Source organism: Hippichthys cyanospilos, chromosome 13, assembly GCF_059441005.1.
Source record: "Hippichthys cyanospilos isolate Australia breed blue-spotted pipefish chromosome 13, RoL_Hcya_1.0, whole genome shotgun sequence".
NCBI lineage: Eukaryota > Metazoa > Chordata > Actinopteri > Syngnathiformes > Syngnathidae > Hippichthys > Hippichthys cyanospilos.
Window position 1 is genome coordinate 306,524 of NC_142381.1, and position 66,533 is coordinate 373,056.

A 66,533-nucleotide genomic window follows, 5' to 3' on the forward strand; every position below is an offset into this window, starting at 1 on the left:
TATTCCAAGAGGAAAAAGAAAAGCTTTCCGCCATCTCAAATAATAAACCCAAAGCATCGGAAGACGCCTTCCCGAGTTCCCTGATTCCCCAGACGTAAGACGCGCCCTAGCTTTGTTCGGCGATACCGCTGCGAAAGATATCGCCGTCGGACTAGGAGTCCTGCTTCGCGCGTGACATGTTCCCAGGCTCGGAATCGCGTTTTTAAAAAGCTGGTGATATTCAGCGGATGGATCAACGTTAACGTTTATTTATTGGCGACGTCTAAAATACGTCGGCCATAACGCGCGTCACGGAGCACAATGAAAATGAAGGATAGCTCGGGTCTTCCGTTCGACCGGGACTTCAATCGACTTTAGGAGCGCTAAATCGAAAGTGTAGCGTGCGCGCTACATGAATTGTATTCACACGGCGCTCCGGAGACTCGTCAGCCTTTGATAAAAGTCAATAGACGTTTTCTCTATTTTAATCTTTCTTCAAATTGTTCATTATACCCAAGCGTGCGCGCTTCTGAATGAGGGAGCCAAATGGGATCTTCCCATGTGCCTCCAGGCAACCATTGAGTGTGCTGGAAAATATTGGACTTGTAAATAGCTGACGTTTCAGCGTGTCTGCATCTCTGGCGCACGCGCGGACACGCGCGGACACGCGCGGACACGCGCAGACACACGCATCCACGCGCATCCACGCGCGTGCGTTTCTGCATCAACACGCCGGCAGGAGGAGGAGGACTTGGCAAGTTTCCCTCGTCAGCCCAACACCAATGCACGCGCTCGCATTTAGTAGGAGCCGCGCGGCGTGCAGGCGCGGAGCGTGCGATCGACGGGCGCCCCTCATGAGCGGGAAGTGCTGATTAGGCAGCAGAAATGCGGCGGCGCAAAACTCCGTCGGGCGCCCGCCTTATTTTCCGAGCGCCGCGGCGCTCGCGGTTCGGAAACCGCCGCCCCAAAGCCAAAGCGCCATCTCCGGCGGTAGGATCCTTGTCTGCGGGCTAAGCCGAATTTGTTTGTCGCGACGTCTATATGGGTAGACGCGGACGTTTTCCTTCCGCGGGCCGACCCGGCTCGGTCTTGACCCGTACCTACATCCCCCGCGGTCGCGAGCCTTTGGTAGGTACCATGCGGGTACTGCAGGGCCGTCAACTCCAGAAAGAAAATAAAAACGCTTTTTGGTTTCTTTGCTTTGTTAGTCTGGCAATAACAAATTCTGCCCGACCCCGCGTGCGAACTCGGGATGAGTTTTTCCCTCTCGGGGCAAGGCTCGGCGCCTAGCGCGCACGTTCGTTAGCGCCCCGGTGTTAAAGAGCCATCGGGCCTTATTTTACGACATTAAAAGGTTTGAATTATTCAAAGGACTTTTTGCATAACTGCAGGAGAACGTTTTGGTTTTTCTCCCGGCGGACGATTTTCTTTCTCGCTAATGTGCACTCTGCTGGATAAACCATCTTATCCGGTCGCTAAAGTTGTTGCGGCGCGGCGGCCATCGGCAAACAAGACGCAACTTGCCGAGCCGTCGTCGATAAAAAGGGACGGCGCCGGAGTCCGAGCCAACCGACGGCCTTTGTCGCCGTCCTCGGCGGCTGTCCCGCTCCTCTTGATTTCAGCCCCGCTCTGAATCCCGGGCCGAGTCCGGACCTCGGTCCCGGGCCCGTTTCTGCCTTCGCCTTAGCGCCGCGGTCCCGGTTTTACATCCGACGCTCAATTTCGTCTTCGTCCCGGCTCACCGTTGGCCTCCGGGTTTTGGCTTCCATCCCCGACCTCGGCCGCCATTCGGGAAGGGTCCCTGAGCGCCGGCTCCCAGAACTGGCAGCGGCCTCCGTCGCTGGACGAATGGGTGAAGGTGAGCTTTTTGGAAAGCGCTTTCAGCACCACATAAAGGTGGAGAAAGCATGACGGAAGCCCGCTCCGTCTACCGCGCGGTCCCGGCCCTAGGCCCGGGTCGGCGCTTCCACTTAGGTCCTCGCCTGCGACTTCGGAAGACAGGCTTGGAAAACAGGCGGGACGCCGGCCCCCCCCCCCCGGGACCGGAGTTCCGCGCCCGCGCTTCGGGGTCATCGGTTCAATCGAGGCCGACGTCCGTCGGTGCTCGTGGCGGCCGGAAGCGTCGAGCTCCGTTCAGATTACCGGCCATGTGGCCGGGACGCCGAGCGGAGTCGAGTCGGAGGACGGCAGCTGCGAAGGCGAGGACGAAAGGTGCGAAGAGGCGAACGTGACGCCGGTGAACGACACGATGGCCAATTAGCTCGACGGCGTCCTCGTTTGTCCCGTTTTTGGTGCCCCCCGCCCCGCCCCGCCCCGCCGCTGGCTTTCAAACGCAAAGGAGGCCAGGACAAAGCCCACGCCTGCGGCCGATCTAAATGTGTGTCACGTTGGCGACGGGCGGGGCCGACACGCTGTTCGCCGGCGACGCGTTTGGCTGCGCGGGGAACAGATGGCGAACCCTCAACGGGTCGGCGGTATCTTGGCCAGGAGGCGGCGAAAGAGGAGGAGGAGGAGACATCTGCATTTAGGGATTCCAAAAGGTAAACAGAGCCCGCATTGAGCCGGATGTCAAAGTGTCCGCCATATCGGAGGCGAGTCCGCGGTCCGCGAAGCGAGGGTCGCGGAGCGGGCCCCGCCCGCGCACTTACTGGAGTCCACGCGCGAAGGAGCCGAGCCACCCGCTCGGCTGCGCCCCTTTAGGCTCGGTTTGCCCGCTCGCGCCCACCGGCGGCAAACCGTTTTCGAGTTTTCAACGCAAGCGAGAAAGACGGCGGCTATGTCCACCCTTCGCAGGCTTCCGCTTTGCCGCTGTACCACGGCGCCATCGGGCTCACGTCCCTCTGCGTCACTCTCGACAACGCGGTCCATGCGTGGCGCAGAGGCCGCAAGATAAGGTGGGATCCGTCTGCGAAAAGGTGCGACAGTCAAGAGTTTTATTGTCACGTGCGAGCAGGTTCTTATTCTGTTCGCTTCCCCGATCGGACTTGCGCTCCACCCGAGACATAATCATAAAGCGGGCGCTAAAATGACAGCGGGGGGGCTCCTACGTAGCGTGGGCTCCTTCCCGGCGAGGGGAAACGACATCCTGGACCAAGTCTACAGCACGGCGAAAGCTCGCGACTTCTCGCGCTGGCCGAAACGGTAACGTGCGTGATAAAGATCTCGCCGGGCGGCGCCGAAGGTGTTCCCAAACCATCCAAAGTAATCCACTTTGATCTACTGTGATTCCGGAGTCTTTGCCACACGGGCAAAACAATGCCACGTCATCCCACATGATCCCCGGTAATCCACTATGATCCTCCGCATGGTGGAACGACTGATGCCCCCCCCCCCCTCCCCCTCACGTGACGCGTCAGCCCGCACGATAAAAATGCAAAGGCTTTGCTTTCAAAGTCAGTGTTTTGCAAGCAAAGACGGTAAATGCTGGTGGCGCTCTCATTGCCTTCTTGCTGGAGTGAAACATCAGGGGAACACCGGCGGTGCGCTGATAGCGGAAAGGGGGGGCGCGGGGGGGTTGCACCTGAGCGGCTCAATGATTTATTGCGAGGCGAAGCCGAAGCCGAGGCGCCGGCTCTAATTAGAAAATCCTGCACAGGCAGCAGCCGCTTTTAAATCTCAACGGCGTTACACTGCGGCAGCGTCCAGACGGACGCCATTTTGACCGTGGCGACACCTAAGGTGTCTACAGCGGAGCCTTTCCGGTTAGCGGCGGACCTACAAAACGCACGCGATTTTTCTCCTTCCTTCGACTAATCTCATGTCAGGTCATTTTTTTCTAAACCGAATGCTCCGTGACGTCAAAGTTGGATGCCGAGCCTTCTGGAGCAGGGCTCCCCGCGCCTTTTATCACCACGGAGCGGTCCACGCTCCAGATTTTTACCGTCGACCTGGGGGCGGGGGCGCGCGTCATCTGATGTGAGCCCTTGGCTCGCCTGAGACACCAAAATACTTTTTTTGAGGCCGGCGCATCATAACGTACACAAACTAAATCAATCATGCGAAACCCTAATTAGATGCGCACGCATACGACATTCCCTTGGGTAGACGTTAGCATAAGCAAAGGTAAAAGCAGGCAAAAACAAAAATGCTAAAGCGCGAAACACATACGGGGCGGCGCGATCGTCGACGATATTCTTACAAAGGAAGCGCGACTTACAGACGTACTGTAAGTGAGCCGGATATAATATATAACAATGGAGGCGGTGCAACGGTTTGCGGCCGCCGACCGGAAGCCGCGGAGAAGCGGTGCGGCTGTGTGGCGAGTGTGTGGCCCCCTTTTTTAGGAGGTTCGGGCGAAGCGTCCGGGCGCACCAGGTCGCACCGCCCGCAACGCGCAACCAAAGCGCCGAGTCACGCTCGCTCGTCGATAAAGCCGTCAGCGACGTGGCCTGTCGATAACGCGCGTCACGTCCCAAAACCCTGACTCGCCAACGCAATTATTCCCATTAGCGCCCCGGCACAATTCCCAGAAAAGTGCGAGCTAGCCAAATTGTTTGCGTCCGTCCGCAGTCTCATCAGTACGCCGCCGCTCGTTCTGTTGCCTCCGTCTCCTGGTTGGTGGGGGGGGGGGGTGGCTGATAGATTGCCCCCCTCCCACGCCCCACTCCCTGGCGGCAAATTGCTTTGTTTTGTTAGCGGCCGGCGCGGAGCGATAGAGCGCCATCTTTCTTTCTCTCTCTTATCTGGCAAATACGGAGAAGGGGAGGCGAGCGCGACGGGCTCGGACGTGCGCCGCATGCTCAGCGCCGGCCGCCGCATGACCATAAATCAGGCGGCGTACGCACGGGGAGACGGGCGCCGGCGGGGAGGGCTTTTTGGCTCGGGCGAGGCCAAACGCTTTGGGGATCGACGAAAGGAAAAGGGGCACGACGACAGATTTCCGCAAGCGGCAAACGCGGCCCCGGGACGGTGGGTAAAGGCCGATCACGGGCCGCGCTCCTCCGGGACTCGGGGGCCGAGCGAGGACGAGGAGAAGGTCCGGGAAGGCTTGGGAAGGGAAGGAAAAAGCGTCGGACCTCATTCCGTCGCCCGCGTACTCCTTCCGCTCAAAATGAGGGCTCGCTAGCGGGGTGGAATCTGGAGGGGTTTTGGCGGGATCGGTGAAAAACAAATCCTCCTTTTGTCTGAAGCTTCAAATGAACGAGTTGACGGAGGAGCAGAGAGGTCCGCGAAGGAGCGAGCGAGGTTGGCGTCCTTTATTCGCTCGCGCGGGAGTCAGCAGGATAAAAAGCGGGCCCGGATAGGAGGAGGGAGGCAACACCCGGGAAGGGCTGGACAATACGTCGCCGTTGGCCTCGTGCGTGACAAGGCGGTCGCGCGTGACAAGGTGGTCATTCTGGCCGCGCGCGGACGTTAAGTCAACAAAGACCCTTCCTTTGGACCCGCACTAAAATGCGCGACCAAAACCTAGTTTCCGCCACGGTGGAACACGGCAAAACCTCAGACGCCTTTTTGTCACTTTGCCGACATTCCGAGCGCCGTACCAAGTAGCGCCGTTCCCCAAATACAAGACGCACCTGCGTACGAGACGCGTTCTCCGTTTGGGGGGCGGATTCGGCGTTTTCAGTTCGCCGACGGTCAAAAGCAGAGCAGAACAAAAGAAATCTCATCTTTCGCAAACTGCTCACGTCACGCGCTCATATCCCTGAGTTCCGTATTCGTGACGCGACTGGATTTTCACGCGTCTATCCCCGACGGCCGAGAAAGGCGTCCGTTCCGGCGGCGTCCGTACTGAGAGCGGGAACGCGAGCGGGATGGCGCGACTTTGCGCGCTACCCCGGGGGAGCGCTGACTTTGGCGACCTTCCGCGCCTTCTCTCGGGGCCGACGCCTTCCCGGCCGAAGAGAAGTGACAACGGAGGCGGCGAGGGAGGAGCGACTCGCCGCCTCTCGCCGCCTCTCGCCGCCTCCCGCCGCCTCTCGCCGCCTCGGCCCCGGCTTACGTGACACTCAACATGCTGCCGGGCCGCCCTGTCACTGCGCATTACAGGTACGCTCGCGAGCAAGAGCGTGCGCAAATCCTCCCACTAAGTACTTAGCGCCCAAATAAAAGTGGAGTGACACAAGGAAACACATCAGCAGAGTTTCAGGGGCTGCGTGCAAGCGTGTGTGCGAGCGCGCGCGCGCAAGCGTGTGCGTACCTGCACGCGCTAGCTACGGGCCTCTTTCAAGTTGGGCTCCAAACTTTGGCTGGGCAACGCGGCCTTCAAAAAAAATGTTGTCTTTCTCTTCAAATATCATATTTGCTACAGTTAGTCATGCACTTTTATCATTTCTGAATATGCCGCTAGTTTGGGGATTCCGGTCTTGCACCTTTCATCTTTACTCATCTCATCCACATCAATTTTCACCGGAGAACAAAGATCGAATCGACGTAAGCTATGGCCAACACTGTACATATTCACATCAAAACACATACGCGACATACCACCTTGGGCGTCGTTAGCTCATCTTGAGCACTTAAACAATGTCGTCACAATTCGCATGGCCCCAAACTAAATGTAAGTGTGTACGTATGTATGCATTTGCTACCGTTTTGATGCATTTTATAACTGAGTATTCATTTAAGGGGTAAATGAAATGACTCTGAAAGTCAAAAACTTAATAAGCTTAAGAGTATGTTGGAAATTTAACCGTGGTTATCATGAAATGACATTACATGGGGGGTTGGCTGACATTTCCGTTCCAGCGACGGACACTGGCAAACGCGGCACCACCTGCTGTCCGTCACGAAAAACGGTCGAAAACGTACACGTTGTCCCTTCAAAGGGTTTATTTTGGGGGGCTTGGAACGGATTCGGCTATTTACATGTAAAAAGCGTCTCACTCCCGGAATGACTGCATTTGGTAAGTAGCGGCACCGCTGCATATATATTTGATGTAGAGCATCTGTCATTTTTGGCGCACACTTGACGGCGAGCCGTTGCTTTTCCTGGAGGATGCTCGACGGCGAGCGTGTTTGTATCCAACAGCCTTTGACAGCTTGGCCCCCGGCGCTAGCAGGCGCTAGCCCGAGCGCGTGAATCCGCGTGCGTGCCGAAACGTTGTTTGTTTATTCATGAGCGTCAAGGACGGGCGCCCCGCCCGATAAAACCTCAACGCGCTCCGGAACGGCGCTCCGGAACAGCGCTCCGGAAGCGCGCTCCGGAACGGCGCTCCGGAAGCGCGCTCCGGAAGCGCGCACGGCCCTTTGGCGCCAACGGCAACGCGAGGCGGCCGGCGAGGCTTCCGCCTTCAGGACGCGCCAACCCCGGTCGGCGTCCGTCCAGACTCGGGGCGACCGGACGGCAAGCCGGCTTTGTCTTCCGGAAGGCGAGAATGCCGCCGAAGCGCTTCCTGTTTGCCGCGCCTCCGCTTCCTGCGCGGCGGCGTCGACGCGAGGACGTTGCAGATGTTGCGGGAGCAAGCGCGGCGGCGACGCGTTCGGAATACGGAACGGCCCCCTCCCCTCGGCGCCCGGCAAGCTTTTACTGCCGACCGCCCCCCCCTCGCCCCCCGCCTTTACGAGCGCCTCCTCCTACCCTCCCGTCGTCGTCCATCACCTTTGTCTCGAAAGGCGACGGGACGCGTTCCGGATGGGATGTCGTCAAGGTGAAGCCCCCCCCCCCCCCGCGCCTCGCCTCCCGGCTGACGTATCGGCGGCGCGTGGCCGTCCACAAATCAATGTGAGAGTCTCCGCAATGCGACGCGCGCACAAACCGCAGCGCCGCCTTTGCCTTCCTCGTCTCCTGCTTCCGCGCGTCGACAACTAGAAGCCTTTGGACGCCGGCGGCCATCTTGAACAGGAGCGCCTCTATGCCGCCGCGTCCCATTTTGACGCCATTTTAGCGAAGCCGGACGAGCCCGATCTTTCTTGGGGATGGGGATGACGCCCGAGCTCGATCGCGGCGGCCTTCCCGCGCGATCGGCCGATACGGCCTATAGGTGTCGACGTTAGCCCGCGTCCGTCTCGTTTGCCGCCGTTCAAAATTGAAAGTATTTTCAACGTATTGAAGAGCCCGCGTTTTATTCCCCCCGATTTTTGCATTCGTCCTTTCAACGGCAACTCGTGAAGGGGGCGCAATAGATTTTTTTTGTCTTGACGCCTGAAAACCACCGGGGGGGCGCTAGCGGCCAACCTATGACATTTGAAAGCCCGTCGATGACTTTGATGATTGGCTTGGCCTGGACTCCCGTCGCGCAAAAGTCTTCAAATGCAGACATATACAATTTCGTGACTCTATAAGCGTAGTTGCTTTTGTATGGATATATGTACGGATAGGGTTGAGGCCACCGAAGGTAATCTATTTGAGTTTGAGGAAGTCACCAGCCTTTCAAAGTCAGCCCGATTGGGGCGATAAGAAGGCCGGGCCGGTGAAAAATCCCCGGACGGGCCGGGGACGGACAGGCTCGGCCTTGAAAAGGCAAAATATCCCGGCGCTCTCGAGGTCGCCTTTTCCCACGACGCAAGACGATCCTTTTCAAATAAGAAGGTCGTAATCGTCTTGGCCCGCGGAGTAAAGGCAAGCGGAGCGGCGGCCGCATCAAGCGGAGCGGCGGCCGCATCAAGCGGAGCGGCGGCCGCATCAAGCGGAGCGGCGGCCGCATCAAGCGGGCGGGCTTTTCCGTCAAAACGCCGGCGAAAACGTTCCGGCGCGAAAGGGGAGCGCGCTCGGACACGGGCGCGCGGCGGCAGCGAGCCTCCGATGTTTGAGGAGGACGCGGCGGAGGCCTTTCCCGCCGGAGACAAACGGACGGCCGACGCGGGCCGAGCCGAGCCGGCGGCGAGCGCTCGGGTGCGTGGGCTCTCTAAAGCGACCCGATGATGCTTTGGGGGCGCATCCGTTTCAGGCCCCGGCTCCCTGGTGTCCTCGCTCGTCCCTCGCTAACCTGGCTCTCCCTTCGGCGGGCCGGCCCAACATTTGTTTTGTTTTTTAATGGAAAATCTGATTTCGCTTTGAAACTTTTTTCTGCATACAGTTTTGTACCTACAGCATGGTCGCCACTTGCATCTACTTCGCCACTTCTCTCTCCAACCTTCACTGCGTTTTTTCTTTTTTTCCCCCTCATCACACTAACGCGCTACATGCGTCAGCCATGTTGTCACGCGCTCCTGAGTGGGGAGCGTACCCCGGGCCGTGGCCTTTTCAAGCCGTCAATCAACATGACAGAGGGCATGCTGTCAAGCCGGCGAGCTTTTGATTGACGGCTTTCCGCCGGTCGCCCCGTCCGTCCGTCCGTCCGTCCGTCCTTCGGTTTCCGCGGCAACGGAGAAGTTCGACCGCGGCGGTCGGGCTACTTCCGAGCCGCGGGCGTAAGAAGGAGAGGAAAGCGGGAGGAGGAAGAAGAAAGCGTGAAGCAGAAGAGGAAATGCGGTCGGGCCGAGTGATGATGGAGCCGCGGAGCAGATGAACATCTCTGAGGGGACGGCCGCCCCATCAATCATCCGCCGTAAATCTTCAACATCCATCAGCATCTTCGGCATCCGTCTCGCCGATGGCCCGCGTCCAGACGGGCCGGGGGGGGGGGGCAGAAAGACGCAGAAGATACGGGACGGCGCGGGGGAGGATAGAGAAGCGGAGGTTGAGAAAAAGACCGGGGAAAGGGGATGAGGAGGAGGGATGCGGAGAGGCTGGGAGGAGGCAGAGGAAGGAGGGAAGAAAAGAGGGCTGACGGGGGGATGGAGGTGGAGCCAGAAAAAGGTCAAATGGAGAGAAGGGGGGATGCTGGCCGGCCGGCGAGGAGAAAAAGACACAGAGGTTAGAGTGTAAAAGAATGGGGGGGGGGGGGTGGAAAGACGGATCACGAAAACCAGGGGAAGAAAAGTGTGCGTGGGCGGGGGGGGGGGGGGGGGGGGGCAGAGAAACAGAGCCGAGCGACGGAAAGACGAATAAGAAAATTAGGGGAGAGAAAGAGTAAAGGAAAAGGGGAGAGACTCAAGTAGAGAGCAGAGAAAGAATCAAGACAGATATTGGTGGGGTGAGTTGGGGAGAGTGCCATGGGGGGGGGGGCAAGCAAAGACAAGATGTGAGCAGGAGGGAGGGAGGGAGCCCCCGCCCCCCCCCTCCCTCGCCAAGGCCATTGAGCACTTTTATCGATAGAACTGCAGCAGTGGTTGCCAGCAATTAGGCGAGCGGAGGCAGCCCGGCCTGAGGCAGCCGGCGCTGGCGGGAGGAAAGCCACGGGGACTTTCTTTCGGTGGCGGCGGGGGAGGGGGTCACTCCTTGACTTGTGAGGACCACAGCTCCACACTTTGTACGCTCGGCGGCCGGCTAGCTACCGTATAGCGCTTCCTTTGGGGAACCGTCGAACGAAGCGCGGGCGAGACGACGCCCTCGCGAGCGGAGGCCTGGCAACATCTGCTGAGTGGTGGTGACCTCCGCGGCATGTGACCCGACAACATGAATTCATGCTCCAGCGCGGGTCGCGATGCTCACATTTATATTCACGCACACGCACACGCACAGAAATGGTGTCATGCTCTGGTACACAGATTCAAGCGCAGTGCACTCACACACACATTATAAATATTGGATGCGCATATCAATGTACGCAAAGCGCAACTTGAAGTCGATACGGCCACGGAACATGCGGCGTGCGAAGGTATGGGGGCCGGCCGAGAAAAAAAAACGAAAACATCGGCTGGATCGCCACTTTGACTGCACAATTGGTGCAAACGCGCAGCACGTACAGCAGTGCGCGTTTCGTGTCGGCCGGGCCACGCCACGGGCGTTTTCCTAGCAATTTGGTATCTTTTTCACTTTTGAGCGGGCCAAAAAAACAGAGGTCCCAACTCGCGTGTCAAAAGCACTTCCTCGCTTACTTCAGGTCATCCGAGGCGACGAGTTGTCAAGAAGAGGCCGGCGCGCGTCGGGCGGATGCTCGGGGAGCGCCCGCGTCTCCCGCCGTGCCTCGCGGTTCGCCGGCGTGCCCGCCAGGACTGAAAATTCTCACGCAGGTGCGCGTGTCCAACTGTCACTGCGCCCAGCGCGCAAATGCCCACGAACAACAAACAGCCAAAAACACAAAGCGACAACAGAGAGAGAAAAAAAAGCCGGTAGGAAACCTCGAAATAAACACAGCCGCCGCTCCCGGCCTAAGCCGCGCCGTCCTTCCTCGCCACAAAATGTAATATGAAGAGCGGCCGGAGGCGGCGGCAAAAAAACGAAGATCGGGCCGAACAAAGCGCAAACGGGTGAACTCTTATATTTCGGGTGCGGTCGGGGACCTCGGTCACGCGGAGCCCCTGAGACCGGCTCGCTCAAAGCCCAAGGTTAAGAAGTCAAGAGAAAATTTGCAAAATACCATCTGACGCGCAAAAACAAGAGAAATACACAAAACGATACTAAAGACCATCAGTGGAGTAGCCTTAACACAGGCACGCATGAAAAATATTCTTCTCCTCTAAATCACGTGAATGGAGAACGCCAGCGTCGATGTGGATGGCGTAAACAAAACGGAGGACGAGCGCGACGGCGATGTCCCCGCCGGCCGACTTGATGTGTCACCGCGGTGAAGGTCGGCGCATTTCAAGCGTGGCGCCAAGACGACCTCGAGCGCAAAGGCCCCCCCCCCCAAAAAAAAAAAAAAAAAAAAGCGGCAAATGAAAAAAAGTCTTGGCGCTTGCATAAATGTCAGGCCCGGCGTGCGGCCAGGACCGACAAATCAATGGGCTCCGGTGACAACGGGTCACGACATTAGCTAATAAATATTAGCTCTTTCAAATATGCCCCATATGAGCATCTTGTGTTTTTGTTTTTCCACACTAGCAGCTTGCAACAGAAGACGAAAATCAAAAAGGGCCATTTTGCCTCTCAATCTTTAACTGCCAGTCATCTAATAAGCTATAAATGCTCTTAGCAATAACAAAGCAAGCGCAAGAAGACTCCCGTCACAATATTCCATTTTATTCATCAATCATATCATTAATACGCAGCGATTGCAGCAGCGCGTGCTATTCCAGCTATAGGATGACAATAATGCGATTGCATTCCATTGCGCAAGCTCGTCCGTCTCGAAAATTCTTAGTCATTCAATAAAACGGAAAGAAAAGCGGCGGACGACGCAAGAAAAAGGTCGGCCCGTGGCCGCGTGGCCAGAAGCCACATTTTGGCTTTCCTTTGAGACGCGAGCTAGCGGCGTCGTGCTATTTGGCAGCCGGCTGAGGCGCGCGGGAGCGCACGCGCCTCGGCCGGCGCCGCGGGACAGGCGGCCTATCGGCTTTAGCGACTGTCGCTCCGCATTAGGCGCGCTCACCGGGAAGGAGGCCTCAAGCCGGGCCGCCTTTACGTAAGAGCGCAAACAAACACAAAGTTGAGCTTGCGGCCCAACGTGGCGACCGGCAGAGGCGCCGTTGAGTCGCGGGCAACCGTCGCCGACCGGGGGCGGACGGACGCCTTTTGCCATTTGTGTTGATGGGCCTGTCTGTCTTGTGTACGTGTGGATTTGGGGTGCTTTTGCAACTGTTGTGTTGATGTGCCTGGCTTGTGTACGTGTGGATTTGGGGTGCTTTTGTTCTTTGCGTTTGTGTCCGAGTACGAGTTGCGAATTAGCGTGTATCATCGTGCCGCGCGTGCGCTTGTGGATGCGTCTTATGTGTGCGAGTTAGGAGTCCCTTGTTGGTTTTCTCAGTATGCCTAACGCGGTTGCTTAGGTTGCCTATTTGTGTACTTGTGACTTGTGTCACTTTTGTGTGCGCTTGCATCATTTGTGTATTTATTTGTGTTAGCGTGTTGCACACATGAGCAATCCCTTTGTCCGCTGCACATTAATCATACAGGGCACTCGCGCAGCCGTGTGTGTTGTACCTTTTCCGTCGTCTATCTGAGAATTCCTCGTCTTGTTGTTGTTGTTCAGGAATTCCGTGTAGTTTGCAGGCTCCGTGGCACGCGCGCAGCCAGGTGCTTCTTCCTAATGCCAAAGGTGACATTGACAAGTGAGGACAAGACAGAGGAAAAAGGTTGGGCCAAAAAAACAAAAAAACGCACTCACGCACGCACGCACGCAAACAAGCCACGAAGCAATGAAGTCTAAGGTGAAGTCACGCTGCCCCCTGGTGGCTGCCTCCAAAGATTTTGTACATTTTTGGATCGGGTTCAATTCTCGTCTGGAGGAGAAGCCGCGGCGCTTTGGGCTTGTTTGACCCGGACAAGACGCGTGCGGGCGAGGGCTCCCCGCTCTCCTCGCAAACGGTCGGCTAGCTAACCCTTATTGCAACTGTTGAACGTCCCACTCAATGGCCGGGCGGGCAGGCAGGCGGGCACCTGGAGCGCACAAGTCTTTTTTTTTTTATGTCGGATGCACAAATGAGCCCAAATGAAGATCCTCGCCGTCGGCCAATTGCCAAAAGGAATTTCCGGCGTCGCCATGTTGGCCGCCTCCGAGTTGCTCCAAACGGCAGCAGCGCCATCTGAAGGACGGGCCCAACAACGCTCATTCCAGAGTGAAAGGACATTTGGATCGCCTGGACGACGACCTCAACAAAGTTCTCTGCGTAGCAACATTACACCAGCGCCATCTCAAGGCGACCTAATGAACTGCATCACGTCATCAATTTTTTGAGGCCTATGTATTGTGACGCATTGTAAAGTGCGTTACTGTCATTTGTGCCCAGTAAAATAAGACTAGTCTTTTGGTGTGTGCGATGCCTTACGCTATGGCGTTATAGCAAAAAGTCGTGTGCATTGAAGGTTCGGGAAAGAAAGATCAGCTGGCATTTGCCGTCCCCGGTGATAAAAAAGGGCGGGGGGCGCTGCGTTAGAAGATGGCAATCGGGTCACTTCAGACTTCAGCGCCATGACAGAAATCCACCGGAGAACAAATCTGGAGTCTGCTCTTTAATGCGACGAGACCCAGCGCATTCGCGAAAAAAGAAAAGAAAAGAAAAGTTGCGGATGCATTTGAAGACGGCCTTTTTGGCAGATGGTCGCCAGGAATGAGCGCGCCCGGTTTGTTTGGATCTGTTCTGGCTTTTCGCAAAGCTGCAGATTTTTCGCCGAAACCCATCTGGTTCGGGTTACGCGGCGCAGATGTCTGGGCTGCCTTGACACGCACGCGTTCGCAAAGCCCCCCCCCCCACAAACAAACACAAAGTCCACGGCCGATCCGGAGAAAAAGATATTGAGGTCGCGCGGCTATCGGCCCCGGGTCACGCGCGCTCTTACGGCCGCACGTGTTCTCTCCGAGTCCAAAGTCGCATCTCGAGCGCGCTTTTTGGGTGAGGTCGCCGCGGCGACGCCCGCCCGCCCGCCCGCCCGCCCGCCCGCCCTCCCGGCTCCGTTGTCAGCGGCACCTGTGCCGCGGCTTGGAAAAGGCCACGGGGGGGGGGGGCAGATCACGTCAAAAGCCGCCCGTTTTTCAGACGCCGCGTTGGGCGCGCCCTCCCTCCGATTCACAATGGATTTGCATGGATACGTACGCTACGCGGATGGAAATGGATAATCACGTAGGAAAAACAAGGCCCGACCAGCAAACCCACCCATCCTTTTCAGCCTGTTATTCATTTCCAAAGCTCAATCAAAATGCGGATAAACAAAAGTCCAATGCAAGAAATGTTCGGAAGAACAACTGCGAGCAATTAGGCCTGATATTGGCCAAGCAGAATTGGGATTTTTTTCGCCTGACCTACTTTCACGTCTTCGCAAACAAACGTGTTGGGACGGCTTGGGAAAGCGGGGGAGAATCCCGATACGTAGGGTTAGGGAAGAAAATATTCCCAAGCCTGCGAGGCCTACAAACGCCTGCAAGAAGCGAAAGGTGAGGATGAGGGCACGCACGAGAAAGGGAAACAAAACCTGTGGCCTGTGGAGGAAAAGCACGAGTGGTGGGACGGCGGTTTTTGCTCTTCCGTAACGCGGCCTTGCTTTTCACTCTCATCGCGGTAGCGACCCCTTCATAGAGCGCGGCCGCAACCAACATTTTGAAATCCGGTCAACTGGAATTGCGCCATCAAAGTTATCCGGCTCCGTATATCGGCGCGCGTCTCCGCAAATAGCGCGCAGCCCGCTCGGCCGCCTCGTGATCGATGTTAATAAGTCAACGGGAGCGCGCGGGCGGGTCAGGGCGCCGCAGGAAACGAGAGCCCGCCCCGTGTTTACTGCTTGAAACCGGACGCCAACGCGCGGCTCATGTTTTGTGTATTTTTACCAGCGGAAAGCCACCCGGGGACCGCCGGCTTCCACGTACAGTGGCTACTGCCATACCGCGGACAAAATGTTTACGCCGTTTCACACTGGATGGCTTACAAGCGTTAAAAAAGAAAAAGAAAAAAAAAGGCTTAGCCGTTTAGCGTCCTCAACCAGTGCGGGGCGGTGATGTCTCTCCCTCGCGTTTCTTCTCTCCGCAGGCCACATAAGGGCAAATAAAAGCAGGGACGGCTTAGAAACGCGGGAGGGATTTGGACCCGACTTTCCGTGTTTTGGATGCGCCGTATCAAAGGAAAAGCGTGGCAAAAACAATGGGAGGCTAAAATAATGCCAAAAGGTGATGACTTTCCGTCTGCTGTCCCCTCCAAACGCTCGCAAAAGGGAGGCGTCAAATTGAGCCCGCGTCGGCCTCGTTTACTGCCGTTCAAGATCGGATCAACGGTCCGTTTTGGACATGTCGAAAAGGCCACGTTCAATATGGGATCAACGGTCCGTTTTGGACATGTCGAAAAGGCCACGTTCAATATGGGATCAACGGTCCGTTTTGGACATGTCGAAAAGGCCACGTTCAATATGGGATCAACGGTCCGTTTTGGACATGTGGATTTGTCTGATTTGTCTGGTCTCGGTATGACGGACACGTCCATCAAAATCCTTGTTGTCGAACTTTGTTGGGCTTCACTGCGCCAGCGAGTACTTTGTCAAGCTACCCATTGACTTTTGGCTAATGAGTGATTGAGCCGTTTTGTTTTTCTGGAACTTTCCGTCCAAGCGTGACGTCGGCTTGCTATCGAGGTCTTATCTGGAGGGGCGGGGCCAGAGCGCTTCGCCCCGAGCGGGCCCAAACATTCGCTTCCTCAATAGTCCGGGTATCCTCAAGTCCAAGTACTGATACTTTCAGACGTAAATCAAAGTCCAAAAGAGATTCCCGTCCGCTAAATAAGAATAAAAAGAGCCTCGCGTAATGCGAAAGAAAGTCTGCCTTTCAAATCCGGTTCAGGTTTTTCTTTCCTTTATTTTACCAGAATTACTCAGCGAGGAGAAGGAAGCCCCGCGTACGACTGCAATTCTTGCCTTTGTGTCGTAAGGTTTTCTTTTTGTGCCGTTTGCCGCCACTTTTGCTGTGGAACGCGGCCTCGCCGCCGAGCTCCCGTAGGCTGCTATTTCATGTGGTCTTTTTGAAGCGCTTAGTTGGGATGACACTATGACGCACTGCGACAAAAACGGCCGGAAGGAGGCCGCCGGGGATTTTTCAGCCGCCCGGCCGTATTCGCGGCCAACTCGGGCCGACTTGGGAAGGCTCGCGGCGCGGTCAAACGCAAATCCCCCAATGGCGTCAGTGGATATTTCCATATAGATATCCCCGGGCGGTTTCGTTTGAAAGAAATGCCACTTTGTGGGACAAAAACAAACAAGCGAAAAGATTACGAGCCATTCCACGCTGCGGATTTTGCAGACGGGAACACGCAGGTATAACGTTACGCACGGCGGGAAATAAAACTCTTGCGGGCGGGCGGCCGAAGAAAGGCTTTGCCGCAAAATGCGGTTCTTGGACCGAAGCCTCAAGTCGGCTCCGAGTCCCTTGCTCGGCCGGCGCATCGCGGGTGGATTGGCCGGCTTCGCATTGGCTAGGCGGAGCCTGCGCCGCGCGCGCTCTCATTGGCCGCCGGCCGCCGAGGGGGCAATCAAAGCGTCCTGTCGCGTCTCGGCCGACTCAGAACACAAACACGGCAAAAGCCCACGAACGCCCGAGTGCGAGTGCGGATTTCAAAGGGGGGGGAAAAAAAACTCAACGAAACTAAAGTCTTCCGAGAGCTTCCCGATGGACGATTTCCTCGCCGGGTGGGTCGGAGGTCAGTGCGCGACACTTCCATCTCTAAGCGTGTGTGCGTGTTTGGGTCCAAATATTAGGGACGCGTCGCAGCTCACTCTTGAGCGTTTGCGTTCGCGCGCCCGCGCGCGCGACACTGAGAGCTCTCCATGCGGCCAGATGAAGTCAAAATAGGAACGGCTCGGGAGTCGATGTGTGTGTCTTCTTCTGACCTGTAGCCTACGCGATTTAGCCACGCGAGAGTGCCAAAACATTAGGAACGCCCGTTAAGGACGCCAAATTGGATTCGTGTGCGTGTGCGTGTGACACGACACCCGAGTGACTGACTGTCATGGTTTCATGTGATCAAATAATTTTATGATATCTGTTCAACCCCTGCTTGTCGTGTCGGAGATTTTCACTAACCGGGGCCTCATATCTCCCAACTTGGGCTGACTTCGCATCAGGCTCAAATAGAAATCTAGTTTTACATTCAAGCCCTCAAAATATTCAGTGGCTTCGGTCCTATCCATACTATGTATAGTCACGTGTGAATAAAAAAAAAACCTTAGCAGCCATTCGATGCGGCAGCTGGGAATACGCAGCCGTAATGTTACGCCTCGCATGAAGTCAAACTCTTCCCTGCGGCCGAATCAAAATCCAAAAAGCTTTCCTGCAACACGTAGTTCTGGGATCCGAGCCTCGAGTCAACTGCAAGTCCCACGGCGCGTAGCGAGAACTTGCGCTTCTCGCGGTAGTCAGGCTAAGGCTGGCGTTATGCTCCACGCGTCAAAATGTCTGGAAGGGACGGCGTGTTGTGAGTCGTCACCTTTTGACAATCTGTGCAATATTTTAGCCTCCTGCACGGTGTTTTTTCTAATATCACACATCAAAACATCCAAAAGCTGGGCCAGCATTTGCCCCAGGGGTTCAATATGCAGTTGCCGTCAATCGGCGTGCGCACAGGGGTGCGGTCGTACCGCCCGCATGTCAAAATGGCAGAAAAAGCCTAGAAATCAGCTTATTTTCAACGCGCTGTGCTCACGTGTGCGCAGGGGCATCAAGTGTGGTGGTGGGACATCCGCTGGACACGGTCAAGGTAAAAAAAGGAAAAGAAAAGGTTTGCGAACGAACAAAAGCAAAGGCGGCACCTTTGGGATTTGGCAGACGCGGCTGCAGGCGGGGAAAGGCTACAGGAACATGACGGACTGCATCGCGGCCATCTACAGGAAGGAGACGGTACGTGGAGGGAAACCTCGGGCCCGGCGACGCGCGCGGCTTTGCCGAGAGCGCCGCTGACGCGGCGCGGCGGTGGGCGCAGGCGCGGGGCTTCTTCAAGGGCATGTCCTTCCCCCTGGCCACCGTCGCGGCGTACAACTCGCTGGTGTTCGGCTTCTTCAGCAACGCGCAGCGCCTCATCGCCAAGCGGCGCTACGGCGACGAGCGCCGCCCGCCCGTCCTGAGCGACGTGGCGGCCGCCAGCATGCTGACGGGCCTGGTGTCGGTGGGCCTGGGCGCCCCCGTCGACCTGGTCAAGATCCGGCTGCAGATGCAGACGCCGACGCGCGCCGCCCCGCCGGCCGGTGAGTCGCCCCGGCCGGCCGGCGTTTCGCTCGTTCCGTTCCTCGTGATGTAGCGGTTTTGGGGGCGATTGCGAAGCCGCGCCCCCTTCATGACGTCGTTCCAAAGCGACAGCCGTCGCGCTAGCGTCCGCTCTCTTCGCGGGTCGCGGGCGCGCCCAAGCCCCCCCAAATAGCGGGACCGTTTCGTCCGAGGGAACGGACCGCGCTCCGTCAAATCTCTGCAAAAACGATCCAAGGGCCCTGAGAAAAAACCTGAAGGTGCACAGGTCCACAAAAACAAATCTCGATGGGGGCGGGCCATTCCGGCGTCCCGCGTTTTCCAGTTAGCTCGTCAACAAACTCCGCTGGAGCTTGAAAATACTCCCGATCGACGAGATCGGGAAAAACCGCGAAACGCGCAGGATACCGGCTCTCCGGGACTGGAGTTGGAACGGCGTTTTGGGGCGGCCGCGCGACTAATAGGATGTCGCGGGAAGCCGGGGCCGTTTTGGATGCAAAGCGGCGGGAAGGCCCCGCCGTAATCCGAGTCGCCTTCTCGGCCGGAGTCGGGGTTGCGGCGGCTCCCAAATGCCACGTTTTCCTCCAGTCAAATGTTTTGGACATGTGGAAGCCATCAGGGCCAACCAAATTGGCGCCGGCCCGGTGAGCCCATGCGGCGCCGCTTTTGTTTCGCTCGTTTGTTTTGCCCGTTTGTTTTGCTCGTTTGTTTTGCTCGTTTGTTTGGGATATTTTCAAAGGGGCGCGTTGTGTGGACGGGAGCCACGGCGCGTCAGCCGGCGGGATTTAGTTTTGCCGACGCGGCCCGTCGACGCGCACCAGCTTATCGGCCGAGTTTTGACTTGAAATGAAGCGTACGTTTCAAGACACTTGAAGTCATGTCGTTTCTGGAATCGTTGTCGCTCCGGCAGGAGAAAGGGAGAGCGTGCGTTTTTGGCGCTCGGCAACAAGTCCTAAGTGTCGTTTTTGTCTTTTTGTGCTTAGACGGTTTCCAACTGGCGGGGGGCGTTTCTCACAACAGGACGGCGGCGGCACCCACGGGCATGCGCTCCCTGCACGTGTGCAACGCCGGCGCGGGCAACGCGTACCGCGGGCCGCTCCACTGCATCGGCAGCGTGGTTCGGCGCGAGGGCCTCCAGGGCCTGTACCGCGGGGGCGGGGCCATGATCCTCAGGGACGTCCCCGGCTACGCCCTCTACTTTGTGCCCTACGCCATCTTCTGCGACCTCCTCAAATCCGACGGCGCCGCCGCGCCGCACCCCTGCGCCATCTGGCTGGCCGGCGGACTGGCAGGTCACAAACGCAAACATACGCCGAGACCCTTCCGAACGCTCGCCGTCATCCGAAAACCAAATGTCGAGGGGCCGTCCGATGCTCCTCGGTCTTTGTCCCCCCCCAACGCCCCGAAAACCCTAACCCTTTTTCACTAACCTTGCCTCATTATCAGCCGGCCGACTCGGCCTGACTTTCAAAGGCTCATAACGTGGACAGATACAAACATACCGGATTTGGGCTTTCAACCCCCTCAAAACGTTCAGTGGCGTCAGCCCTATCCGTACCTATCTATATTAACATACGATGTATATATTCCGAGGCCGTTAGAAAGGAAAAACAAACGTTAACAGCTACTTATGCCGCAGATTTCGCAGACGGGAATATGCAGGTTATCGTATGAGGCTTCCCGCAAACAACGCGTAGCGAGAACTTAGCCGCTCCGCCAAGTCATCGAAAGGCTTGCAAATTGCCAGAAGTTCTCCGCTCATTTGGGTCTCGCCACCAACATTTCCATTGAAAGGGTTCGTGCAAAAATTGGGGCAAACGCGTGACAAAACATCAGGCTTTCCGCTTCTCCAAAATCACGCGCGGGGTCTGGACAAGGGCAAGTCATCATGTTTGAACAATAGTCTTTTCTTTCTGGTATCTTTTTCCTTTGATTGCCACGCGTCGAAAACGTGTCAAAACCCAAGTAGGGTGAAAATTGCCCCCGGGCCGGGGGTTAAAGGCAATGAATACACCAAAAATGGAGAAACGCGGGCGAATCGCTTTAAAGACACGTAACAAACGACAGACTCCGAAAATTCTTGAGCGCAAAACAGACTCGTGAAAGACGCCGATGACGCGAGAGAGAGAGACACGGTGGACAGCCGGACGCGCGTCGCTTCAAAGCCACCAAACAAACGATCGAAACTTCATAGACTTCATAGACACGGCGAATGCACGTCGCGGGCGGATCTTGGGAATCGGAGCCGCGCCCCTCCCCTCCGGTCAAAGCGTGCGGTTCCCGGCTTCGTTTACCCGAAAGAAAGAAAAAAAAAAAGCCTGGCCTACTTTGACCCCTCGGCGCGCGCCTGCTCCGCCGGGCTCGCGTGCCGGGCTCGCGTGACGCATCCGCGTGACGCACTCGCGACTTTCTCCTTCCTCGCGCCCTCACTCGCAGGTTCCATTTCCTGGGTGACGGCCACGCCCGCCGACGTGGTGAAGAGTCGGCTGCAGGCGGACGCGCACCTGCACAGGAAGTACAAGGGCGTCCTTCACTGCGTCCTGCACAGCTACCGGACGGAAGGAGCGCAGGTGAGCCCCGGGCGCCCCCTGCCGGCCGGCCGGCCGGATCGGATCAGATCGGACTTTTGCCAAGGCCTGCCCGCGCGTGTTTGGGCGCAGGTGTTCTTCCGCGGCGCGTCGGTCAACGCCATCCGGGGCTTCCCCATGAGCGCCACCATGTTCCTGGGCTACGAGCTCTCGCTGCGCTTTTTCCGCAGCTTCTAGCGGACCTTCTTCAACACCCGAAAGCTCAACGGGAGCTTGGCGTCAAAGCTCGAGGGCTAGGCCGGGCTGGCGTAGCGCAAATATCGCGTCGCTTTCGAGTCCTTCGCATCGGGAGTCGGGTGGCAGCAAATTCTCCAAGGATCCCCGTTGCAAATATTTGCAGAAACCAAACAAAGAACCCTCAAATCTATTAGCGTTCGAACATTTTAAAGCTAAAAACTTTAAACCGGTCCACATTTTTGGTCAGCGAAAGATTCAATTTGGCAAGTTTTTCAGCTGCACCTAAGTTGAGAAAAGAGAAATGGCACGTTTCCAGGTCCGTTTCCACCGCTCTAGTCAAAGTCAAAAGAAAATACCGCTTTCGCTTTGCCGGCTTCGTCGTTAACAAGCGATTGTAGGCACGAAACGCCTTTTGACCGCTTTCAAAACCATGACATTTCTCAAAACATGTCAACTCGTTCCATGCCGGGGACGACGGATACTTGAGCGCATTGGTTTTCCGGATGCTGAAAAACTAAATGGGTACTTGGGTATCTGGACTCTTTCAAAAAACAAACGAACGTGAAAATACGTCCCCGGCAGTTAAACTGGTTGTCGCTGGTTGTCGTCGCTCTTGGATAGATAGAAAATAACATGACCCATATGATTTGGCGGACCCCCGCAGTCGGGCCACGGACCACCGGGGTCCGCCGACCCCACTTTGAGGGCTTTCTCTCGCGGTCGCTAACTTTTGTCGGGTTACGTGCGCAAAAACGACGCTTTCTCTGAGGATGCGATTAGCTTGCAAAATGGCTTGGGAAGGGTGCAAGACAATGTAAATAGTTTGTGTTTCTTATATTAAGAAAAATGCGTATGATATTCGCACGTGATATGCCTTACTAGTACTAGTGCATTGGCTCGATTTATCCCCAATATACCGTGTATATGAAATAAAGCAGTTGCATTGAATAAGGTGCATTCCAATGTCAATCAGCAGCATTCGTATGTGTTTTGTATTGTCAAACGTCACGCCTTGCAAACTGCCATCCCGCTGTGTCTTTCTACTCAAATGAAATAAAAGGCGTCTTTGACCACAATGCTCCTTTTTTTCACCCCCGGATGAGGAGGCTCGGTGGCGAGAGCAATGCGACGAGATGTCCGCTAGATGGGAGTGTCGCGCAATTTTGAAAACGTCGAGAGGCTTCGCTCGCTGCGCCGGCCGGCGAGCGCCTTTGCCCTGGAACAAAGACCAAGGCCGTGCCGGCGCGTCACCGAAGCCGCATATCCTCTCCCTTCGTCGCCGAAAGGATTCGTGCAAAAACCGGGGGTGAAACATCGGGTCTCCGGCGTGTCCAAAAGGGAGAACGTTTCCAATTTTGAATGGCAGTAAATGAGCCCGACATGGGCTAATTCGGACACCCGTGGGATGAAGCTCTCCACTTCCCGCTTGCGAGCGTTTCGAAGGGATGGCAAGATGACAGGTTTTGCCCCCGGATCATATATCAAATATGGGAAGACGTCAAAGCGTCAACAGTGTTCTGAAACAAAGCAAATTGGAGACATTCTTTTTATCTAATAAACAATTTGAATGTTTTTCCTTTTTTTTTCACGTGACATCCTAAAAGGACAAAGTTTCCAAAAAAGACACGCACAGACAACATGACATGCAAAGCAAGCGTTTCGCCCCATATTTTTTTTCAAGCTTGACCGATGACCTTCTGCGGCACCCGAAACGGAAGAAAGAAAAGCTGACCGTCCGCGGACAAACATCCGGACGCTCGGGCCTGAGCCGGCCGGCCGGCCGGCGAGGGGGCCCGAGTAGGCGGCGTAGGCCATGGCTTCCCCGCGGGTGGCAAATCGCTCTTCGTCGCGCCGGACACTTCCTAGGTCTTATTTCTCGCGCCGGCCTCGGAGTGGGCTCCTCCCGCCCGCGCTCCCGTCCGAATGTTTCTTAGTTTCAGGGTGTTCAGTGTGTTCAGGGGATGCCGGCGCGTATTTCCAACAAGCGCGAGGACGGACCGAAGACGAGCGAAGCATGCAAAAGGCGGAATAGCCCTTGGAAAGGCGCGCGGTTTAGCCGACGGGACCGCGGATGGCCCAGTTCAAATTTTGGGGATCATGGAACTCGGCGGCATTCGCTTGGGAGGGCCCGGGCCTTGGGTTTGACACCTGCGCTCTAGGAGAACACTTTGGAGTTAAAAAAGCAAAAGATGTGAAAATTGGAAAGCCCGCTTTTTCGTTTCTATTTCCAATCCGACTTTGAGGAATTCACCACGTTAGCGGAAGCTGGCCGATGGAGCCGAACCTGCTAAAAGGCGTCCTCCGGCGTTTTGATGTTTTCAAAGGGGCGTGGCGGCGCGGCGGCGCGCGACGCCGTCCAAACCGCTTCGGCTAAAGCGCGACACCGGCCTAGGCCAAGTCCAAGGAAAGCGCGCGGACCGGACGAGCCGAGCCGCCCCTTTGCCCTTTGCGTCGCACGCGTGGACGATTTCGTTACCGAGACTCGCATCCGCCGCAGCGCCGGGCTTGCGGTGGAAACGTACAAACCGGGCGAAACAAAACGCCTCGGAGAAATTATTGCAAAAAGTCTCGAGCGTATGGCTTTGCGGTCCGGTCTTCTTAAAAGTAGGATATGGGCTTCTCGGTCGATGCCGTCAGCTCCTTCAAAGCACATTCGAAGCGCACCGCCAATAAAACGACGGCCGGCGCTGTACTGACGCACCACCGACGCAGGTGGCCAATTCGGGTCCAGAAAATTCGGACCTCACTCGTCGATTCTTTTGGCTTGTACGTTTGCCGTGTAGCCATTGGCCACTGGAAAGAGTGACCTCCTCGCAGTGGAAAGGCATCCCAGAATCCTGAAGGAGTTGCTTTCTGGAGCCGCGTTAGCCACCTCGGGTCCCGATGCGCCGCATCGCTGAGGTGTCGCCGACGCGCGTCTGATGCGGCGCGCCTTAGGTTGAATGGGTGGGGTTTTTTTGTTTTTCCTTAGGTGGGTGAGGTGAAAAAAAAAACCCCAAATCTTTGGTTTCCACGGTGATGAATTTTGACCTCAAACACACGGCCGAACGCCACACCCCACCCACATTTCACGTCGCCCTAAGTTTGGAATGATTGTCTAAGTCCCCAACGGCCGGTACGGGCCCGGCACCGCTCCGCCGATCGACTGGTACCGCGCGGGTCGCACCCCAAAATTCGTTCAGAATCCTTCTACGTACCCTTTCACGCGAGAAAGAAAATCCCGCTTTCAAATAATTTAGGGGGCGCAGGAAACGTCTGGCCGGCGTGGACCTTTGTCGTCGGTGGCTTCCGCGTAAGGAGGTTGGAGCAGCCCTAACCGCCGCTTTCCATCCTTCCCTTTCACGCCGCTTCTGTTTCCCGCCCCCGACTTCTCCAATGGATTTCCTCCCCCATCGGGCGTCTGGACCTTCACGCGGGATAGAAGCGGCGGCGACGCGGGCCCGGTCGGTTTGAAGGCCGGCGCCGAAGGGGCTCAAGCTTCCCGATAAAGCGCGGCAACGCAAACGTGAGAGCCGAGCCGGCTTTTATCCAGCAAAGTACCCGGCGAATGCCGATTATTAAGCGAGTGCCTTTGGCGCAGCCGCGGCCCCGCTTTTCTTATAGCTGCCAAGCAGGTCGCTTTTGCCGGACCACGCCCCGTCCCCAATTGAGTTAAAAAAACAAATGCTTGGAAGGGCAGTGCGAAAGGGGAGCCCCCGCAAAATCAGTGCGCCGGCATCCACTCGCACCTTTCGCACGGCCGCTTTTACGCTTCTGCCGGCTGACTTCGTTCCGGGACGTTCTGCCGGGAATCGGACGGCGTAACGGGCAGTACGAAAGGGGCCGGACTTTGTGCGTGGGACATATAAGAGTAAGCCCCTCGGCTTACTCGCCCGGACTCGGGTGAAAGACGACGCGTTTCATTCGGCGGTGTCGCTGCTTCCTCTTTGTCAATCGGCAAGGCCACGCGCATTTACCGCGTCCGCTTTTGATGAAGGCACGTCTGCCCGGCGACAGGTGACGAGCGACCGGTCGAGAGCCCCGACGGCATCGAAAGAACTTCCGGAAAAAAAGACGGGGGTGCAAAAAAGAAAAAAAAAAAAAAAAACCCCTCCGCCTTTGGCAAGACGGTCCCAATCACCTTTTCCCCCAAGTGCCACGCCCTTCCCGCTATTCCGGGCGGGCCTACTTCTTGAACATGTCCTGCAGCGGGCCGGGCAGAAACTTGAGGACGGTATCCAGGATGCTCTCGTCGTCCTCGTCCTCGTCGTCCCCGCAGCCCCTGGGGATGGCCTTCTTGGGGCGCGTCAGCGAGCCCTCGCAGGCCTGCTCCATGGCCGCCTTCTCCTCCGCCTCCTTCTCCTCCTTCTTCTTCAGGCCGTACTACAAACCAAAAACAAAATCCACCCAAAATCCCTTGGCCGGCAAGAAGAATGCATTCGTTGGCATCGGCGCGCTCGGCTGATGAAACGCGCAAAGGTATCGGCTCTAGTACGGAGGCGAATTTCAAGATGGCAAAGGCTACATCGTCGCCGCGCAACATGACACACGAGACACGGTGACTGGAATGGAGAACCTTAGCGCAACCGTCTTTCTTCCGGTACCGCATTTCGAAACGACAAATTCGACGTCGGACATCTTCACATCAAAACACATACGTAAAAAATGGCACTTTGGGCGTCGTTGGCGCTACCTTGTCCCGGATGCTCTGGCGGACCTTCTCCCGCTCGGCCTCCATGCGGGCGTGTTTGGCCTTGCGCTCCTCCTCCTGCTGCCGGAGAGCCTCCTGCCGCTCTTCCTCCTTCTTGGCCGCGTCGGGGTCCTTCTCCTCCTCGCCGCCCAGCATCTTGCCCATGTCCTTGGTGGCACCTGAGCGCGGCGCGCAACGCGGCCGAGGATGAAGGAAGGCCGGCCGCCGTGACCGAAACCGCCCCGGGTATCGAACGCCGCGCCGCCGACCGCCGCGCTCCTCCCGGCTCGCGCCGTACCTTTTCTGCGCGCCGCTTCCGCCGTCGTCGCCGCGGTTGCGCCCGTAACCAAAGGGAGCGTGACAAATTAGCGCGCGGCTGGAGCGCCCAGCGTGGGGGCGGGGCTAAGGTCATCCCGTCCGCCGCGGGCGCGTGACAGCTAACGAAACAAACATCCCGTCCCGCCGGCACGGTGCGAGCGGAAAAGAAGTATGGCCGTAGCGCTATGTTCACCGACCGAGGTGGCGGAGGGCTTAAAGGGACAACTTGTAGCCTTTTTCCCCCCGGACAGCGGGAGGCGCCGCGTTTGCCGCTGTCCGTGGGGGCCTCCGGAGGAGTGGCGCCCCCCTCGCACCGTACGTCAAGTCGTTTCCAAAGGAGCCAAAGGAGGCTCGTTCAAGCGTTACTCCGTTGACGCCTCTGCCTCAAGAAGCGCTCCTCCGCCTCAAAAAACCCCAAACCGGACGCATAGTGGCGCCCGATGCGGCCTCATCTGTCCCGCCGTCGCCGGATCCGACCGGACGTCTGCTTTGCGCGGCGGCCAAAGGAGGGGGGACAAAAAAGGCCGATGAGATGAAGAAAAGCGGAGAGGAAATGAGCAGCGAGAACGGCTCGGCCCCGACGGCTCGCGCCGCTCGCGGCCGCTTCCTGTCGGCGCGACAAATACGAAGATGGGATTTTTCTCCGAGGACGCTTTGGTGACACGTCCGTGATGGATTTTCATCCCGCCGCTCCCCGCGCAGGAAATGAAAAACGGACGCTTCCCGTCTGCCGCCGGAGAACGTTTCTTGGCTATCTTGCGGCGGGGAGCGTCACCATGGCGACGGAGAACTCAACTAACCAACTAAAACCCGAGCCAAACGTCCCGCAGGATGCGGGTGTCCGTCCGGGGATTCTTGGCCAGCTCGGCCTCATTCTCGCCCAACTTGGGCTTGGACGTCGTCAAATACGAATGTGGTTTGACTCTCGACCGGTGGCTTCGGCCCTATCCAAACATATGGAAACATTTTTTTGGAAGCGGGAACTTAAAATGCAATAATAGCAAAAGTAACCTCGCTGTACATGAATATATTCATGAGTTTGAAACAGGAAAATCCCGTAAATGTCGTATTGTGATTTTTGAAGACTTTTGCGCGATGGGCGTCCAGGCTAAGCCAATCATCAAAGTCACCGACGGGCTTTCAAACCTCATAAGTTGGCCGCTAGCGCCACCCGAGGGTTTTGGGGCGCCAACGCAAATATTTCTAAATAGTCGCAGTTGAAAGGGTGAATGCAAAAATCGGCGGAAATGCACGATGAGACATTTCCGAAACGGGCAATATTTTGAATGGCAGTAAATGAGGCCGACATGGGCTAAATTTGACACCGATCGGGTGTACCTCCCTTTGCAAGCGTTTAGAAGGGACGGCATAGACATCCAAAGACATCCACGCAATCTTTTAGCCCCCTAGTGTCTTTTTTTTTTATCCTTTTCCTTTAACGATGAGCTCGTATTTGACGCAAACGATAAAAATCTCCAGCGTTGAGCAGTCCGCGGCGATAAAAAGGTCGGGGACCCCCGCTCCACCCGTCTCCGCCGTCTCAACAGAGACGCTTTTTGCGAGGGCCGAGGCCGCGCATTTCCCCGCTCGCTCGACCCTCGGCTTTGTGTTCCTCCTGTTGTTTGGACCGAGGTATTGATTGAATTAAGACCAGCTGCCGGGCTTGTTTCCAACCAAAGCGAAAAAGCAAAACAAAGTCAATATTTGCCCTCCCCTAACGTTCGTTCGGCTCCGCTAATCACATGAGCCCTTTGTTGACATTTGCTGGCTCCCTTCACGAGGTCAGCCTGTCAGTAATCGGCTGAACCGCGGAAACGCCGAGGGAACCTTTCCGTTTGGAAATGATTTACGGGAGGGCGAAAGGATCCGGAGCCCGCCTCGGACCGCGTCGAGCATTCGGAAAGCCTCAGACCGCCCGGGACGGCGGAAAAAAGGACCCGCTTCGAAACGCCGCGATTTGCGGGCTGAGCTAACGCCATATGTTTCTTACTCACCGCCTAAAGCTTGTTTCATGACAAAGTCCATCTTGAGTTGTTACGTGCGATGGACTCCTTCTTTCCGGAGGTCCAAGACGAGCCGGCGCGTAGCCCGGGCCGCGGCGTCTCGCGCCGACGCTCCTGCGAGAAAGGGAGACAGGAGAGAATGCCTTTGATCGGCGGCGCCACGTCCGCGGCGCAGTTCGCGTCCGAAACGTCCCGGGAGAAGACGACGGCGACGACGCGCTCGCAGCGGGAGCTTGAAAAGCATCCTAATGGTTTGAATGGGGCGCGTTGGAAAACGTGCAGGATCCCCGCCCCCGCAGGGCCGGAGTTCCACACCCGCACGTCGGTGTCCGTCGGTGTCCCTCGGTGTCCGTCGGTTAAGTGCGTCAAGCCGCCCCCGCCCCTCGACCCATCAGCTCCCTCCCTCTGGTCTGGTCGCTCGTGCGCGTATTTAGCTTCCGGTCGGCGTGGGGTTATTGCCGTACCGCGGTAGCGTCCGCCCGTCGAGGTTCCGGCCGGTCGCCGTTAGTTTTGTTGTTTATTCGTTACTTTGCACGCTGCCGTTCCGGACCCCGCGCCCAGGAGTCCTCGCCTTGTCCCGAGAGTTCCCGGTCACACTTGAAAAGGTTTCAAAGAAAAAACAAACGGAATGACATTATTCACTCCCGCCCACCTCGCCATCTTTTTTTCCTTTGCCGCGCCTCCAAAGATCAAATAAGAAATCGATGGCGGCCGGTCCGCGGTCGGCAGAACCCCGTCAGGAGATGGCGCCGAGGGCCGCCGCCGCGATCAAGCCTCGGCGGAAAGACGACGGGACGGGTTGCCGTGGGAACGCCGGCGTTCCATTCGTAACGAAAATAGCAGCGGGCATAGGAGTGGAGCGTGAATTATTGAGATGCCGCCGGCGGCCGGCCGACTCCACGCGCTCCATATTTATATGGTATTATTCGCGCCCGATTTATTCACGTGATGGCGTGCGGGCCGCGGATTGGCGGCCGGGGGGGAGGAGTCGCGCGGCCTCATCTCGAATAACGCGGCCGCTCGCTGTCTTATCGTTACCGGAACGACGTCGCCGCGCCGGCTTGAACGTCACGCGCGGGGCGGGGCGGGGCGGGGCGGGGCTTGTCGCGTCGGCCTGTTAGACATTTGCCGGAAAGCGTAGGTCAAAGCCAATACGCTACGTACTAGGATTACGTCGGCGCACGCTAATCAAAATATATCGCGTCAAGAAAGATGCTCCTAAACCTTTCAACGATATGAATGCCGTTCGCATCGTTCAAGAGTTTCATTGTCATGTGCGTCGTAGTACGACACCACGACATTGGGGGTGGCGCCGCAGACCTTTCGTTTCCACGTTTTGAGTTGACATTTCCGGGAATCATCTGCAAGTGGGCAGGTGCGAGAATCTCTCTTTTTTGGATGATTCGGAGCACGCGAGCTTACTTAAGTCTAGTCGGGGGTCACGCGAGGCGCTTCCCGTGCGTTTTCGTGTCAACGCGTACGATGTTAGCCGTAGCTGCTGTCGATTCGGAAGGAAGGAGTCAAGACGAAAAGTGGGCCGTAAACATCCACGCGCAAAAAACTACCGTCGGCTTTGTCGGCGTGTTCGGAAATGATAAAAAAAAAGAACCAAAAAACGAATCCGGCGGACGTGACGGGTCGTGACAACGTATTACGTGACGGTCATGTTGCAAAGGTGACACGTTGGGCAAAAGCCAAAGGAATCGCTGAGCGCAGGTGTGAAGGTCACCTTCCAGAAGGAAAAGAGCCTGCGTCTCTTTTGCAACACGGCCTGACCTGAAAACATTTGACTGCACGTGCAAAACGCCATTCGTAATCCCGTTTCAAAAGCGTGATAAAAGCCGACCAAAAGAAGGCGTTTCGATAGCGACTGACTCAAGGTGTTCATTTCGAAGGCTAGTTCCACGTAAAAAGCGGTTCTGCTTACGAAACGACTTCCGGAACCGCTTCATTTTAGAAGTAGAAGTGGATGTATGGCTATTATGGGCCGGCGCTCAGAAAATGGCCGTCTAAAAGCAAACACCTTCATATTTCCAGCTTGCAATCTTCGCCTTTGAATTTCACCGAGCGTGGCGGGCGAGCGGCCCGCCCGCCCGCCCGCCCGCAAGCTTCCTGTCTGCCTCTGGGTGGAGGCGGATGGTTTTTTTTTTTTTGCGCCGCTCCTTCCCAGCCTTCTTTTTTGCTGTGCATTTTCCTGTGCTGTCTTTTGTCCTAACTATTATTTGAGCCTCCTGCAGTATTTCAGGAGACCCCCCCCCCCCCATATCCATGCAGCGACTTGAGCGTTTGTTGTTTCTCCAGGGTGGAGTGGGAGCGAAGGACGACTGGATGCAAAGATGGAGGGAGGCTCATGCGTAAAAAGGAGGGCAAAAAAGTAGGGCGAGATAAAAGAAAGGGACGTGTCCCCCTTCACGCCGCCCGCGCTGGCCGTTTATTATTTCCTGCTCGCAAGCCTCCCACGCCACTCGCGCCGAGTCAACACCCTGGCGAACTTTGAACCTCGGCGACGGGCGTGAGGCTCCCGTTACCGGGGCGACACGCGGGCTCCGGGTTTGCCGACCGGACGGCAACGGCGGATTGCCAGCGGGAAGACGATGGGCGCTCGCCGTAGGCGGCGGCTCGCGATGGGACGCTCGCGCGCGGTCCGCGCTGGGACTAGGTCGCGCCCCCATTCCAACAGCCTTTGGGTTGCTTTCAAGAGGAAAAGAAATTGCCGTCCTTTCTTTGCGGTCGGTTGGAGCTCGCACTCACAAACCGCCTCCTTGCTACACGAGATGAGCGCGTGAATTTTTCACGCGCACGTGCGGCGCCGAGACGACGACGACACATATCGATTCGGGACCCGGGGAAAGAAGGGAAATAACTTCCAAGATGGCCGCTTGCCACCAAAGCGGCAAGCTTCCTCGAGACTTTTGGCGGAGCTCCTCGAGGTGGACGCGCCTACCAAGCGCCTCGCCGCTAAGTCGACTACCTTTGGGGGAAGGGGTGGGGCAAAGGGGGTGGGGCAAGAAGGGTGGGGCAAAAGGGGTGGGGCAAGAAGGGCGGGGCAAAAGGGGTGGGGCAAGAAGGGCTGGGGCGACATTTGCTGCGGCTTTGCCGATGTGGTCTGGAGACTTTTTTGCGGGTCAACTCTTGATAAGCCGTCGCCCCGAGACCAATCAGTGAAACTTCTTCCAAACGCTGATGACTCGGGCGCAACGAAGCAACAGCCGCCTGCGCGCAAACCGATCGAGACGACGTGCGCCAACACGCCCGCGCCGCCGCAGCGGCTATTGGTACGAAACGCGATATCAATGCGCGTTCGGTCATACTGTGCATGTTCACGACGTCGGGGCGCACCCAATCCGAGCCGCATCCCGCCAGGCGCCCTGCAGCCCATCCTCCTGCTCCTCTTCTTCCCGCCACTCGCACGCGCGAAACGACGCCGATTTTTGTTCGGAATGAAGCGGGTCGACGGTACGGGCGCGCGAGGGGGGGAAATGGAGGAAGGTTTCTCCTGACCTGCCGCTGCTGCTTCGGCCGCCGCTGCCGCTGCCGATGCGGCAGTGAGGAGGATCCCGCCAGTGTGCAGCCGAGCCCCCGCCCGACGACCCTCATATACATGCGCACGGCGCGCGCGCACCGGGCAGCGCGCCTTTGTTTGTGAGCCCGCCCCCTCCGGAGCTTCATCGGCTCGCGCGCGTGCCTGCCTGCCTGCGCGTGTGTGTCTTCTGCATTTTTGTTCCCGCGTCCGGTCGACGGGTCCCAAAGTGCAAGAGTGCCGCGAGCCTTTCCAAACGAAGAACCTGTCGCTCGGGCGATTTGCTGCCACTATCCCATAGCCTACAACGGGGCGGTCAAACCGGTTTAAGCTTGCGGGCCTCATGGAGAAAATCTATTCCCAAGTGGGCCGGACCGATAAAATCACGCCGCATGTATTTGTAGAACTTTAAAACAACTTCAAACGTATTGTTCCTTTTCACGACTACCCAAAAGAGCGCATCGCCCTTCATCAGAAAACACTTGTATTACAACGAATCGGAAAACATTTCGAGTTTTTCATTTATTGAAAAAAATCCACGCGGCCTCCATCAAGTCAAGTGGATGCTTGCGCTTGCGCGTGCGCATGAAAATTTGCCGGCATTTGATCTTGCTCAAAGAAAGCCGGGCTTCATCCCGAGCACATGCCACTCACTGATTTTTAGGCGGGCTCCCTCTAGCGGGCCGACAAAGAATCGCTCCATTATTCGAAACCACCACAAAAATAACAAGTGCACTCTGCGAAATTCGGCGTACAGCCATAGTTAAAAAACAAATAATACAAAATGATCATGGCTGAGGTGTCACTTTTTAAAACACACACTTGACAAATGAGCCCAGAGTTAAAAGGAGCCGTCGAGGTTGCGGGTAGTTTGCTAAACGACGACATCCTCTGGCCTTGCGCGTAACTGCAACCTTGTTGGAAGGCCTTCCTTCCGTGCGTGCTAAAAAAAAAAAAAAAACAAACAAAACAATTGTACTGTATTCGGTGCACAGTATGACAGGTGAGCGGCCAATCCGATCCAACCTCCAGGTGCTCACGGGTCCCTCGAGGAAAAAAACAAAAACATTCAAGTTGAATTCTCAAAAGGGCGGCTTTTCTTGCGCGTTCTAATTCAGAAGAGGGCCGGCGATTTGTCCGTGAGCTCAAACGCCTCCGCGGCGAGGGCCGACTTGCGCGCCGACCATTTTCTTCGAGCCCGATACGGAACCACCCTTGAGCCGGGCGTCCGTCTCGGGGGAAAGGGCCCAAAGCGGCGGCGGGGGCGGGGGCGGCTCAAGAGTCGCTGGGGAGGCCGAAGAGCTTGACGGTCCCCGCCTCGCGACTGTTGTCGTACTTGTCGTCCTTGTCGTCGCAGGAGTAGGCCAGCAGGTGGCGCTTGGGGTGCCAGGCCACCGTGAAGGTGGGCGAGCACTGCACCTCCCACAGCTTCTCGCCTGCGCCAAATACGCCTTAGAACGTCAGCCGTTTCGACAGCGGGCTTCGAAGCGCGCGCGGGGGGGGGGGGGCTTTCCAAGAGCACTGACCCGTTTCCACCTCGGCGATGTCGATGAAGTGGTCCTCGGACGCCGACGCCAACATCTTGCCGTCGTGACTGAAGCTCAGCGTCCTCACGGGCCAGTCCAACCTAAAACGGACGTTGCCCGACGCCGGACCTCAAATACGGCGACGGCGAGGCGCGGGGGCTTTTCGACTCGGCCGGAAAGCGCCCATGCGGCGGGCCCCCCGTTTGGCCATCTCCTTTGCTTCACGGCTCGCAAACGGACCGACTTTGATATCGCGGACCAAAAAGATCAAAAGGCCCGAGTCGGGTCAAACTTTCCCTCGGGGGTTGAATATCAGCGGGCCTAAACCGTCGACAAACATTTCCTTTTAACAGGGTTTCTACGGGTCGCCCGAATTCGTAAAGAAGGCCGCCTACTACTTTTGCGCGCCGCGCTGGAGATTTTTTGGTACCGCCGAAGCGGCGACTCGCCCAACGATCGCGCGGCGCCTACACGTGAGCAGAGAAGCCGCCGCGTCCCGTTTGGACGACTTTGGGAGGCGGCGGCTTCACGCCGCGCTTCCTGGCCGCCGCGCCCCCGCCCCCAGAGAGCCGAAAGGGCCCCAAGGGCTCACCTGGAGAAGCAGCGCACGCAGACCAGCTCGTCCAAGTCCCAGAGGCTGACCAGAGCGTCGTTGCTGCCGGTGGCAAAGTACTTGCCCGTGGGGTCGAACTTGATGCAGATGCAGTTGGACGGGTGGGCGTTGATGGACTGGATGGTCTTCAGCTCGGGGTAACTGCGACGGGCGGCGAGAGGCGTCAGTAACGGCGGCGAGAGGCGTCAGTCCCGCCGCCGGGCGGCCAGAGGCGTCGGTCCCGCCGCCCGTCTCACCTGAGGACGTTGATGCAGCCGTTACCGTTGGTGAGGAAGAACATGTCGTTGTCGTTGTTCCAGGAGATCTCGTTGACCTCGAACTTGAACTTCTCCTCCGCTTTGGTCTTGTGCGTCTTGGCGTCGATGAAGGTCACCACGTCTTCCTTGTTGCCCACCGCCACCGTCTGCCCGTCCGGACTCCAGCAGATGTTGATGTTCTCGCCTTTTGGCGGGACGAACAAAACGCCAAACTCATTGGGCGCCATTGAGGAATACGGGCGGCGAAAATTCAATCCGAGCGCGGCCGACCTTTGGTGTTGACCACGGCCGTGCACTTGGTGGTGCGCACGTCCCAGATGCGCACGCTCTTGTCGCCCGAGGCGGTGACGAAGAGGTCCGGGTTGGTGGGGTGCCAGCACAGCTGATCCACGCTGTCGTTATGGCCGCGGTAATTGTTCTCCTTCACCTGCGCGCACACAAACCAGCACGCTCCGTGACCAACGGTCCGACCTCGGCTCGCGACAACGCTCCTTTGACGAACCCGTGGGATTTTCATCGATTCGGGGTGGGTTCGTCGTCGGTGACGCTGACCTGGCTGCGGACGGCGAGGTCAAGCAAGACGGCCAAGGTTATTAGGGCTTGAAGTCAAGCCGGTGTTACATGCGGGTTCAAGCCTTGCTTTGGAGATTTTAACAAGGGTTGGTGTTTCAATACAGGATAAGCGATTTGGTTCAGAAGACCTGATATTGAAACCACAACATTGGCAAGAAAACAAATCCTCGGTTGCGGTTGTTGTTGTTGTTGTTTTTTTTTTCAAGCTATCGGCGTTGGCCGGTATCAGGGTTTCAAAAATGCGCTGGACGCGTCGTTGATGTTTTTGTAGCGTAAACACAACGCTCGTGTGTCGGAAGAGATTGGTTTACGTCATTTCGCAGCGCTTTACGTTCGCCGGACGATTTAAGGCGAGATTTAATTTCCTTCATTACATTTAGTGGGAGTAATGCCGGAGCTCGCGTTGAATCGTTTGGGCGAGAAACTTTATGACGACTAGTAAAAGCGATAGCAACAAAAGAATAGAAACCAACGCGTTGCTTGAGGCTGCTCGTTCTTTCCCATTCATCGAGGGCGCCAACTCACCAGCCTGTCTTTTTCCAAGACAAAAACGCTGGCGCTTTTGTCGACGGATCCCGACGCTAATCTCCTGCCGTCGCAACTCCACGCCACCGAGTGCACTTTGGCCGAATGCGCCGGAAACTCGCGACTTTTGTTGTTCGTTTTGAAAGTCTCCTGCATCGTCTGGTAGTAGCGCGTCGCCATTTTGGCTCGGCTGCGTCACAAAAGAGGAAACGGGAAGTGGTGTCGGTGCAGCCTTCGAATGGCGCTTTAAGCGCGAGCGCCCCCTCCCGCGGCGGAGAGTCAACGCTGGACTCGTTCGGACTTAACCCGGGTTCCTTTTTAATATAAAGTACGACTCGAGGTTAGTGCCACGCCGACGGACACAATTGGTTGCATTTCGTCTTTTGTACGTGTCTGGTTTTCTCAATTTTATTTTTGCTTGCTGTAAGTTTTTTCATTGTTTCATTTTTCATAATAAATACATGCAATTGGACTTTTTTCAAGTAGTACAGTGATTTATCGCCTTTGACAATTTATGCAAATGTTTGACGATTTATGCAAATGCACATGAATACAACGCATACGAGGCTGAATGTTTATACAAATGAACAAAGTACACATTGCCATATGTGCTAGCGATTATTCATGATAGTTTGAACCAGTTTGGACAAAAAAATATAAGACGTAGACTACATAGTCGACAGCACAAATGGACCGAAAGAAGACCTCCTCCTTATTGAGGACGAGGAAGAAAGCGGGATGCTGCCGGTGACGTCAGAGAAGAGTCAAGGGGCTGGTGTGTGTGTGTGTGTGTGTGTGTGCGCGCGCGCGCGGCTACCGGCGTTAGCGGTTCTCGGTGCGCCTCCTCATCCCGCCTCCACGGCAACAAACGATGACATCTGGACCGGCGGAACCGGGCTCCTTTTAACCCCTTCATCGCGCCCTCAGCCAAGTATCGCATCGCCGTTTTCAAAACTGGAAATAGGTCCATCCAAAAAATGCTCCCGTGCTCGTCGTCGTCACCGCTAGAAGGATGCGAGGAGGAGGAGGAGGAGGAGGAGGAGGAAAAGGAGAAGGTAAAAGCAACTCATCGTTGACTCCGACGTTGGCTTCAAAAGCTGCAAAATGCCAGCGCAGCGTGGACGACATTTGCTGCGTTTGCCTTTGCCCAACATTATGATGCGAGGACGGGAGGAGGATTGCGAGCCGGTTGACGCTTACGATCTCGCCGGCTTTTTTTTTTTTTTCTGCCATTCGCGACCCCTCCCTAAATTCAACGCTCGCCGCATTTGCGCATTCACCTTACCTATGCAGTCACTTGGATATAACTAGCAGGATCATTTCATTTCCCTATCGAAATGTTATATTGATTTGACGAACTCATCGCGCAAAGCGTAACGCGGCGTCCCAACAAACAAAAACAACCGTTCGTAAACAGACGCTGCAACAGTGTGTGATTTCCAGACTAATGGCAAATGAACATTTGTAACGTCGCCGTAGCACTGTTTGGAACGTTAACTTAATCAGTAAGTTACTTCAAAAGTTATTCCTGTCGTTTCAGCGAGAGTCCTTACATGACAATATTCCCGTATTTGAAATGTAAGGCGTATTGCATGACTTTCATGTTACTCTCAGCAACACAAACGGATTTGCGGATCCAAATGCAGCTCATTACACATCCTAAACGTAAAAACAGTACAGGCCATTTCTTTTGTATCGTTTTGAAAACCTTTAAAGACAACATACCACATCTTTGTTTGGTATTTGAATCCCTTCATTACTTAGCTTCACAGCATAGTGATGCCCTCTTTAGACTTTAGGCCAGGGCGGTCCGAGTCTCAGTTCCCGTTTGTGTCGGGGGGCCGGAATGGCTGCAAAGTCAAAGACGTTTTCAAATTCGGCGCCAGCTTTGGAATCAGACCTCAGTCAAAACTCGTCAAAAGAGAGACCCAAGACAAAAAAAAAATAGTTGTTTTCGCCCCCGAAACTTTACAGTTGAAGACAACTTGCAAGTTTGGTATTTTAGCCAGAGACTTGAAGTCAAATCGGCATTTCGGGGACCTTCGCTTTGACACCCGCGCTTTGGGCACAAACGGTGCGTGCATTCCACAATTTCGACGATAACAGTCGGCTAGGTTAGGGGGAGACCTTTCAAAAATAGATGCTTTCGGTGGGGCCGACGTTAGCAGCTAGCCCGATACGGGCGAAATGCTGGCCGATCGGCCGCGCTTACGACATACTGGGCCAAAATAAGGCTTTCGGCTTAAAAACGCATTGCGTTACTCTCATTTGTACCCAGTAAAGTATGACTCTTTTTGTTGCGTGCGATGCGTGCGATGCGTTCTCCGCGCCCGCCTTGGGGCTTCGTCGATGTTCGGTTTCAGGTAGACGCGTCCCAAAAGTGGGTCGAGCGCTCTCCGCCGCCGGCGCGCGCGCGTCGGCGAGCAAATGTGCGCCAGGCTGTTTGGGCCCGCCTCGACGCTGTCGCTTCGACGTAGCGTCACGCCGACGTGTTAGCCGGCGCTCACGTTTAGCGGGCTAGGCCGCGGCGGGAGATAGCGTTGCGCGGCATGGACTTATGCTATGCCGTGGAGCATAAATGAATGTAACGTGTTAAAAGTACAATATAAATACGCTCTCACGCCATTTGTCAGGAAGAACGCCTGACCCGATACGGCGCTAAGGCGGGTGGTCATAACGGAGCGTTCAAGTCGCACGTTGCCCCGTTGCCTCGTGTCTCGTTTTCTAACACTTTGTGAAGTTGTGCGACATCTTGGAATGCTTTCAAATGCAACATCATGTTGCATCACACTACCGCAAGTTGCAAGCGAGTGAAAATGCGGTGAGGCCTGGGTGGCGGACTGCCTTTAGCTGCATAGGGGAAAAAACAGCAACTTGAGGTTCATTCTTCTTCTTTAATACTGTCCAAAATAGTGCAGGCGCAACATCGCTATTGATCAAACATTAACATTACTGCTAATCGTAAAACATTTTTCATTTATTGAAAAAATTCAGCTCATTTTTTACACGCTACGTCGGGGGTCCCCGACCGGCGGTCCGCCGACCGGTCCCCCCGACGTAAACGTGTTTTGGAACCGGGCGAGTTTGTCCTTCGACACTTTGTTCGTTTGCGCTTTGCTTTTTGGGGCTGCCGCCGGGCGCTCTTCATATGACAAATTGCGGCGAGGAAGGACAGTGCGGCTTCGGCGCCCCCCCGCCCACGGTCCGAAAAAGCTCGGGGACCCCTGCTCGGCGTTAAACAAAAAAAATCATCCCGCGGGCCGGACTGAAAGCGGGGGTTGGCGGCCCGTATGTGGGACGGCCCCGAAGTAGGTACTTGACCGTTGCGTGACGCGGCGTAACGCTTGCGCGTCTCGGCTCCCGCAGTGCAGCAGACTGGCGGAGCAGAGGGACGAGGCCCAGAGACAACTCAAGCGCATCAAGAGGGGTGAGTGCCACTTCCCCCGACTCCTTGTGCCCCCACGTCTAATCCCACGATAATCCCACGTCTGTCGTCAAAATACAAACGCGGGGCTCTCCTCGCTGAATTATTGAGGCCGGAAGAGCTGAATAATTGACGGCGCCGGCGGCGCGGCGCGGCGCGGCGGTCGGCCCCTCATTTATTCATGGCCGCCGCCGAAGCTTCGTTTTGCCCGCGCAATTCGTTCCTTAGATTTGATAGCAAAACGCGGCGTTGCTCTCGTCCCGCCGGCAGCCGGTGGGCTCGGCCCCCTCTCGGGAACGACGACGGGAAGCCCACGAAGGCGAAAAAGATCAACGGGGGCTAAGAGCGTCCCCGCTTTGTGTCAGTGTCTCAGATGGTGATCGAGGAGGTGAGCCTTCTGCAGACTCAGCTGGAGATCGAGAAGTCGTGCCGGGAGAACGCCGAGGCGCTCGCCACCGAGGTCCGCCCGCGGGATCGGCCGCCCTTCGCCCTCTCGGCATGACGCCGTCCGCCGCGTCGGCAAATCGCAAAAAAGGAAAAAAAAAAGAGTAGGGTGCCCAAGCGCAAAATACTTGTAAAAAGTCGTTTTTTTTTTCTCTCGACGGGGACCTCTGCTCTCGTGAGGGATGAACAAAATACCAGTTGCGATGCGTACGTCAAATACGAGGGTTTGTTTCAATGACGAGATCAAGGTTTACGAATTTTATCGCCGCGTGCGCAGCAAAACTACACGGCGGAATTCCTAATCACCTCCCGATTCAACACGACGGAGCAAATCATAGAAGACGCCGGTAGGCGATAAAAACGGCAAAATGGCAAGAAGGGCGGGCGCTATTCCTGAATTTGACATTTTTCTTCATGAAATGTTTCCGTTATCGACGAATGTGTTTACTATATGAAGAACGTATAATATACATTGAAACCATTTTTACATATTTAAAAATTGGCCAGCAATTTGTTTATTTTATAGTTCAAATAAAAAACACACTTACAATGTTATGGCAAGTTCTTTCAAATGAACGAACAGATCATTTATCTAAAATAAAACGATTTTGAGCGCCTAATCTAAGGGAAAGAAACTCATCATGTAATCTTATTGCAGGGGCGTGAAACTCGTTTAAGCGTTTAACCAATAACAGCCTGGAATATATCGATATGACTTTCAAACAACAACGACAAACTCATTACTCTTTTTTAATACTCATTTTCATCCTTAACGTTGCAAAATGCGGGCCGGATGAGAGCCGTTGGCGGGGCCGGACTCGGCCCGCGGGCCGCAGGCGGTCTATTCAGATGTCAGCGGTATCGCCGCGACGTCGGCGCGACGGCATCGGAGGTAACGTTAATCGACACCTGCCGTGCCCCGCCCCCCGGCAGCTGAACCGCGAGAACAGGAAGTTGAAGCGCCCCGGCCCGTCGTCGCGGGCGCCCCGTCCGGACGGGCCGCTTCCCGGCGCGTCCGACCGCGTCGCCGCGGAGACGGACGACGGCGATGACCACGCGGCGCCCGACCTCTTGGAGCGCTACCGCCGGCAGGTCAAAGGTAAGGCGCCGGCAAGCGAAAAGAAAAACCTGTCGGGACTTCTGGGAAGTAGAAAAGAAACATTGATCAGTAGGCACGGGAAGAAGGAAGAGAGTTCGGACAAAAGTAACGGGACGCAGAAAAAGTGCCGAATCTGCGGAAAAACGCATAAGGAAGGGAAAAGAAAAGGTTGGCAAAAGTATTGGAACGCACACGTGCATTTGCGCGTGCGCAGAGCTCGGAGAAGCGGTCGGCGCCCTGTTGGAGGAAAAGAAGAACTTCCTGTGCCAGATTGACGACCAGCAGAGACGAATGGAGGAGCTCGCGGACAAGGTCGGCCTCTTTTGCATCGTCCCTTTCTTTTTCTTTTGCTCTGACCTAACGGCGACGTCGGCGGCAGTCGGCGCGAGACGCCGAGGAACTTCGCCGGGCGGCCGATCGGCACAGCGAAACCATCGAGAGCTTCAACAGAGGTGAGAGGCCGGCGTCGAGGCCCGTCGGCGCCGCTGACGCCGCTGACGCCGTTGCCGCGCGCGCAGTGTCGGCCGTGGCCACGCGGGAATACGAGGACATGAAGGAGCGGCTGGACTTGGAGCGGAACCTGCGCGTCCAAGCGGAAACGTACGCGCACCAGGTCAGAAAAACGCCCGGGCAAAAACTTTTGGATCGACGGGCCCGCCTTTCGTGAAAACGCGTCGGCCCGTTTACGCCGTCCCGGCGCCGAAGCCGAGCCGCAGCCGCAGCCTCGGTAACGACGAATGTTCAATGGTATTCGCCCCGGTATTCGAACCTGAGAATCCAGCCAGGATGACGTTCACAAACAGGCCTTTAGCCTTCGCCAGAATGCGTTTGGGGTAAGGTTGGTTCATAAAAGTCAAACCGAGGGAGACGGAAGAACGCCCGCGTCACCGCCGCGGCGTACCCCCTCACCGCAAAACGTAATTTGGCTCAAGCCGAATAAAGCGCAGCTCTAGGACCGTTAAAGGATAAAGTAAAGCAGTTCCAAAACATGACGGATGGGTGCCAGTCGATCCGGCGCGCGGGGACCTCCGCCGCTCGGCATGAGTCGCGCCGGCCCGACTACGCCGACTCCGCGCCTACTCGCAGATGCTGGTGAAGCAGAAGGAGGCCAATCGCCAGAGCGCGCTGCTGCTGCAGAGCGCCGAGCCCGACCTGCGGCTGCTGGCCGCCTTGGAGGAGGTGGCCGCGCTCACCAAGACGCTGGAGGAGCAGCGCCTGCGACACGGGCGGCAGGTAACCCGCCGCCGCGCCCTCTTCCGGCCCTCGGGAAAATGGACCCACGGAGTCGCAGCGCGTCGAAAGCTCCCGGCCAAGTTCTGACGTCCGAGTAGGCTTTCCCGACAGTTTTGGAGTCCGCCGTATCACTGTTTATATTAGGCTTGCCCCTTCCTTCCCGTTAAAGTTCAGATGCACACGGGGGCTTTTTTGAAAAAGCCAGCCCGATCGGACTCGCTTGCAAATGCGGCGTGATCCAAGCCTGGAAATCGGGCGCGAGTACCGGGGTTCTTGCGCGCGCAGGTGAGCGAGCTGCAGGCCGAGCTGGACGACAGCGCGGCCAAGAAGAACGCGGAGCGTCTGCGGAGGCAGTTGGAGCTGCTGGAGGAGGAGAAGAGAGATTTGGAGGCGCGGCTGGAAGACTCCGAGAAGGACAAGCGAGAGTTAAAGGAGCGAGGTAGAGTAGGTCCAAAGGCCCGGCGCGACCCCGTCGGCGCGACCCCGTCGGCGCGACCCCCTCGGCGCGACCCCGCCGGGGGCCGCCGCCTTCACGTCCTTGTCTTTTGCAGTCCGGCTGCTCCAGAGGGTCGCCGCGGCGACCGACGCTCCGCCCCCTCCCCCCCGGGCCCCCCCGGCGGCCGGCGCGGCGCCTCCCCCGGCGCCCCTCCCCCGGCCGCCGCCCCCGCCCCCTCCCCCGCCCCCTCCCCCGCCTCCGCCTCCCCCGTCCAGATGCAACCCCCTCAGGTGAGCGCGGGCGGGCACCGGGCCGGGCTGGAAGCCGCGCCTTTGTCCAACGTCGCCGTCTGACGTTGCGCTTGTCCAGTTCTCTGATCGCCATCATGAGAAAGACATCCAAAGGATCCAAAACGCCTTGGAAGGCGGAGCGGCCGGCGGGTAAGGTGACGGCCATCTTTCTTTCTGCGCTCAGCGAACCGGCCGGCGCACGCTAACTGATGTTGGGTGAATGATGCGAAAAAGGATGCGGCCCCCGCCGCCGGGCCTCCAGTTCGACACCTTGCGCGCAAAGTTGACGATTGTTGATTTCCATCGGTTTTTCCGACGCGCAAGCTAATGTCAGCGGAGGCTGACCGCTGTAACTTTCGACGTCGTGATGACGCCGGCGGAAGTTCAACCCATATGAACCGTTCTTAAGGTTTTTTAGCCGCAAGGCTAACTAGCTGGACCGAACGCGCTGATTAACCCGCCGGCGTGTTTTTAGCGTCCGACGCCGCCGCGAAGGTGAAGGCCGTCAACGAGATGATGGAGCGCATCAAACACGGTGTGGTGCTGCGGCCCGTCAAGGGTCAGGACGGCAAGGTCGCTGTTTTTGCTGCCATTTTCCCCGTACGGTGCTGGCATTTTCTGTCCTTCGCGTTCAACGTGCCGCCATTTTGTTTCCTCTCAAACTTAAACGAGGCAGCAGAGAGATGCCGTCAAAGTGAGTACAAAGAAGAAAAAGCCTAGGCGCCATTCGGCAAAGGAGTAAATTGCCCTTTGTTTCGGGGGTTAGCAACAAACGGCCGGCGAAGAGAAGTCTCAGGAGAGCGCCGTGGACGAACTCAAAGGCATCCTGGTACGACTTTTACACTTTTACGCGCGCGCCCGGACCGACCGACCGGGCGCTTCGGCTCCACCCGCAGGAGGCGGTGAAGCGCAGCCCCAGCCGAGGCTCCCAGGAGGCGCCGTCGCCCACGGGGAGGAAGGACAGCGAGCTGGAAGTCATCCTGCGAAGACGACGCGACAAGGCGGGGGAGGCCGCATCCGGAGGTACGTGTCCCACTTGACTCCGCTCCGCGTTCCTGGGCTCCGGCCGCGGCGACGGGGCCGTTTGCGGCCCTCCGCTCCGCATTCTTAGGCTCTGGCTCCGGCGGCGGGGCCGTTTGCGGCCCGCCGTTCCTATTTTGCCGGCCCGCCGTCTGTATTTTGCCGGCCCGCCGTCCGTATTTTGCCGGCCCGCTTCATATACTTCTACTTACAAAATCGTTTTGTTACTTTGTGGGCCCCCCAAAATGCTCCTAAATCTTTTACATGAATAATATTCAATGATAAATGTTAGACGTCGCTCATGATTTCTTTTATAAAATGACGCTCACATTTTTTCGTCCCTTGTTTGAATATAAATTGCTTCAAAATTGCAAAATTGGAAGGTTATCGCACATAACCTTCTCCAAGCGGATGTTATCAAAATGTCAAAACTCTCATCTTTTAGCGAATTCCATCGGCTCTCACGCCATTGTCACTTCTCTGGCGGCGTCACGTTGGAACGGCGCGGGACGGAGCGACGCCACGCTCCACTGGATTGAATGATTTTTTTACACGGGGCTCATCGACGGCGGCTCGAATCTCGGCCCCGGCGCCACCGCGTGGCATGACGATCCGGCACGCCACGCTCACGCCGCTTTGAGCTTCGGGGCGCCGCGCCAAGCGCCGCGTCGGCACGCTATGGCTCGGGGGCCGCCGGTCAGCCGCCGCCATCGACGTTTCCGCGTAGAAGGTTCGATCCGGCCCCGGCTCGACCTGGTTCGTTTCCATGGGAATGTTTGCCGTTTTTTAGCCGGCGGCGGACCTTGCCTTGTTTCAAGGTTGCGAACGTTCCCTTCCCGTTGTTCTCGTCGTGACAAAACGTTTGAGAATTTGCGAGGTTGAGCGCATTTGTGCGCATTCTCCGAGCATTAAAGGGGCGGTAGGCACGATATTTGAAGCCGGCGGAGGCGGGCCGCCCACATTTTGTTTGCCGGTTATCGTGTCCACCGGATGGCGTCGCCGTGCTTTACCACGGCGCAAATTCGGGTCGCTTGAAACGCGCCTCATCGGCCTCACGTCCCTTGAACCTCTTTTGCGGACAGATGAGCGCGACGGTCGTCTGAGTCGCGCGTCGTCCTGCGACAGTTTGAACGGGAGACTCGCCGGCGGCCCGTCGGGCAAAGACGCCGACGCCTCCGCCGAGCACGGGCGAGGCCCCGGTCCGGCGCCGGCCGGGGCGACGAGCTCGGACGAACGGGCTCGCTCCGGGCGGGAAAAGGACGCGGGCCGCTCGCCCGTCCCGAACGGCTGGCGACGCAGGTGCGTGGCCGAAAGCTTCCCTTTGGTGTCATGTGTTGAGGCGCCCCCTTAAGGCGTAGCCGCTGGGGAATCCTTGTGGATCTCGCGACTGCTTTTCGTTCCGCAGCGTCAGCGAGGACGCCGCGGCAAAGGCGCCCGCCCCGTCCAACGGCGTCGAAGATGCGCACGCTTGAATGGCGACGGCCGGGGGGCGCTCTGAGGATGTTTGCCTCATATGCACGTTTAAATGACAAACAATGCACAGACGCTGTCGCCGTAGCCTTTTTTTTTTTTTTATACAAGGCGAAAATGCTAACGTGTGAGCCACTATAGCCTGCAGGTCACATGACTGACATTGGAACGGATGCAACGGAACACTTATTAGGCTAGAAAGCAAACTGTACATTTTCCTTTTTGAAAATTTTGCTAGTTGTAACTCTAGTTTAAGAACATTATAATCACCAAGTTTTATTTGAACGTTTTTCTGTGTGATGCGCTAGCACGTGAAGCGAGACCTGTTTTTGTTGGCCAAAAGATGCCTTTGTCTCAATTTGTGCTGGATTTCATTCATGTCAACTGATACCAAATGAAAGTAAGAAAAAGATGCAAACGTTAGGATTGCAAAGCTAACCCTTAGCACTTCATTAGGCAGAGCTGCAACAAGCGTTCATTTTGGTCTGTTTTCTAGGACCGAATATTCAAGTTGCGGCACCGACAGTGGAAGCATTTAAGGGAAGCCTGACTTTGCTCTGTCTCAAAGCCAAATTTCGGGCTTGAACGCGGAAGCGTGTTTGAAAGTCCAACACTTGGTAAGAAGCCAATTCGAAATGGGAATCGAATCTCTCCTTTGCATTGGAGGAGCTGGATACGCAAAGGGACGCGACGCCGTCTCTTTCCGTAACCCGCCAAATGACTTGAGTGGGAATCAAGCTGCTATGATTGGTGACGCGCGTTGGAGACTCTCGTGCTCCCTCCCGCTACACTCACACTTTCCGCATTCACACTTTGTTTCGGGTCACTTGATGTCGTGCGAGCGCGCGTTTGAAGACGTACATCCGCGGAAGGAATGCTGACGCCTTTTCATGTAACCATCACTTGAAATAAAATGAAAGGCAGACCGCAGTTTGTGTCATCTACTTGCGAAATGACGACTGTTTTGTGGAGCGACCGTCAAGTGCAAATCGCCCAACTAAAAAAGTAAGCAAACAATAAAGGCTTGGAGTTGAACGGTGCTGCTCTCTAGCGGAAGTTCGTGGTCGTTTCCCCTTTGGTGCTCCCGAGCGGGTCGGGCTGAAAACAAAAATAAAAAACTAGAAAAAAAAAACCCTTCACCATGCTAGGCGAACGGTCAGCGTATTCGTCGGGTTAGGGTTAAAGGGAAAGACCGAAAGACAATCGTGTTTTTCAGAGGGGAAACTTGTACTTTGTGACAACAGAAACAGAGATGGTGTTTTTGTTTGGACGCAAAAAAATATATAAATTATATTTAAAGAAACTGTAACGAAGCGAATATAACGCTATGGGTTTACGCAATTTAGATTTTGATTCTTTTCTGGCGAAAAGCAAAGAGAATCAATTTCGGGGCGTTTAAAGCCTTGGGACATCAGCCGTCACGTGATCGAGCGCGTGACTTGGGCTGCCCGATGACGTCACGCGCAGAAGCGAACTGGGATCCGAGTCGCTCGGACCGATCCGTTGACTTTTCCGGGCGCAGTTTTTCGTTTGCTCCTTTTTCGTTGTGTTCGTCGCGACGACGCAAACATGAGGAATGTTGTGACGTTGGCCGTCACGCTGAGCACGCTGGGAGTGGTAGTTTTGAGCGAAAGGCAGGGCGCCTGGAAGAGGGTCAACAACGTCAAAGTGAGCACCGGTCCAAATCCTATTCACCCGATGCGATCGTTTCTTCATCGGAGTCCCTCCCGACGAGTACCTTTTTGGCTTTCGATCTGTTCTTGTCGTTGCCGACGTCACTGGGCAATGTAGCGAATCACGTGATGTTTGCGTCTTTCAGGTTTCGGGCTTCGCGTGGAAGAACTGCGCGAAGCCGGACGCGGCGGCGGTGCTGAAGACCCTCAGCGTGTCTCCGGACCCCATCAGCATCCCGGGAGACCTGACCGCGTCCGCGTCCGGATCCACGTCCGTCGAGCTCCGCGCGCCTCTCGGGGTCAGTTCCGCACTTCCTCATTCATTGTCCCGCAGACCCGCAGAGCCAGATCGGTCCCCGTTCCGAGCGGCTGCGTGCGCAGTAAACGGATATCCTCGCGATAGGAAGACGCGCAAACGCGAGAAAGAATGCAAAGTTGCAGAGTTCGTTGCTTGCTTGCTGGAAACGCGTCCCGGAATGCTGCTATCGGCAAGAAAGCGGGACTGAGACGGGGAGCGACCACAAATAAATCAACTTTAGGTCAACTCGGCCGTGTCCGACCCGGAAGCGAGCCGGTTGATTGGCCTCACCGGCTTCCGCGGCCACTCCGAAGCGAAAAAAGCGTTGCCTGCAAGCGTTTTGCCGCCCGCGTCCAGGTGAACGTCACGCTGGAGAAGGAGGTGGCGGGCTTCTGGGTGAAGATCCCGTGCATGGAGCAGCTGGGAAGTTGTCACTACGCCGACGCCTGCGACATTTTGACCCGGCTCATCCCGCCGGGCCAAGACTGCCCGGAACCGCTGCACACCTACGGCCTGCCGTGCCGCTGCCCCTTCAAGGCCGTAAGTGGCTGCGCGCTCACCGAAACAGCAGCTCGCACTCTCGCTCCGCCCAAAAAAAACAAAAAACAAAATTGGCCAAGAGGAGTTACTCTTACTTTTTGGAGCCAAGGAACACCTTTTCACAAGAAAAAGAATGAATCCGTCATACTGTAGGTGTGGGGGTTTTTTTTTTCCATTTTTTCTATATTTTAAAATCGAAAATAAATACAATATATCAAACTAAAAGCTAGGGACAGCTTTCTGCGGAGTTGGCGATGTTCCGTTTGAATCTGGTGTTTTACATTTAGCCACCAGATGTCACTGTTTCTACCTTTTCCAAAGCCTCTCCGCGTCTGTCACTGACACTGCACTTTGTAGCCACAGGCGGCGCTGGTCAGCCAGACTGACGTGCGTCAGCCGCGCCGATCAGCGTCAGCCTTTCACCTCTTGTCTCAAAGTAGCGTGCCGCCACCTATTGGCCAAGAGTATTTACGACAGGATCGCACCGAGCGCGTCTCACGTCTCAAACTTGTGCGTCTTCTTTCAAGGGCTCGTACGCGCTGCCCGAGTCCGACTTCTTCCTGCCCTTCGTGGACGTTCCGTCGTGGCTGACCAACGGCGATTATCGCCTTCAGGGGGTGCTGGGGGGCGGCGGCCAGGAGCTGGGCTGCCTCAAGGTGGCGCTGTCCCTCCACTCTGAGTAGCCAGCGCATTTGAAGAAGGCTTCTTTCTTCGCTTGCCAGTTCATTCGACCGCATTTTTTGTACAGTTTTGTAATAAAGATGTCCATTAAAAGACGTTGGGATTTTTAAAAGTTGTATGTCCTTGTAAGACCTTCAAACAAACTAAAAAGTCGAAACGAAACGGCCGACTCCGCTAGAGGGCAGAAGATCCGAGCGTGTTTTTCCACATTGTTTTACGAGCGCCCCTCGCTACTAATACGTAAACGCATGCATACGCGTACGAAAGGGGCTTTTCTATCATAGCGGGGACGTCCCATTGATTTCCTAGCCCCGAACCTTAACCGTCGCGACAGATTGCCGAAGCAGGCCAAGCAGACCATCGCCTTCGCCTCATCCAATTCAAAGCAAGTCTTCACCCCCAAAAAGAGCTCTGAATTTGTGGCCTCCGCAAGTGCGGGAGGTCCCCCCGAAGACGGTAAAACCCCGCACCAAAAATCATGGCCCACGGAGGGAAAAGTGAGTGCTGACGTGTGTGTTGGCCTGCACAGGAAGGCTCACAATCGCAGGAAGCAAGAATGAAGGCCAAACACACTCGCACGAGCGCGCCTGCACGCACAACGGCATCTTCCAAAAACACACACGCAGCTCGGCTCTTGTAAAATCCCTTGAATGCACTTCTTTTCAATGAGGTTTTGCCAAGCCAACTCCATGCGCTGACGATTATTATCTCGAAAAATTGTCAAAGTATTCTTAACCTTGTATCCTTTTTTAACATTACCCAAAGAAGAAAAGCAATATCAATCGACGTTGGACAACCGTTAACTTCTGTTCACAGCGTTGATACAGGTAAGTCTAAAATTGAAAGAAATAACCCAAGTGCCGAAAAACGCCCCCCGCCCCCCACTACTTGAGAAGCATTGCTTTAACTTCGAAATGCCTCCTCGTTTCCCGGGCTTCACCTTTGACCCCCGGCCCTATGTTTGTTTGTTCGAGGAGAGCGGACCTGGCCGTCGGGCGGGGGACAGACAATATTACGTGCCTGGGGGAGGGGCTGAAAAGACCTCAGTTATGTGGTCAAAAATCTCGGGTGCATATATCATAGGCGCGTATGGGGCGCATGATGGAGATGCATATATCATAGGCGCTTATGGGGAGCCTGATGGAGAGCAAAGGCATATAGCAACGTAACCATGTTGGATTCCATTGAGACGCGTTAGCCGCTGTGCATGCGGGCTGCTCGCGTGTCAGCCAATCGGATTGGATTACCCGCCAAAACAAACACACACACACACCCAAGATCCCGACACCGCATATCACTCTGGAGCGGGGGTCCCCAAACCATTTCATTCCTCTTCCCAACTCCGTTTGGAACAAAAAGTGCGACAATCGCAGAGGTGTCTGAAGGCGAACGCCTTTTTAGTATTTGTTCTGTTTGTTTAGGATTTTATCTGGGATCTTGACTGGGTAAAAAATGCTTATAAAAAACAATATTAATGCCACGCTTAAGCAAATATGAATACCCTTTTCTGGGATCTGGAAATCAGACACGGAAAAAGAATTGTCATTTTTTTATATACCTTAGGAAATGATCTCGCGGGCCGGCTCAAACCCCTCGAGGAGCCAGAAGCGAGTGCATCTTTTGCTTTATGTCAGATTTGGTTCGATATTAACGCTGTCCGAAATAGTACAAGCGCAACATCGGTTTCAAGTTTTTCATTTCTTGAAAGAGTTCAGCTCATTGTTATGCTTTACCCGACAAAATAATCTCGCAGGCGGGATTAAACCCATCCGGGGGCCACGGCCGGCCCACGGGCCGTACGTTTGACACCGCCGCTCTACTCACTGACAGACGTAATCCTGTAAAACAAATTTAGGATTCGTGTCGGCCATTTCTGGCAAAGGGAGAAAGAATGCAAGTGTGTTGTGTCTGCGAGGTAAGAAAGCAGGATGTCCCTCCCGCATGCGGCCTTCGCCGCCGCCCCGCCGCTTCCTTCACGGGAAGAGAGAGGAAAAAGCCGGAGGAGGCCGTCAAAGAGGGCTGATGATGAGGAGGGAAGCCGAGGGCTCGGGGGTCAGCGCGGCAAAAAAACAAAACAAACAAAAACAAACAAAGGTGAAGGAGCTGAGCGGCCGTCGACGCGTGCAAATGTGCAAAACTCTGAATACAATGACGTGATGGCCGGTGGAACCGCGCCGTACATTTCTGAAATTGAAACGGGAGGCCTTTCGCACCGCGGGAGTCCGGCTCGAGCCACTCGGCCAAGGCCCGCAAATGTGAAGGCGACCGAATCTCCAGTACGATCGCCACACGACCGTTTCCTTTGAGTAAAATTGGTCGAAAAGGGCCAATGCTTTCCCCCAAATTGTCAAATTTGGAGACTTCTTTCAAATCTGCTCTTTTAGCCAGAAAACCAAAGTCCTGCTCAGCATCTTCTGCTTGTTGACAAACAGGCCCACGTTCACTCACATGACATTTGCGGGGAACGCGGGAATGCGTCCTTTGCCGCTTTTTCCATTTTTGTTTCAGCGCCGCCGCCACAGGCCGCAAGCGACAAGTCCACAACAAGAGAATGCGACAAAAGCGCCACTCGACGCCAAATTTCAAGCGTCCGCCCAAAACCGCCTGGGCCCCGCGTCCAAAACTTCGGGACCGGTCCTCAGGTCGGGACGGTGTCGGGTTTCCTCCGGGCGGGGGAGGCCCGTCCTCCCGTCCTCCCGCCCGCCCGCCCGCCCGCGCGTCTGGGAATGGTTTGCGCGGCGCCCTCCCCGCCCGCCCTCCCATTGGCCGAGCCCGCCGGCACTCGGCCGCTCGCTCGCAAACTTCCTCAGTGGCAGAGAAAAGTTTCCAGCGGCGAGGAGGATGATGAAGCGCGCTGGCGGGAGCGCCTGCCGCGACGACAAAACGGGAAGGAGCGCCGGTAGACAACAACTCTTTGGGTTTCGCGAGGGAAAAACAAATCTATTCCACTCGGAGCTCCTTTAAGATGATATTACCAGAAATTGGACCTGGACGGAAACCGAGCCTGCGCCCCCCCGAAACTGTCGACTCGCATTCGAACAACTAAAGGTCGGATCGCCGCGCTTCTTCCCTTTCGCATTTTTTCGCCGGGCGCGGATTCGTCGGCGGAAAACCGGGTCATGCTTCTCCTTCATCTCCTCCTGCTCGTCAACGCGGGCTGGAGAGCCGGCCGCTCCGAGCCGTCGCCCGTCACCGTCCGATACCGCGTCCGGGAGGAGCAACCTGCGGGAACTCGGGTCGGCCGGCTGGCGGACGACCTCCGGGAAAGGGAGCGGGCCGGTCCTCTGGAGAACTTCCAGGTGGTGGAGCACGGGCGGGCCCTTCCCTTCGCCGTTAACGCCGGAGACGGCGAGGTCTCCACCCAGGGTCGCTTGGACCGGGAGGAGCTGTGTCGCGGCGCGGGCGAGTGCCAGGTGGCCTTTAGCGTCCTGTACAGGAAGAGCGGGGCGGTGCACTGCCTGCGGGTTCACGTGGAGGTGATGGACCTGAACGACCACAGTCCCAGCTTCAGCGGCCCCGTCCAGGAGGTGGAGATCTCAGAGACGGCCGGCTTACGGATGCGCATCCCTCTGGAACGCGCGGCGGATCCGGACGCTGGAGCCAACGGACTTCAGACCTACTCCTTGTCGGCCAACCGGCATTTTGCGCTGGACGTGACTCCTGCTCCGGGTGGGAGCAAACAGCCGGAGCTGGTGGTGATCAAAGAACTGGATCGGGAGGTTCAAGGGTCCTTCGAGCTCACCCTGGTGGCGTGGGACAAAGGAAACCCCCCCAGGTCCGGGAGTGCTTTGATCCGGGTGAATATTCTAGACTCCAACGATAACAGTCCCACTTTTGAAGACGGCGCCCCCGCGCTGGAGATACCCGAGGACACGGAACGCGGGACGACCATCATCCAACTCAGAGCCACGGACCCCGACCAGGGCGCCAACGGGGAGGTGGAGTACTCGCTGAGTAAGCACTCGCATCCCGACGTGCAGAGGCTCTTCTTTGTGGATCCGCGGAGCGGAGCCGTGAGCGTCAGGGCCCCTCTGGACTACGAGGCCCAGACTTCTCACGAAGTGGTGGTCCAGGCCCGCGACCGCGGGCCCAACTCCATTCCCGCACACTGCAAGCTCCACGTCAAGCTCGTTGACATCAACGACAACGCCCCGAGGATCCACGTGACCTGGACCCATCCCGGCTCGCCGGCCGCGACGGTTCCGGAGGGGGCGCCGGTAGACACTTTCCTCGCCTTGGTGATGGTTTCGGACGCCGACTCGGGAGAGAACGGGAGAGCGCGGGCCGTCATGCCGCACGGTTCCGGCCCCTTCCGTATTAAACAGCTCCACGGCGACAACTACATGGTCGTAACGGCCGACGTCTTGGATCGAGAGAAGGTGACGGACTATAACGTCACGCTGATGGCGCGGGATAACGGAGATCCGCCGCTGTCCTGCGTGAAACACCTGCCCGTCCGAGTTCTGGACGAGAACGACAACGCGCCCGTCTTTTCCTCGGTCATCTACAAGGCCTCCTTCAAGGAGAACAACGCGGCAGGCTACCGCGCCCTCAAGGTCCAAGCGCACGATGCGGACTTGGGGCTCAGTGGCAGAGTTCTGTACCGCCTTCCCAACTCGAGCGACGCAAAGACTCCTGCGCGGCCTTTCTCCATCCACGCAACCAGCGGCGCGGTCAACGTTCTGCGGCCTCTGGACTACGAGGAGCACCGTTCATATTTCTTCCTGGTGGAGGCCGCGGACCAGGGCCACCCTCCTCTTAGGAGCACGGCCACGGTGCAAATCGACATCCAGGATGTGAACGACAACCGCCCCGTCATCAAGGAGCCCCGACCCGAACGGGGAGTGGCTCGCCTCAGTGTTCCCGTCGACGCGGATCGCGGGGAGATCGCGGCGGAGCTGGACGGCCGCAGTCCCGAAGGATCGGCCGCCGCGCCCGCCGAGTACTCCGATCCCGAGGGATCCGACGGGTTTTTTGCCTCCGCCATAATTGCAGAAGACGCGGACTCGGGACTGAACGGGCGACTCCAGTACTTCATCACCGGCGGCAATCCCGACGGACTCTTCCGGTTAAACCGGGACACGGGCCGACTTTTTGTCAACGCCAGCAACGCAACCCGGCTAATCGGGAAAACGGTGAGGGTGGACGTTTCCGTCTCCGACATGGGGACGCCCAGCTTGGCCGCCGAGGCCGCGCTGGAGGTGACCTTCGTCAACCTGAAGGACCGCTTGAAGAACTCGGCGGCCGGGAACCGGGGCCGGCTCAGCTTCGCCGTCATGCTGGCCATCTGCTTGGGGGCCACGTGCCTTCTGCTGCTTCTCGCCGTCGCCTCCGTCACCTCCTTCTGCAGACCCGACAAAAGGGACCGGCGGGCCTACAACTGCAGGCGGGCCGAGTCCGCGTACACCCGCCACCCGCGCCGCCCGCAGAAGAACATCAGGAAGTCGGACATCCAGCTGATTCCCGTCATGGGACGGCGCAAAGAGGGGACCGCGCCGGACGAGGGCGCCGAGACGGAGGTGGCTCCGTCACGCGACCGCCGCTCGGAAAAACTCTTTGAGTCGACGCCGCCGATGACGGGTTTGAGCTTCTGCTCCCCGGCGCGCCCGGAGGCTGACGTCGCGCACGGCAGAACGCTCCGGAAACCCGGAAGCATCCGACTGGACGCCGCCTCGCCCCCGACGCCGGCCGCCTCCTACCGTGAGGCCGGAAAGCCGTCGGCGGCGTCTCCTTCCGGCTCCCGTTCCGGCACGCTCGGGCGGGAGACGGCGGCCGCGCCCGGGAGGCCCGAGACCTCGGAGGAGGAGACCCGCGGCTCCGGCGAGGCCGAACGGCGGCGGGCGCTGCGCAGCCTGGTGCGGCTGTCCGTGGCGGCCTTGGCCGACTCCGTCCAGCTCTCGTCCGCCTCCCCGGAAGTGCAGGTGAGTCCTTTTCCGTCCTTTTCGTCACGAGGCCCGACGGCCCGAAGCGGACGCCGCTCGGGGCCCTTTCCTTACACCGGATGTGTGTGTTGCGTGTCCATCGATGAATACGGAGTCGATCTCCGTGTTCTACGCGAAATACACATTTCATGAGCGAATCCAAAAGAGATGGAACATATCCATTGCTTTTCTAGAGCCGCTTCTCCCCGCAAGTCCAGCCCCCTCCGCTCGCCGGGACATTTTGCCCGGTTTTGTCAAAGCGGGGCCGCGGTGTTACCTTACACACGCATGCACGCGCGCGTCCACAAGATTGCGCACTGATATGGATCTTGAGTTGAAAGCGCCGCGCGTCTCTGGAGGCCGATGACACTGACGAATGACACACCGGAGCATGAATACACTTTTGCTTTTGGCTCATCACTCAAGCAACACTCACACGCACACACGGTGCATTTTTTTCCAGGCTCCTGTTTGATGACTTTCTCAGAGTTCGGCGCTGGTGCGTGCGTGCGTGCGTGCGCAACTCCCAATTCTCTAACGGGCCTCGCTTCAGATTCATTTCAAAGCCCGCGGGGGAGGGCAAGAGAGGCGGGCGACGGGGGGCCGCCAGTTAATTAGCGGCAAGCTAACTGTAAGCACATGTCGGGGGATCCTAAGCCATCACACGTCACGCGGCCGAGGCGGGCGAGCACTGTCCGAGCAGCGCGCGAACACGGACGCCATCAAAAACCGCTGGCGCATAATATCCGTACGCGCCGGCGCCTCCGCTTGCGAACGCCTCTCGTTACGAAAAATCGGCCTTACGAAACGCCTCGGCTGCCAAATATTGTTTGTGGTGACCAGAGAAAATGGAAGGTACGAAAGGCCACGGTGTTGCACGGATGCATTTTGGAGGGGCTTGGGACGCATTAGTTCCATGTAAAAAGCGTCTCTACTTGTGAAAGATTCACCGGAGGAAACCACTTCGGGAACCAAATCATTTCAAAAGTACAAGTACCACTGTAATCCTGCGTGAACAAGGATGGACTCTGACGTCGGTTGGGTTTGCTCACTTCTTTTATCGGACCCCGACGTCGGTTGGGTTCGCTCACTTCTTTTATTGCAAATAATGCCGTAACGAGGTCAGCTAAGACGACCTCTTAGCTGGGGCCGTCGCGGAGTCGGGCATCAGGAAAAGGAAGGCGTCAGCGCTTTCTACCCGACACGCATGGCTCCTCGGCCGCCCTCCTGGCCCGTTTGGCAGCAGGAGCGTTTGGGGCGCCGCCCCCACTCGGAGAGGAAGCGCACGCGCATTTCAGCGTTCGTCCTGGAAGGAAGGCAGCCAGAAAAGAAGAATAGAGGGTTTTTTTCTCATGTGAAGGTCGCTTCCTGCAGAACGCACGTGCGAAAACAAGTCCGACATACGTCTGCGCACATGCGCTCACGTTGACAGATTAACCTTCACTGGCGTGTGTGCGTGTGCGTGCGTGCGTGCGTGCGTGCGTGTGTGAGATGGACATCAGCAGCTGCTGCCTCTCCCACTGTCATGGGCCGCTTACTTGCTTTTATTTGATTGCGCTTTTCACTCAGCTCCGACTCAAGATGGGGTTGGTTCGCGCCCGCTTATGCGCCGTGTCTTACATGTCAGCGGAAAAAGACTGCTTTGGATGCAGTCATTTTTTTCATATGGGGACCCTCCTGCGTGCCTTTTCAAGCCTTCTCTCTCAAACGCACTTGATTCAAGTGGTTCACGGATGGATCATTTTCAAGCTTCTGCCATTAAGTCAACCGTTCGAATCAGGTGCGTTGCGGAGACAAACGCGGGAAGCGTGCGGGATAGCGGCCCTCGAGGACTGGACTTTGACCGCCGCGTAGAAGATCAATGAACGTATTCGAGTTTGGAAGTACTTTTAGCAAAACCGCTCGGTACGTTTTCCTCAGGAATTCCAAAAGGTCCCGTCGGTGGCGTCAAATCCTCGCTTTTACCTGTCAGAGGAACTGCACGGAACACGTCATTTTGCAAAGGGGTTGCCGGAGCGGGATTTAGCACTAATCTTCCATTCCCATTCCGGCGAAAAGCAGGAATCGGCCCCGGAGGCCCCGTCGGGCCTTCCGCGCGCCACCGTCCGTGTGCATCGCGCGACCGGATGGGCTCAAACGCGCGGCGCCCAGTAAGGAGGAGGAAAATACGCCGCCTGTCGTTGCGCACGAGAAAAGCGGGCGTGTCCCGTTGCCCCCGACCAAGCGGAACGCTGTTTTTTGTGCAGCAGATTTCTCAGCTGCTGTCGCTCCTCCGCCAAGGTCGGCTGCGGCCTCGGACCAACTTCCGCGGAAACAAATACGCTCACCGAGCCGCCGGAAGGTGAGTCCGCATCCTCTCTCGCCTCCTTCTTCGGCTTCGCCCGCCCCCGAACCCCCCGGAAAAAACGCGCTATTTTGCGCGCGCCGCAGAAGCGCAAACGAAAGGAGGGCGAAAAGAAAGGAGGTCCGATTTGATGGCCCGGGTTTGTGCGCAGGTACGCCGGTCAGGACTGCTCCGACTGGCAGAGCACCAAGGACAGCGGGCGCGGCGAGAGCGAGGCGGGCGACGCGGACTGGGAGGCGGATCCCCGACTTGAAGAGGGGCCGCGGCACCTGCCGGATCCCTCCGGTACGCGCTTTTCCTCCCGACTCTCTCGGTACCGAGCGGTATGGGACGCGGCGCTCCCGTCGGACGCTCGCGCTTCACCGCTGCGCTGCCGGGCTTGGCTTTGGGCTTGGCTTTGGGCTTGGCTTCGGGCTCAGGCTTCGGTCTGGGCTTAGCTCTGGGTTTGGGTTTTCTAAATGGCCCCCACAAGGGCAAGCCAAAGGCACCTGGATTTTGGTGCCTACTACGTAAAAGAACCATACACATTGGGAAGGGTCTTGACTTTGCGTGATTATTCCGCTGTTCCTTCCAACTTCTTTTGGATGGTGCGCTCCAAAGTGTGTTTGTGGGTCATTGCCACGCACTTCCTGCTATTGTGGTGCGTTGTGTGGCGCGGGGCCCCTCCGGGAGGGACTTACCGCCAAAAGCAGCAGCCCTCTACTCAAACGCCACATGCGTGCGTGGGGGTGTAATACACACCTGTGACACATACCGTGTGTGTGCGTGCCGAATCCTTTCATGCGGCTGCCAACATTCTGATGCTCCTTTTTTTTTTGTTTTGGGGCCCTTTGATCTTTTTTTTTTTTCTTCTTCTTTCCGCGGGGTGGAGATTTGCTTACACTTGAAGAAGAGGAGACACCCGGACGTGCAATAATCATCTAATCCATGCTTGAGCTGTGGATGGCAAACTAGCCCCCCCCCCCCCCCCCCCCCCCCCCACACACACACACACACACACACACACACACACACAAAAAGAAGGTAAATCGAAGGAGGTGGGGGGGGGGGGGGGCAGTGACTACAAAATGTAATATGAACAGCGGCCAGAGGCGGTGCCAAAAACAAAGAGCGAGCCAACCAAATGTTACAAGCTTTGAAATTCTGCCATCAAGTTCAACATCAAATCGTGTAAAACACAAAACAAAAACAAGTTATCGCATTAGGGCTCAAGCACAAAAAACAACCCTAAAAAAAAATCGGGTCGCATTTCCATTAAAGTTTGCTTTATTGCTAGATTTGGACGGGCACACATTTCAGATGCAGAACTTTGCTTTTACTTTGTGCTTGTCCGTAGCTGAGATTTTTGGAGGATTTCAACTTCTCCAACAGAGACGGGAAAGAAGGGGCTCAACTGAGTGGGCGCCACATCCCTAACCACCGCTCGTGTGCGCGTGTGTGTGCGAGTGCACTAATGGCTTGCACGTGCTTGTTCCGGAACAAAAGGAGGCAAATTCTGCAAGCGGATTTCTTCTTCGCGTCTCCTTTGCTCGTCATCATTCAAGACTTCCAAAGTAATCGGATTTGACTTGGATTTTGTTGGACACAACAAAAACAACCTCAAGCGGCCGTGTCAAACCTATGGCCCGCGGGCCACTTCTGGCCCACGGCGGAGTTGAATCTGGCCCGCGAGATGATTTTGCAAAGTATAAAAACGAGCTGATGTTTTTTAATAGATGAAAAACTTGAACTATTCTATGATGAATAATCATGCTAATGTGGTTTTTTTTTTATTCATAGTGATGTTTTGCTTCCTTATTTTGGACATGATTAAAATAGAACAAAGTTTTAAAGTTGTTTTAAAGTCGTACCCTACACCCCTAGCAGCAGCGTCAACGGTACAAAAGCCCGGACGAGATGGCGCTAAGATGTCCCGCGTGTGCTTTCAGACGAGATCGGCGACCCGGCGTGGATGGCGCGTCTGTCCGTGGCCCTGGCGGGAGATTACCGAGACAACGTCTTCGTGCCCGAGCGGCCGGCGTCCCCCGACGCGGAGCCGAGGCCGCGCCGCGCCGCCGACTCCTCGTCCTCCTTCTCCACTTTCGGTAAGCTCTCGCACTCGGCCGCGCGTGTCCGAAAAGTCCGACAAAAATACGCACGTTTCGGATCGGAGCCACACAAAAAGACTCGGGGAAAAGACGCGCGGCATGTCGGCCATTTTGGATCGAACACACAAACAGAGGCGTCATTCTTTTTCATTCCGATTGCCCAAACATATAGTAAATCCCGCCCCGGCACTGACAGCGCGCCATCGAATTTGGCGCTCAAAAAAAAAAGAACATTTTTCTTTGCCGCAGCCACCTCTGAACCGTTTTGACAGTTTGATGAGGAAAAGGTGCTCTCTTGATACCCCCGTCAGGGAAAAGCCCAGACGAGGACGGCCCACCGGGCGGGGCCCTGCTGTCGGAGGTCAGCGCGCTCTTCGAGATGCTGATGACGCAGAAGGCCGACGCCCACCCGGAGCCTCCGCCCCACGCGCTCCGCCGGCCGTCTTGGGCGCGCCGCCGCTCGCCGGAAGCGGAGCCGGCCCCGGCCGGCGCCCCGCGGCCCGGACGCTTTTAGCGCCGGGGAAGGGCGCGGCGTCATCTCGCCGTTTGTTTTCCTTCACCGTCGTCAACCGGACCTTTTGACCTTTTTTGGTTTGGCTCGGATGGCGGCGGACGGAGCCGCAGACGACTTTACCGCGGCGTCGTTCAAACGACTCGATTCCAAAAACGAAGACGCGACGCGAAACGCCGAGAGGAAGATTTGCATGGCCGATCCCGCCACAGCTGACCGCAGCCGCTCACCAATAGGCCACTGGCTCAACCTTGCCAAGGTGACTTCCTACTTTCATCGTGGGCAAACTTTGCTCTCCTCGAGCAGCGACCCAAACAAAGATGCTCATGGAAAAAAACTAAACCAAAAAAAAACATTCCGGGAGCTCTAAATTGGTTAAATGATGTGCTTTGAATGAAATAATAATCAAATCAAATTAAAAACAGATGACAAATATTTAAAATTAAAGTAACAACTATTAACTAAGAATACATGATAAAAGTCAAATACATGAAAAATAAAATAAAATGCACAACTGAAACAAGCGCGTTTGACAAAATTGCTCGCCAGCGATACCTTTTTAAATATTTACTATACACTTTTACTCACAAAATTAGTTGATCCAGACGTCATTTCGCAAGGCGAATCTCTAACCCTAACCCTAAGTAGAGCCACTTTTTCTGTTCCAATCCCCCCAAAACGCTCCCAAAGCCTTTAAACCAATATCATTCCATTGTAAAAATGCAACGCGAACTATTTAATGTCGCCATTTGTATCTTGCTTCTCGCCCAGGCGTTTCATAAGCTGAATTTTTTGCAATAAGAGCTATCACTGTATTTTTGATAGGTTACGCATATTTGATAACAAAAACGATCCTTTTCATTTGTTTCATTTCACAACCATAGTAAACCTTCAACAGAATCGAATCAACCCCCCAGCACAAATACTGCATTGTAAAGTGCAAAGTTCCGAGGGAAGACTCGTCCGTTTTGGGCGTTGACGTTTTGTCTTCGAAAGTTCGATTTGAGAGCTTGGACGGTTGTGGAAAAGCTGAAACGTGACATTCGGGGCACGTTCGAGTGCTTTCGTGTCAAGCGTTGATTGCACTGACAATTCAAGCAGCCTTGCTACTGAAATCCCACTTTTCTAGTGAGTGGACACCGAATCACATTTTGATTATATATTCAAAAAAAGGAAGAAGACGGAGACTATTTTTTGCCCTTGCAGACAGCCGAATTGTCACGAGAGCGGGGCCGAGTGGAAACAACGAAGAGGCGGAAACAGGAAGTGTGAGAAAGGAAGTAGCTTTAATGGCACAAAAAAAAGGGAAGCCCGTCGCTGCCAGACAGTTTGGGGGTTTTTTTGGACTCGTCAAGTGGGATGAGGAGGACACTTTGAAATGTTACAACCTATTTTTGGTGGAAGGAAAAGCATTCGGCACATACTCTTGATTCCTTATTGCATGCTTGTAGTTTTCTTCACAATAAAGTGACGCCAATGTTTAAACCCTGACACGGGTAGTGCGCCAGTGCCCTCTATCGGTCACGAGGCACCGTTGCAATACACACGCACGCAAACTCAGTTTCTGATCTTTCACATTTTACGAGATCGGCATCTTTTGACCTTCGACTTGCGGCAATTTTCATTTTTATGATTTTTTTGGCAGTTGTATAGCGAATTAAGGACCCGAACAGAAAGTCACTTCAGAGAGCTGTCAACAGACGAAATAAATAAATAAAATAGACGACATTATCAAGACACTTTTGTGAGTGACAATGATGACACTGCGGTGTAGAAAATGACGCCCCCCCCCAAAAAAAACCCGACAACAACCACATCCACAATGACAAGACAATATTAAAGACCATCCCCATAGGCAACTGACAAGTACGACCACTGCCATAACAATAAAAACAATATGAAAAATCACCCCAAAACGTCAACAATAAGTGTAAATTGAAAGATACAGACAAAAAAGAACAACCACAATGACAAAGTTAACCAACACTGATAAAAAGAAAGCTACAGGAATGAAGCCATGTGCAAACAAATGGTAGCTAGCGAAACAAAAACAACATCCACGACGACAAAAAAAGTCAAGCACAAAAGGCAATAAAATGAAATGACAATGTTGACGTCAGAATGTCCAATGACAAAAAGAAAACTACAAAATTTGACGGTGCTATGAGTGTTTGAAAATCAGCCCAAGTTGGGTGATAATGAGGGTTAGTGAAAAATCCCCATACAGAGCGACAGACAGGCAGCCAGACAGCCGGCCAGCCAGACAGACAGCCAGACAGCCAGCCAGACAGACAGACAGACAGACAGACAGAGCGACGGACAGCCAGACTGCCAGGGGTTACGAGAGCACAAATTGTCATTAACATGGCAGCGAGCGGCCTATTGAAGTCGAGAGCGCGCCGGCTGGAGAAAAGCAAATATTAGCCAACCGCTAAAAGCGGGACAGCAACAGGTGTTTCATTTTCTTGCCGCTGTCCGGCCACGATGAAAGATTACAAGCGTAGCGCACAGCAGTTTGCAAATCGAGTACTGCTAAGTTGCAATGAAAAGGTCACGGCCACGACACTTCAAGTAGCCACCAAAACAACTCCAGTGGCAAAAACATCGAGGAAAGAAGATGATGCCGATGACATCGGCAAAGACTGACAGGCAAACGAAAGAACGCGTGAAATGGAATAATAACAGCCCGTGTTGGCCGAGTGCAACTTTAAAACTCTGAATTCCAAAGTCACGAGTTCCATTCTAATTTCACCTGTATTTGAAATGTAAGGCAGTACACCGCTGTTGCATCACTCTCACCGACATACGTGCAAATATCGGATTTGCCAATCTAAATGGAGCCCGTTCCGCCTGGAATGACCGCAAACGCGACGACGAAATATTATTGCTCCCGCGAAGCCTCGGTCGCCGGATAAGTCAAATAAAACCAACTTGTCTGCATGGCAACGATACAGCGGCGCCTCCTCTAGGCGGACCGATGAACTGCATTCATTTGATCAATAATAATGATGATTTGAAGGGTTTCGGAGCGATTTGGGGGGGGGGGGGGGGGGGGGGGGGGCTATGTATCATAATGCATTATAACGCGCCTTACTGTCATTTGCAGCGAGTAACGTATGACTAGTTTGTGTGTGTGTAACGCCTTGCACTACCACGTTACGGCAAAAGCTCACGCGTTTCGGCAATTGCAACGCATCACGCCCAACACTAATCTCTCGCGAGAACAGTGGCTCGTAAACCTCAACACCTGCCATTCGCTACGAATGACGAAACTCTAAAGAATATCTAATGAGGAGAAAAGAAAATCTAAAGAGGGACAGCTACACGAACACGAACGACACAGAGCGAGGACAACAAGAGAAAAAGGAAACCATACAAACGGCGAGCTTAAAATGTGGAGAACAATCGGCCGATTCTTGGATCGCAGGAGCGACCCGAAACGAGATTCAGTCGGCGTTGATGCAAACGCGGCCAGCGGAGGGCAGCATCCGCCCGCAGAAAAACTCGCCCGACTCGGGGCTCCCGCCCCAAATGATGAGAGATGGCCAAGGCCGGGCGAGCAAAGGGAAGACGAATGATGGGATGCGCACACCTCCTTCACATTGGAAAGTTGAGCGATCTCGGGCCAAATAAATCAACATTTGGAGGCTTTCGCACGGGCAAAATTGCCTTTATCGCGAGGGACTCTCCTACTTAGTATTTGTGGTGCAGCTGTGAAATTCCCTGAACATTGGGCTCACCGGAACTTTGTTAGGCGCGCTAGGGCCACGAAACATGGAGGAAGGCTGCCGTTTTTGCTGTCAAGTCACCAACGTCAGCCTAAACAGGACTTTCAAAAGAAAGTCTGGCCCCAAACACTTTGATTTCGCAACTGGATTTCAGCCACCGCCGGGCTCAAGGGGGACGGGGGACACGCGATGCAGCGAGGCGGGTGCAAACTCACACAAGATTTCATTTCGTCGCAAACATGAAAATGAGCAAAACGAGGAACTCGTAGGACAAAAAAATAAAGCCAAGGTCAGCAAAGTCCAAATCGGGCCAATCGACCCGGGACGTTCGCGTGCCTTTCAAAGACTTTAATGATCGGCCTGGTCCGGACCCCCGTCGCGCAAAAGTCTTCAAAAGTCATAATACTCCAATGAGGCGCGCGTGAACAAGGACGGACCCGGACCTCGGTTCGGTCCGCTTGCTTCTTTTATTGCAGAGAATGCCGTAACAAGCTCACAGGGCACCGGCTGAATTTAGCGTTTAAAGTTCGCGCCCATACTTTTGCGCTTCCTTTTTGGAGTTTCTTATATTTGGGGGATTGGCTTTCACCTTTCACAAGTCTTTCAGGAATGTCGATTGGCAAAGTTTACCGTGGAGCTTTCCACATAATCCACAGCTATTCACGAAACGTCGACGTTTGCGACTGCGGCCGCCGTGGATTCGTCGGTGAATTTCCGGAGTCCTTTGCGGCATTACGTTTTTTGCCTCGTCACCTATATCTGGTGCTTTCTTTGCATTGCGTCGCGGCGGCGGCGTCTGAGTCGTTTTCTTTGAGCTAAAGGCGCAAAGGCGTCCTGGCTTTATCGCCTTCACGCCGTGCCGCCATCTTTATTTGCGTCGGCCCGCTTCGTTTGGCGTTCCCTTCTTCGCGCCGCCGTCTCGGCGTGCCGGCCTGGTCTCGGCGTGCCGGCCTGGTCTCGGCGTGCCGGCCTGGTCTCGGCGTGCCGGCCTGGTCTCGTCCGACCCCGTTTGCCGGGCTAACGAGAGGAAAAGGCGCCCGGCGGGCCGCGGGCGCTTGAAAGGTTGGGCCGCTCCTAGCAAAGCGTGACGCCCGGTCACGCCTAAATGCCAGCCGTCGATCACGCCGCCGGCCGGCGGAGGGACGTGCCGATCGCCCTTGGGCTGATGCAAAACAGCCACGCGGGCGCCATGATTAATATACCTAAATGTCGATATCGGATTGAGGTGAAAAGCGCCGCCGCCGGCCCAGCGACGTAGTGGCGGCCGTAGCAAGTGACGCAATCCGCGAATCGCAATACCGCGGTCGCTTTCCACTTTATGGCTTTTCGAAGGCCTTATTTTTACGATATTTTTTGTTAAACCCCCGGAGGCTAAAAAAAGGCAGGTATCGTCAAAAGATGTCGGGAGGTCCGGGGGTCAGGGACCGGCCCGTTTGGAGGCTCGAGCGCTTGCCTTCACGTGCAGGGGGCCCGGGCTGAACCGGACGGGATTAGCCGAGCCCCGGCGAGCTTCGAGGGGTTGGGGACGTGCTTTTGAATTCCGGTTTGGCGGGCGGGACTGCGCCTCCCGGGGATGGACGGCACCGCGTCGGGTTCTTCGGCTCCGGCGTCTTCCGGAAAGCGGTCGGCGGTCTGGTCGATCCCGGAGCGACGAGGAAGGAACGCCAAGCGGGCGCGGAAGGCGCCGAGGTGTTCTCCGGCGCCGAGGCGTTCTCCGAGGTGCGCAAACAGCCCGCGGCTGCGCGGCGTTGACATTTGGCGGCGAGCGCGATTTCAACGCGGCTGTTTGTTTTGCTCCGAAGTCGGCCGGGCAGCCGAGCGGAAAATGACATTTTAAAAAGCGCCTGACGCTTCTGCCCGATGGCGTGGCCTTTTACGCCGCGTCCTCGCAAATGGGAGCGAAATCGACAATTACCAGACGACTGTACGCCGTGCGCAGAAACAAACATTCGGACGCTTTATTTTTCCTTCCATCGGCTTGCGAGGAAGCGAAGAGGCGCGGACGCTTCGTCAAAGGTAGCGCTTCTCTTAGCGGCGCTAGCTAATTCATCAGCCCATTGAAATGATCAAAAGGATATTACGCGGGGCCGCCACGGACAAGGGGTAATGCGGCGCCTCCTGCTGCCCGTCACGAAAAATGCCGGAAATCTTCGGCGTTGCCCCTTTAAGATCGAAGCTATCGGCGCGGCGTTCGTCCCGCCTTTAATTTGCCCTTTTTTTTCTTTCTTTCCGCATGGGCGACACCAACCACCCGCAGAGGAAGTGACTTTGCCCGGTAGCTCGTCACAATTGGCATATTCAACCGAAGGCTCGTTTCCACCAATCCAAACATGCATATGCCCAGGCCGTAGCTCGCCAGCACGTCCACGTCTCGTCCAAGGGCGTGCCGCTTTACGTGTTGCCACTGCGGGAAATCAAATGGTATTCGCCGGGTCTGGCTTGTTTGCTCTTGTCAACAAGGAAGGAAAGCAAATATTTTTGGGGCACATTATCGTCGGTCACAGATTCGTGCCGCCGTCCCGATAGAAAAAGAAAGGCGAGCGAAGCGGAGAGGCAAACCGCAGTGGACGGGTGCCACGGACGACGGCGTATCCCTCCAAAACCACGGACTGTGACGATAAAGTCAGGGGAGAAAGTATTATGTTGGTATCAAGCCACCTGCGTTTGGGAACCCCGGAACATTTCATCATCGACGCGCAATGAAAGAAGGCAAGGGACTTTAGATTATGTTTGCTCGCCAGGAGAAAAGACAGGAGAAAAGACAGAGATGCGCTCGCAGTTGCGTATCTCCTGCCGCTCTGAAAGCACACCCCGTTGAGCCTCCTCTTGTCATGGCTAAGCACAGCCCTAGTTAAAAAACGTCATCGCCCTAAAGTTTTGGGGTGTAACATGCGATGGTGGCGCCTGTGTTTGTGTCTGCTACACTATCATCAGTTCATACGGCGGCTACTGGCTTTTTCATCCGCAGCCACCGATCGTCCCCTCCCGTCGCGGGGTCACGCGTGGTGCCTCCTCTCTTCTTGGAAGACGGCTTTCTCTTTCGCGATTCCAACGAGGTTATATTGCGAAATACTTTGACTGAAAAAAAAAGAGTAAATGCGGGATAGCTCATGTACATTTCCTCCGACAGAAGTTTCTCCCTGTTTTTAGAAAGTTGCGACTCTCTGAAATTAAAGCGGGAGCTAAATGGCCCGCCCGTCCCAAAAGCTCGCCGGCGTGGCCGTCGCCACGCTTCCTCGGGCGCGATTGATCGGCCGCTGCGGGGGAAAGCATTTATTACGAAAGCTCCCGTTTTTTAAGCGGGCCTTTTAAGAGCGGCGGCCGCCATAAATCAACGGCGGCCAATCGGGCCACGCTCCCTCAGGAATCCATTAGTGCTATTATGTCAGCCTAAGTGGACGGAACGGCTTAATCCGGTATCGATCCCGCGTCGCTCATCCCGTCCCGGCTCGCCCCGGGACGCCCACCGCTCTCCGGGCGACCTCATTAGACGCCGGCCAATCGGCGTGTGCGCGTGGAAGGTCTGAGCCCGACCCAAGCCTGCGGAAGGCGCCCTTCTACGCCGACGTCGTGATCCCGCGGCCTCGCTGCCTTTCTTTGTTTCTCCGTTGCTGTGTTGTGGATGGGCGGAGTCTTATTTCCTTCCGTCCTTAAGAACCAAACCGTTCTTGCAACCGACTGCATCGCTGACCCCAACCAAATAGCTTTCCGCTCTTCCGGCGCTCCATGTTCAGAGACGAGCGCCGCTAATGAAGCGTACGCTAGTCAATGAGGTCATCAATTATTGAAGAAGTTCAATTATGCATCAGCTCAATATTTGGAAGCGCAACGGGAAGTGAGTGGGATGTCTTTGCCGAGTGGTGGAATGCACCCACCCCGACACCCCCCCGCCGATTATGAGAAAAGAACGGCCCGCCATTTCCAATTCTTATCATCCATCACTCCATCCGTTATCTATGGGGGGGGGTCGCGCACGCAGCAGCCTCAGCCGGGAAGCCCGGACTCCCTTCTCCCCGGCCACTTTGTCCAGCTTTCGGGGGGGACCCCGGGCGTGACCCCAAGGTGAGCCGTCAC

At 56.0% G+C, this 66,533-nt stretch overlaps 6 protein-coding genes across 18 annotated transcripts; 4 read left to right on the forward strand and 2 right to left on the reverse strand.

Annotated features, from left to right (window-relative positions):
• Positions 1-16,789: 16,789 nt before the first annotated feature.
• Positions 16,790-22,332, forward strand: slc25a48 (solute carrier family 25 member 48). Its single transcript, XM_088431457.1, has 7 exons — positions 16,790-16,953; positions 17,966-18,009; positions 18,078-18,149; positions 18,232-18,493; positions 19,475-19,783; positions 20,928-21,061; positions 21,152-22,332. Exons 1-7 carry the CDS (start codon positions 16,923-16,925, stop codon positions 21,254-21,256), a joined length of 957 nt encoding a protein of 318 aa, XP_088287583.1. The 5' UTR covers positions 16,790-16,922; the 3' UTR covers positions 21,257-22,332.
• A 456-nt stretch (positions 22,333-22,788) lies between these two features.
• Positions 22,789-31,977, reverse strand: LOC148413319 (complexin-2). Of its 2 annotated transcripts, XM_088431459.1 has the most exons (5): positions 31,748-31,852; positions 28,711-28,842; positions 28,238-28,360; positions 25,929-26,104; positions 22,789-25,618 (listed from the first exon to the last, which is right to left on the reverse strand). In XM_088431459.1, exons 3-5 carry the CDS (start codon positions 28,266-28,268, stop codon positions 25,421-25,423), a joined length of 405 nt encoding a protein of 134 aa, XP_088287585.1. In that variant the 5' UTR covers positions 28,269-28,360; positions 28,711-28,842; positions 31,748-31,852; the 3' UTR covers positions 22,789-25,420. The 2 variants fall into 2 exon arrangements, with proteins under 2 accessions (XP_088287585.1, XP_088287584.1); XM_088431458.1 differs by lacking the exon at positions 28,711-28,842 and having other exon boundaries at positions 31,748-31,977.
• A 291-nt stretch (positions 31,978-32,268) lies between these two features.
• Positions 32,269-37,135, reverse strand: thoc3 (THO complex 3). Of its 3 annotated transcripts, none has more exons than XM_088431190.1 (7): positions 36,986-37,135; positions 36,078-36,264; positions 34,433-34,589; positions 34,142-34,346; positions 33,885-34,046; positions 33,293-33,393; positions 32,269-33,202 (listed from the first exon to the last, which is right to left on the reverse strand). In XM_088431190.1, exons 1-7 carry the CDS (start codon positions 37,015-37,017, stop codon positions 33,042-33,044), a joined length of 1,005 nt encoding a protein of 334 aa, XP_088287316.1. In that variant the 5' UTR covers positions 37,018-37,135; the 3' UTR covers positions 32,269-33,041. The 3 variants fall into 3 exon arrangements, with proteins under 3 accessions (XP_088287316.1, XP_088287315.1, XP_088287318.1); XM_088431189.1 differs by lacking the exons at positions 36,078-36,264; positions 36,986-37,135 and adding exons at positions 34,665-34,718; positions 35,261-35,473; XM_088431192.1 differs by lacking the exons at positions 36,078-36,264; positions 36,986-37,135 and adding an exon at positions 35,261-35,470.
• shtn3 (shootin 3) lies at positions 36,037-45,606 on the forward strand. Of its 5 annotated transcripts, none has more exons than XM_088431184.1 (17): positions 36,037-36,315; positions 38,627-38,687; positions 39,050-39,144; positions 40,062-40,227; positions 40,442-40,539; positions 40,607-40,679; positions 40,746-40,840; positions 41,314-41,460; positions 41,746-41,899; positions 42,012-42,186; positions 42,266-42,336; positions 42,662-42,759; positions 42,863-42,880; positions 42,953-43,015; positions 43,083-43,209; positions 44,289-44,505; positions 44,612-45,606. In XM_088431184.1, the coding sequence occupies exons 1-17, from the start codon at positions 36,238-36,240 to the stop codon at positions 44,676-44,678; spliced, it is 1,803 nt and encodes a 600-aa protein (XP_088287310.1). In that variant the 5' UTR covers positions 36,037-36,237; the 3' UTR covers positions 44,679-45,606. The 5 variants fall into 5 exon arrangements, with proteins under 5 accessions (XP_088287310.1, XP_088287311.1, XP_088287312.1 ...); XM_088431185.1 differs by having other exon boundaries at positions 45,173-45,606; XM_088431186.1 differs by having other exon boundaries at positions 39,050-39,072.
• A 500-nt stretch (positions 45,607-46,106) lies between these two features.
• On the forward strand, positions 46,107-47,980 carry gm2a (ganglioside GM2 activator). Of its 5 annotated transcripts, none has more exons than XM_088431193.1 (5): positions 46,107-46,410; positions 46,496-46,648; positions 47,005-47,187; positions 47,545-47,623; positions 47,715-47,980. In XM_088431193.1, the coding sequence occupies exons 1-5, from the start codon at positions 46,246-46,248 to the stop codon at positions 47,864-47,866; spliced, it is 732 nt and encodes a 243-aa protein (XP_088287319.1). In that variant the 5' UTR covers positions 46,107-46,245; the 3' UTR covers positions 47,867-47,980. The 5 variants fall into 5 exon arrangements, with proteins under 5 accessions (XP_088287319.1, XP_088287320.1, XP_088287322.1 ...); XM_088431194.1 differs by having other exon boundaries at positions 47,551-47,623; XM_088431195.1 differs by having other exon boundaries at positions 46,113-46,344.
• Positions 47,981-50,703: 2,723 nt separating this feature from the next.
• pcdh12 (protocadherin 12) lies at positions 50,704-60,222 on the forward strand. Of its 2 annotated transcripts, none has more exons than XM_088430575.1 (5): positions 50,704-53,789; positions 56,036-56,130; positions 56,285-56,418; positions 58,062-58,217; positions 58,532-60,222. In XM_088430575.1, exons 1-5 carry the CDS (start codon positions 50,988-50,990, stop codon positions 58,732-58,734), a joined length of 3,390 nt encoding a protein of 1,129 aa, XP_088286701.1. In that variant the 5' UTR covers positions 50,704-50,987; the 3' UTR covers positions 58,735-60,222. The 2 variants fall into 2 exon arrangements, with proteins under 2 accessions (XP_088286701.1, XP_088286702.1); XM_088430576.1 differs by having other exon boundaries at positions 56,039-56,130.
• Positions 60,223-66,533: the final 6,311 nt, after the last annotated feature.

Bases quoted from the DNA above. Each gene is read 5' to 3' on its own strand.
- slc25a48 (XM_088431457.1), top strand. From the start codon at position 16,923: ATGGACGATTTCCTCGCCGGGTGGGTCGGAG. The intron at 18,010-18,077 runs GTAAAAAAAGGA...GGGATTTGGCAG, and splicing joins ATCCGCTGGACACGGTCAAG to ACGCGGCTGCAGGCGGGGAA. The intron at 19,784-20,927 runs GTCACAAACGCA...CCTCACTCGCAG, and splicing joins GCTGGCCGGCGGACTGGCAG to GTTCCATTTCCTGGGTGACG.
- LOC148413319 (XM_088431458.1), bottom strand. From the start codon at position 28,268: ATGGACTTTGTCATGAAACAAGCTTTAGGCG. The intron at 26,105-28,237 runs GTGAGTAAGAAA...CGCCGCGCTCAG, and splicing joins CATGAAACAAGCTTTAGGCG to GTGCCACCAAGGACATGGGC. The intron at 25,619-25,928 runs GTAGCGCCAACG...TTTGGTTTGTAG, and splicing joins GCCAGAGCATCCGGGACAAG to TACGGCCTGAAGAAGAAGGA.
- thoc3 (XM_088431189.1), bottom strand. From the start codon at position 35,440: ATGGCGACGCGCTACTACCAGACGATGCAGGAGACTTTCAAAACGAAC. The intron at 34,590-34,664 runs GTTCGTCAAAGG...GTGTGCGCGCAG, and splicing joins AATCGATGAAAATCCCACGG to GTGAAGGAGAACAATTACCG. The intron at 34,047-34,141 runs GTGAGACGGGCG...CGCCCGTCGCAG, and splicing joins GGCTGCATCAACGTCCTCAG to TTACCCCGAGCTGAAGACCA.
- shtn3 (XM_088431184.1), top strand. From the start codon at position 36,238: ATGCTCCCGTGCTCGTCGTCGTCACCGCTAGAAGGATGCGAGGAGGAG. The intron at 42,187-42,265 runs GTGAGCGCGGGC...GCGCTTGTCCAG, and splicing joins TCCAGATGCAACCCCCTCAG to TTCTCTGATCGCCATCATGA. The intron at 42,337-42,661 runs GTAAGGTGACGG...GCGTGTTTTTAG, and splicing joins GAAGGCGGAGCGGCCGGCGG to CGTCCGACGCCGCCGCGAAG.
- gm2a (XM_088431193.1), top strand. From the start codon at position 46,246: ATGAGGAATGTTGTGACGTTGGCCGTCACGCTGAGCACGCTGGGAGTG. The intron at 46,411-46,495 runs GTACCTTTTTGG...TGCGTCTTTCAG, and splicing joins ATCGGAGTCCCTCCCGACGA to GTTTCGGGCTTCGCGTGGAA. The intron at 47,624-47,714 runs GTAGCGTGCCGC...TCTTCTTTCAAG, and splicing joins CTTTCACCTCTTGTCTCAAA to GGCTCGTACGCGCTGCCCGA.
- pcdh12 (XM_088430575.1), top strand. From the start codon at position 50,988: ATGCTTCTCCTTCATCTCCTCCTGCTCGTCAACGCGGGCTGGAGAGCC. The intron at 56,419-58,061 runs GTACGCGCTTTT...GTGTGCTTTCAG, and splicing joins GCACCTGCCGGATCCCTCCG to ACGAGATCGGCGACCCGGCG. The intron at 58,218-58,531 runs GTAAGCTCTCGC...TACCCCCGTCAG, and splicing joins GTCCTCCTTCTCCACTTTCG to GGAAAAGCCCAGACGAGGAC.